Source organism: Phoxinus phoxinus (genome assembly GCF_949152265.1).
Source record: "Phoxinus phoxinus genome assembly, chromosome: 6".
In the NCBI taxonomy this organism is placed as follows: Eukaryota; Metazoa; Chordata; class Actinopteri; order Cypriniformes; family Leuciscidae; genus Phoxinus; species Phoxinus phoxinus.
This window is the reverse complement of record NC_136881.1, coordinates 18971524-19043612: the sequence shown is the minus strand read 5'-3', so window position 1 is coordinate 19043612 and position 72089 is coordinate 18971524. Positions and strand designations below refer to the sequence as shown.

The 72089-nt window shown below is 41.4% G+C and overlaps 1 protein-coding gene across 1 annotated transcript; it reads left to right on the top strand.

Annotated features, from left to right (window-relative positions):
• Positions 1 to 44601: 44601 nt before the first annotated feature.
• Positions 44602 to 49374, top strand: LOC307000855 (uncharacterized protein). Its single transcript, XM_079616780.1, has 10 exons — positions 44602 to 44691; positions 45208 to 45357; positions 45487 to 45635; positions 45770 to 45906; positions 46031 to 46125; positions 46220 to 46331; positions 46409 to 46632; positions 46723 to 46894; positions 47032 to 47159; positions 47745 to 49374. Exons 4-10 carry the CDS (start codon positions 45903 to 45905, stop codon positions 48060 to 48062), a joined length of 1053 nt encoding a protein of 350 aa, XP_079472906.1. The 5' UTR covers positions 44602 to 44691; positions 45208 to 45357; positions 45487 to 45635; positions 45770 to 45902; the 3' UTR covers positions 48063 to 49374.
• Positions 49375 to 72089: the final 22715 nt, after the last annotated feature.

The following is a 72089-nucleotide window of genomic DNA, read 5'->3' as shown; positions in this document are numbered from 1 at the left end:
GTCAGGGGAGAGATGCACACGTCGATTAGACTGGATAAACACATGCAGCATCTTAATTGTTAAGAAAATGAAATGAAATAAATGAATAAATCAAGCCTTTATTACAAAACACTAGGCTATATCATACAGCATTCTGAAAAATGTGCACCCCTAGTTCCTCCGTCTATGGCCCATGACGCGATGAGCATTTACTATAGCTACTTTAAAAAACGCGGGTCAGGTACAATATTTTCTTTCTTTTTTTTTGCGGTCCGAGTTGCGGGCGGGTTAGTTGAAAACGTCGGTCGGGTGCGGGTTGTTTATACATTGACCCGCGCATCACTGCTGTGCACGCAGTGGTGCTCGGGCACGAGACATAAAGGCATCTGATTGGTTCTTTACATTCGCACCGAATGGCAGTGATTGGTCAGAGTTTTTACTGTCCTACAGCTGCTACAGAGGTCAGATTTGTTTCATTCCTTTTTCTGAACACATAATGTATTGACTACTATCAGAATGGAAGGACCATTTCACCCAGTATTAAAAAAAAAATGTTTCTGAACAGGATTACCAACCCTAGCTTTAATGACCATTTATAGGCTGGAAAAATTAGCTAGAGAGTTTTGTTAAATATGTCCACTATATTAGGCTACATATATTTTTACTTATATAATTAAAATATTATAAAGTTGTTATTATAATAAAGAACGCATTATATTTTATTTAAGTTGTTATTTTTAACCTTAAATAAAAAAATAGGGCTCTCTGTGTTTTCAGCATTAGTGATTTATTTGTTAACATGTATCTACTGTAACTAATAATTATCAAAATGAATCGATATTGAATCAAGATGTCAAGCAATAATAAATACAGTAACCTGCCAGCAATTGTAACCATGCAGCTAAACATTGTTGTCAGTAAACTTAATAAAAATAAGTTACCAAATGTTTTGACAATCACAACTTATTGTGATGCAAGTTTTTTTTCTCCCACGCACAGAAATGTAGGAGAAATTTTCTCCCTTTTTTTCCCCATGTTTTTTCCTCATAAATGCGAACACAAAAAATTTAATAAAATGGATATTTTATGTTCTCTGAGAGCCAAAACCCTTCTTCATCCGGTGGGTAGTATTACTTTTGGTTTGCACAGTATGTATTTATCTCATATTAAATATAACACGCATGACTGATATTTTTCTAATGTCTGGACTCCTTTATTAAGGGAGTATGGATATTTATTAAGGGAGTATGGATATATAAACAGATTCAATATATAAACAGTTTCAATATATTGGTATTAAATGCATTTTCTGATAATTTATATTTCATTATATTATATTTAAAGTTTTTTACTGCAAATGTCAAGTCCATAACGTTGGAATTGCCCGATTTTAAAGGGGTCATGACATGAGAAACCAAATTTGCCTTGATCTTTTGGTATATAAGAGGTCTTTGTACCATTAAAACGTCCTGCAAGTTTCATAGCTTAAGACGTCCTCCCCATTATAAACGAATCATTTATTTAATCAAGCTCTAAATACAGCTCGTTCTGGATCCATGGTAAGAAGTGACGTCACGGTACGAAGTGACGTACCAGCGTTTGCATATAGACCGCCTCCAGCACAAGACAACTACGCTTTAAGCGCAAGGCAACCCACGCTCATTTCGTATCGTTGTCGCGCCCGCGCGCCGCGTGCCTCACAAGTGTTCAGCCGACGGACAGCGAGTGGGTCTGTGTAAGGGGAAATTACGATGCCACGCAGATGTGCTGTTCCTGACTGTGGACAAACAACATCTTTGAATACGCTGCGAAAGATCCAGTCGTCAGGGAAAAATGGATGCACTTTATTTTTTGCGGACGTCTCAGTCACGGCAGTGTTAGTTTAAGCGTTTGTTCTATACATTTGAAGGATGACTGTTTTGAGAACAAATCCCAAAATGATGCTGGCTTTGCCAGAAAAATGTTGCTCAAAGATAAGTCCGTGCCGACTATTCTGGGCTCAACAACGACGACGCAAACTGTAAGTAATGTATTTAAAACTTTAAACTACTTTTTAAATACGCTGAACCGCAAATGTTCTGGCTGGGGGCGTTAATAATTGATGCATAGGCACTGACGTTAGCCAACCATAACAATGGGCGTTAACACTGAACTCTTAAAGGGGAAACACCCCCAAAACAGACTGTTTGAATCAGAGGATGAGAAACAGGGTGGGAAAAGGTCATAAATCACTACATTTTAAAAGTTTTTTGTAAAAAAAACTATAGGAATACTATAATTGCACCTAAGGGAACATAATAATAAAATAAAAAAAACCATGTCATGACCCCTTTAAAGAATTTATCCTCAACTAGTCTTGTGGTGTAGGTCTAGGTATTTTATAATGTTGACTTCAAATAATACTAATAGTAATTTAAAGATGTGGTAGCATTGGATCTGGACGGGAAGGATAACTCTGGGAGTTGGAAGGGGTGTTTCGCGATTCTGCCTTCACCGCGACACAGGTTCGTGGATGTGTCGCGATTTCGGTTTCATATCGCATTACAGCCCTAATTTTTACTAAGGAAAATGGCAAAAATAGTAACGCACAGTGACTTGGATAAGTAACTTTAATCTGATTACTGGATTGGAAATAGTAACGCGTTAGATTACTCGTTACTGAAAAAAGTGGTCAGATTAGAGTAACGCGTTACCGGCATCACTATGTGATTGCTAGTTCAAAGAGATGTGTCTTTAACTCAGGTTTCACTAGCTATTTGAGTAAATTAAAACATAATACTTAAATTCATTTAAATGTGAATTTGCCATCCACCACAGAACTCTCGGCCGCCATTTAAAAAAAAAAAAAAATGCTGTCGTCACCGGCGCGCAGTGACTTACAGTATGGGGTAGGATAGGCCGCAAGGATCATTTTATGTATCCTTCGGCCCTGTCCCAAATGGCACACTTCATCTGCACTTTCGGTCTTGTGGACTTACAATGGCTGCCGCGTGCGCGTGTCCGTTAAGTCTGTTAACTCCCCTGCGCACACGTTGACGTGATTAGTTACAAGGTAGTTTGTGACGTCAGAAACAGCGGCAATTTCAAAACCTCGTTTTTGACACTAGTTTTTTTTTACTCCAGTTTTAAGGAGAAAATACTCAGCAATGGTGTTGACATCAATTTGCACATGTTGTCTTAAAGCATATTAAAAATAACACATAGAAATATAAACAACATTAAAACTGTAAGGCACCAAGCACCAAAGTTTTGGGTTACTGCTCATGATGAAAATAAACAGTTCTCAACAAGCCTAATGATAAAAGTTATTGTCTTATATGATAAAATAACATTTATTGGTATTTTTAAATACACTATTAACAATCACTTAAAGTATTTTATAACATCTGTTTATATCTGACAACTTATAGTGATATACGAGTCTTTACAGTCGATTTGCCTGCATGTCTTTGGATTGTGGGGGAAACCAGAGCACCCACAGAAAACCCACACCAACACTGGGAGATTGGGGAGAAAACTGTTGTAAACTATGTCCTTCTGGAGCAAACCCCACATTTCAGGCCTCAGTTCAGAGATGACACGGCTGATTGTGCAGTCATTTAGATGTCCCTGCTCCAGTCTAATAAGCATATCCCGTAATTGTGTTATGGACCACTGCGGGCCTCTGCACAGGGACATAATTGGGACAAAGACCAAGTAAAAATGACTAACTTTTGTCAAGCTTCTGTTGCACAGTGTTATTAAACTATAAGATTGAATTAGAATAGATTAAGCAATCCTAGTCCACCAGAAGAGCACCTCCAATTTGATTAGGCCAGTGACTGGAACACTGCAGTCTTAGCCAGAGAGGACATGGTAATGATTTTCTCCTGAAATAAACACTAATGTGTATGTGGGTGAAGATGTAGCTCTTGAAATCATTAAGACACTGACGTCTAAAATGTTATAAAATAAAAAAAAACCTTGCATAGTTTTATTTACTTTTTATGTGAATATTTTAGCTTGAACACAATCAGGGGGAAGACAATTATGGAATTAAGCCACACCATGGGCCCTATTTTAACGATCTGAAACGCAAGTGTCAAAGCGTAAAGCGCAAGTAACTTTGTGGGCGGATTTGGGCTTAACGTGAAATAAACCAATCAGAGCGTCCTCTCACATTCCCTTTAAAAGCCGGCGCGCTTGTTCCATGCCGGATCGCTATTATAACGGCGGATTTGCCAGCGCACACCAGGAGCGGTTCACAGCCGAGGAGAACGACGTTCTCGTCAGGGCCATAAAAGACAGAGAGAAGTGACAATGGGGATGATGGGAGAAACCCACCCAAATTAGCTTCGGTTAAACAGGCGTATATTTTGGGTAAATGTGTAGCCTAATCTAGATATTTTTTTTTTTTAAATCTAGATAGATCTTTTTCTCATCTTCACGGACACAACAATGATTTCCCTCGTGTGTTAATATTCTTCCTTGTAATAATGTATGATTTGCAAAAATGAAAACTGCTGCGTCTGTTTATATTAAAGAATCAAAGTGGATGCGCGTTAACATTATGGCCAAGCACGCGCCCTTAAAATACCACATCACTAACGCGCCACTGTCTTTAGACTGTTTTTATCCTGGTCAGTGGCGCAATTGCTTTCTAAAACTGGAAAATAGCACCATGGAAGTTTTGCGCCGAAACACGCCTTCTCTTTGCGCTGAACCGCCCCCGCGAGCGCAAGTTCATTCCCTAATTTACCGACGTGCGTCTGTGGAGGGAAAAGTCCGCTGTGCACGGGTGCAAAATAGGAATGATACATGCGTCTGTGTTCAAAGTCAATTGCGCTGGGTGCAAGATAGGGCCCCCTGTCTGTTTCTAAAATTGCCCTATCCCATCATTGACGTGGATATTGTGAATGTCAAATAAAATCTACTACATAAATAAATAAATAAACAAAAATAAGTAGGTTAATTTGGACTGGTTAATTTGCATAAAACATTTATGAATGTCTGCCCCTTCTGCTCATTAAAGTCTTGTTTCTGCTACAAAATGAATTGATTGTAAAGGGGATTTGAATCAGTTTTGGTGAAATGCAATCAAAATCTTTTTAGACCAAACTGAAAAAAATTGCTTTATGTAGTAGCCATCATGCCCTGAAAGTATCTCAGTTCCCTTTCAGTCAGTCACGTTCTACGTTATGTCAGAACCAGAGGTGGTAGTAACGAATTACAACTACTCACGTTACTGTAATTAAGTAGTTTTTTCAGGTACTTTTACAGATTTAAAAATATACTCAAAAAAGTACTTGTACTTGTGCTCAAGTACATATTAAGCTAAGTAATCTACTTCGCTACTTGTAAAATCACATTTCGTTACTGAGTACAATTTGAATTAATATTCAAATCTTTGACCGGCATTTCAGTAGCCAATACAAATATCCGATCGTAAACGGACCAATAAAACCCCTGATATTTGGACTGAAAAACCACCCAGGTCAGAGCATTAAAGGATTAGTTCATTTAAAAAAAAACTTTTGCTGATAATTTTGCTCACCCCCATGTCATCCAAGATGTCCATGTCTTTCTTTATTCAGTCGAAAAGAAATGAAGGTTTTTGATGAAAACATTTCTCCGTATAATGGACCCCAAACGGTTCAAGGTCCAAATGACAGTTTCAGTGCAGCTGCAGGATGCATTGCATTGTGTTTAAACTTAATTTTTCAAAATGGATAATTTCCTGAATTTTCTAAAAAACGACATTTACTTGTAACCTATTTTTAAAGTACATTTTTTGGGAGGAAAAAGCGCAGTAGCCTATAATAGAATAAGCACAAAAAAAGACTTCACATATAAAAAATAAATAGATAACACAAACATTTCCAAAACGGTAAAAGGTTATATAAAAATAAAACATTCATAAATTATTTTGTGATAAACATATTACTGTCTTAGGTGAACTAATTTTTATAAACGCAAATAATAATCATTATATTATTATAGGCTACATTTAAAAGACGCTTTTATCCCAAAAAAGGAACAAAGCAATTTGTCAAATGTCAGTCATAATACAGGTTAGACAATAATAATACTACTGTTACGATGCAGGGTTGAATCAACGGAAGCAGAATCCACATGCAGCGGTAATTTATTTAAACAAACTCAAAACTAGGACAGACTAGGACTGGAGAACAGAACCACCAACATACAACATCGAAATCAAAATCAAGAACTCACAAAGACTGAACTAGACACAGGGCTTAAATACACAGGCAAACAAGATAACAAGGGGGCATGGCTAATTAGAAACACCTGGGGAGACTAATAAACAAGAAAAACTACAAAGGACTACAAAACATGGCACAGAACAGGAAATAACAAAAGTCCACACAAGACAGGGGGAACACAAGACAGGAATCATTACATAGCCCCCCACCTAAGGAGCGGATTCCAGACGCTCCTCAAAAAAAAAAAAAAAAATCAATAGTCCAGGAGGGTGGTGGAGCGGAGGCGGACCCGGGGGTGGGATGGAAGGACAGGCCCGTGGAGCGGAAAAGGGGCGGAGACGACCCTTCGGGCGGCCAGGGCGGAGGCGGCCATGGCACAGGAACAGACACCGACTCAGGAACAGACACATGAACAGACACCGGCTCGACGGCGGCCATCTTGTCAGGGGACACAGGCTCGGCGGCGGCCATCTTGTCCGGAAACTCTGGACTGGACGGGACCAGTGGCGAAGAGGGCTTTGGCTCTGGCTCGGCGGCGGCCATCTTGTCCGAAAACTCTGGACTGGACGGGACCAGCGGCGAAGAGGGCTTTGGCTCTGGCTCGGCGGGCATGACGCTTTCAGTCTCAGGCTCAGCTGGACTGGCATGAAGTGCCGTCTCTAGTTGGGCAGACGTGACGTAAACCATCTCTGGGTCGGCAGACGTGACGTGAACGGCCTCTGGGTCGGCAGACGTGACGTGAACGGCCTCTGGGTCGGCAGACGTGACGTGAACGATCTCTGGGTCGGCAGAAGTGACGTGAACGGTCTCTGGATCGGCAGAAGTGATGTGAACAGTCTCTGGATCAGCAGAAGTGACGTGAACAGTCTCTGGATCGGCAGAAGTGACGTGAACAGTCTCTGGATCGGCAGAAGTGACGTGAACAGTCTCTGGATCGGCAGAAGTGACGTGAACAGTCTCTTGATCGGCAGAAGTGACGTGAACAGTCTCTGGATCTGCAAAAGTGACGTGAACAGTCTCTGGATCGGCTGACGTGACGTGAAGCTCAGTCTCGGCAGGGCTAACGTGAAGCTCAGGCTCGGCAGGGGATACTGTGGGTTCACGGAGCTCGTCCTCTAACCCACCCACAGTAGACGATGAGCCACACAACAAAAGGGACAGTTCAATATAGTGCTCTAAAGTCCCGTGAGGATCATGCAAGGGCATGAATGAACTGAGCGGCTCAGATAGCCCCCCTCTAAAAAAAAATCATGAGGCATACAGAGTCCATCAAAGTCAAATTTGCCAGTTCTATAAAGTCTCTTACATACTCCTCAATAGGACGTTCTCCTTGACGGAGACACAGGACCCTCGCTGCTGGATTCATTTCTTGGTGAGTTCTTCTGTTACGATGCAGGGTTGAATCAACGGAAGCAGAATCCACATGCAGCGGTAATTTATTTAAACAAACTCAAAACTAGGACAGACTAGGACTGGAGAACAGAACAACCAACATACAACATCGAAATCAAAATCAAGAACTCACAAAGACTGAACTAGACACAGGGCTTAAATACACAGGCAAACAAGATAACAAGGGGGCATGGCTAATTAGAAACACCTGGGGAGACTAATAAACAAGAAAAACTACAAAGGACTACAAAACATGACACAGAACAGGAAATAACAAAAGTCCACACAAGACAGGGGGAACACAAGACAGGAATCATTACAACTACAGGGCTAAGATTATTACAAATAAACACAAGATTTTGACGCATATCCAAGTGTTTGTGCAGTGTGGAGCGCACACTGCATGGCACGGAGTCGCCGGCGCGAACACTTTCATTTTACTAACAGTAGAAACAACTTAAAATACTCTTATCATAGTCATACAGAAAATAATAATACATCATTCACAACTACTTGTCTTTGTGTAAACTCACAATAACTAGAAAACGTTGTGCTTTTGTCAAATAAAATAAAACAATCAGGCGCACTTTCATGATCTCCGTGAACTGGAGTGCGTCTCAGAAATTAACTGAAACTTTACTGCCTAACTAACAGACATCTAGCCTGGCAAGCCAGACTTACATCAAGATGTTAAGGCCACATTTACACATAGCCGGGTATTTAGAGAAACGAATATTACCCCCCCTCCGTTTTCAATAATAACATTGTGCACACAACCCGCATAAATACGCCGTCGAGCGCCATCATAACTATGCCAAACCTATGGGCGGTAGTGTAGGGAGAAGGATAAAGCCATGCAAGCCAATCAGAATCCTCAGAATCGACAAGAGAGAACCTAAAACCCCGTTTCTCCCAGTTGACACGACAACATATGAGGAGCTCTTTTTCAAAACGCTATAAATCCATTTCAATAGTTTTCAGGAAAATGACATTTTTTACCTAGACCCACACATTTTGTGAATATTAAATTGATCCGGTTAAAATGGTTGTGTGGCTCAGTCTGAACATGTTGAACAATGATTATTAAATCAAACAACAATATTGTTGATGATAAATTCAAAGTTAATTTATTTATTTTTCAAAACGCTATAAATCCATTTTTTTTTTTTCAAAACGCTATAAATCCATCAATTGTTTCCAAAAAAATTATGGTTTGTCTTTAATACTTTAAATTAATTTAAATTAAACAAGTGCAAATGCATGAAATAAATAAAAGCTAACTATAATAAATAGTTAAATAAAATAAATAGTAGGCTACAAATAAAATAAATAATTCCAATGACACATTTTAATATTTTCCAGCACATAACACTCATACAAATACCAGTCCTTAAATACAACAATGTTAAAAATAAATTTAAATCATTTAGTAATTTAGGCTAATTGTAATTTGGTGCCGAACCTGAAAAAAGTAATGATAGCCTAGTAATGGTAACAATATTCAATAAGTTATTTAGTAATACAATCAGAGTCATTTTTAGTAAAGTGTCAAACCTGTAACAAATAAGACCAATTTGTCCTACATATGCATAAAAAAACGAATTATTAAATAATGATAACGATATTCAAGTCAGTCAGTAATAAATAAATAAAATAAAAATCAAGATAATAAATAAAAATCAGATCGTCCGGTGACAGCCTCTCGGCCTGACAGAAACCTGTGGGAGCAGCTTTGTTGACATCCCACTGTTGGTATTAACGCGCCTCCCGCGAATCTTGTTTTGTTGTTGTGTTTTGTGATTATCTTTGTCCAGTCTGCGTTTTGTAAACTTTAAAGCACTAATTTTGAGGAATTAATGAAATAAACGTCTGTTCAGATCGCCGCCAATTTTGATTGCTTAGAACGCGCCCGAATTCTGATTGGTCGAGAGGATGTATCGCGTTTAGGCTAAAAATAGGTTCGGCGTTTATCGCGTTTTGGAAAAGAGCTCTTCATATAACCGGCGTTTTCAGAAATCTCCACTTTGGCCGGAGTTTTTAGAAATAATGGTTTTCTGGGATAAAAACTGCGTTTTCGTGTAAATGACAGGCCAAAACGCAGAGAAATATCTGCGTTTTCCCATCGTGTAAACGGGGCCTAAGTCTGGAAACTCTCCATAGACGCGGCTTAATCCGAGGGGCGGGATAAACGGTTGTCTCTCAAAATCCCTCTGCACGCAATAGGATAGCGCTACAACCAACCAGAGCAACGAAGAAGGTGACGTAGTCAGAGCGGCAAAGATCCGGTCCAGCTAAACTCCGAACACTTCTTCCTTTTTTAAGAATGACTTAACCCTCTGGGGTCGGCAATCACGCCGGCGTGATTTGCGCGATTTTTTTCACATTGCAGCTGAATAGATTTAAAATGCTCCGTCATTTGTGGTCATACAGACTTAATAAATAGGCTATGAAAAAAGAATCTGTGAGATGTCTACTTTTGGATGTGTCCACTTACAATCAAAACAAAACGTTGTGCTTTTGTAAAATAAAGAAATTAAACAGGGTGTGCTTTCTGCCTCTCCGTCTTGTGAACTTTTTTTTTTCTTGAGCACGTCTCTAAACATAAACAAAACTCAGCGAATACTTGTCACACATTTATGAGCTCTATATATTTATAATCATTTAAGTGTGTAGTTTTAAATTATCTGATTCAAAACGAAAACAAATATTCTCTGTTTAAGTAATTTGTATAAAACCAACAAGATATCCAGGTTCTCTAACCTTTGCTCATTAGTTTTAATGTGACCACACCCACAAGCGCAAAACATATAGAGATGCAAATCGTCCATGCGTTGCGCGAGCGCGCCCATTACCTCAACAACAAAGCAGCAAACTTTATCAGTCCTCTGCAGTCGTCGAGTTTGGAAGACACGCTGTGAGATGGATTTACATCATACATAAAAACGAACATCATAAGAAGAAGAACGCGATTTGAAGACAAGAAATATTTTAAGGTAAGAAATAATACTGAATTATATTAGTTAGTGTTATTGCATAGGCCTACACTTCACATTGCAGTCGAACTGTTGCTCGATGCTTCAGTGAATGTTCTCAGTGGCGCTGTGTGTTTGAAATAGAGGATGGATATACCCGAGCCCACATCAGCGCGGCATTGAACATTTTACTTTTAAAACAGCTTATTATGTAGGTAGCCAATGTGCCTGATGCTTTCACTTGATGCAAACGTTCGTTTTTGTGATTAAAATACATGTAAAATATTACCATAACATCTGTCTTCCTGTGTGCGGAAATTTGTTTATGTAGCCGTGACAACGAAACGCGTCATATCGATGTAAACATTTGAAGTAACATATGATAATAAATATATTTTTCTCTAGTGTAGTGTTACTGAAGTGTTCCTTTTTAACGATGCCTGCTATAGCCTACTATTGTTATTATTTTATGCAGCCCTGCATGTATGCCTACAAGGCACAACAAACCTGGTGTTAATTTTATATATAGGCCTATATATATATAATGTGTGTGTGTATTTTATACATTTTTAAAAGCCAGTTTAACCAGAACAAATCTAAAATGTATTCCCAAAATCGTGCAGCCCTAGTTTCTCTTGATATCAGCATGTTCACAGCTTTTCTTTTTTTTTTTTTTTTTAGGTATAGTCCTGCTGACTTTAACATGAGCAGAACATGGTAAAGTGAAAAATCAAACACCTGGGAAATGACAGGTATGCACTATGTTTCAGGAATGGCACAAATGTGTGTGACTGGTTAAGTCTCTGTCTTTAGTTCAGTGTGTTAAATAATGTGCTTTGTTGCCATTTGTTGTGAATCTTTGGCTTGTTGTGTTCTAAATAAATCCAAACAATCAAAAAGCCATTCTTTTTAAAATCTCCTTATTCTTTGTTCAAAGTTCCTCATAGGACCTGTGAGCTCCTAATAGGGCCATTATGGGAGGCTCTTTGTCTTTCTCAGCTGTGAAACACTCAATATTCATGGGTGGTTAACGCCTACTCGCATAAAGCTTTCTTACACAAGACATGTCTTACAAATTTTAATCAATATATTGTCTGATCTGAATGAGTAGTCAAGGTGATTTTCACATAGTTTTGGAGCAAATATTCTAGGCTACGTGGTACAATTTTCAAAAGTCTTGTGTAGAAATAATCAGTTTGGGTTTCATGACCTCATTTCAGTGACTTTTTTTTGTCATTTTCAAAAACCACGCATAAATGTTATTATCTCAAAACGACAAACTTTTAAATACATGCTGCTGACATATTATTGTAGCAGAGTTTGTGCTGAATGCAGTATAATAAGATTTTAGCCATGAAAATGTCACAAGTAACAGAAATAAGCACAAATGTTAGAGCATGTCAGAACACCTCCAGGACCCAGAAAACACCTCAGACCCCAGAGGGTTAAGTGCCGTTCTTTGCTCTTTTCTTAAAGAAAAACTTAACTCCAAGTCCTCCAGAGTCGCAAAGCCGATTCGAAAGACCGCTGTTCTCCATCTGCAGCCGCCATTCTTTGTTTTCAAGTGGCAGCCGTCGCAACTCTGTCGTCATATGTTAAGCCCGCCCCGCCTACTCTATACACAACGTATTGGCCTGACCCAATTTAGGTTTTTGCAGCTAGAAGGTCTATGGAGAGTTGCTAGACTGCCCTGGCTGCAAAATACATTTTGCTGCCGCTAGGGTGCGTCTAGATTTCTAGGCTAACAGACATCCAGAATATACATGTAAAGCTTGACATGGACACTGTTTATTAATAAACTACTGTTTTCTAAATCAATTAAAATGCCTCTTTATTTTTTCAGAAACATTTATTATAATTAGCCTGCTTTTGCGGCAAGATTAATGCATGCGTTTGAGCGCGGAATAGGATAGGCTATTCCTCCATACACCTAGTATTTAATTAATATAAACGTGCGATTTGTCAAGTTATTGCTTAAATAAATGACTAATAGTCGACTAGAAAAATCTTTGTTCTATGCCAACTCTAATCAATACATTCAGTTGACATTATTTAGGCTACTTATTTATTGGATACTGATAATTAGTATCCAGTTATTTACAAATATTAAATTAAGATGCTAACCAAATATTTATAGCCTATTAGCTTGTTCCTACTCGAAAAGGACTGTTTTTAAGGTGGCAATCCTTTATACACGTGAAGATTGTACTGTATGTTGAAGATTGTATCTTCTGTTATAAATATGAAGATTGACATTTTGTTAATTAAAATATTAAGCACGTAATTAAGCAAAATGAATTTAGCTTCTTTTTCTTTAGTCATTGAATGCAAGATGATTTTGGTATGTGTTGTGTGCTAAATAAATGATATGTAAAAAGGATCGGCGCAATAAGCATAAGCTTCAGCCAACAACTTTTTGGTCGATCAATTTTTTTTTTTTTTTTTTTTACAATGTTTTCATCCATTCATCCATCCATCTTCTTCCGCTTATCCGGGGCCAGGTCACGGGGGCAGCAGTCTAAGCAGAGATGCCCAGAATTCCCTCTCCCAAGACACTTCCTCCAGCTCTTACGGGGGGACACCGAGGCGTTCCCAGGCCAGCCGAGAGACATAGTCCCTCCAGCGTGTCCTAGGTCTTCCCCGGGGTCTCCTCCCGGTGGGACGTGCCCGGAACACCTTCCCAGGAAGGCGTTCAGGAGGCATCCGAAACAGATGCCCGAGCCACCTCAGCTGACCCCTCTCGATGTGGAGGAGCAGCGACTCTACTCTGAGCTCCTCCCGAGTGACCGAGCTCCTCACCCTATCTCTAAGGGATCGCCCAGCCACTCTGCGGAGAAAGCTCATTTCGGCCGCCTGTATCCGGGATCTTGTTCTTTCGGTCATGACCCAAAGCTCATGACCATAGGTGAGAGTAGGAACGTAGATTGACCGCTAAATCGAGAGCTTCGCCTTGCGGCTCAGCTCTTTCTTCACCACAACAGACCGGTACAACGACCGCATTACTGCAGCAGCTGCCGTCTGTCAATCTCCCGTTCCATCCTTCCCTCACTCGTGAACAAGACCCCAAGATACTTGAACTCCTCCACTTGAGGCAGGAACTCTCCACCAACCTGAAGTGAGCAAGCCACCCTTTTCCGACTGAGGACCATGGCCTCGGATTTGGAGGTGCTGATTCTCATCCCAGCCGCTTCACACTCGGCTGCAAACCGTCCCAGTGCATGCTGAAGGTCCTGGTCTGAAGGGGCCAACACGACAACATCATCCGCAAAGAGTAGAGACGAAATCGTGTGGTCCCCGAACCTGACACCCTCCGGCCCCTGGCTGCGCCTAGAAATTCTGTCCATAAATATTATGAACAGAACCGGTGACAAAGGGCAGCCCTGCCGAAGTCCAACATGCACTGGGAACAAGTCTGACTTACTGCCGGCAATGCGAACCAAGCTCCTGCTCCGGTCGTATAGGGACCGGACAGCCCTTAGCAAAGGACCCCGGACCCCATACTAAAGGAACACCCTCCACAGGCCGCCTTGAGGGACACAGTCGAATGCCTTCTCCAAATCCACAAAGCACATGTGGATTGGTTGGGCAAACTCCCATGAACCCTCCAGCACCCTGTAGAGGGTATAGAGCTGGTCCAGTGTTCCACGGCCGGGACGAAAACCGCACTGTTCCTCCTGAATCCGAGGTTCTACTATCGGCCGTAATCTCCTCTCCAGTACCCTGGCATAGAATTTCCCGGGGAGGCTGAGAAGTGTGATCCCCCTGTAGTTGGAACACACTCTCCGGTCTTCCTTCTTAAAAAGAGGGACCACCACCCCAGTCTGCCATCCCAGAGGTACTGTCACCGACCGCCATGCGATGCTGCAGAGACGTGTCAGCCAAGACAGCCCCACAACATCCAGAGACTTGAGGTACTCAGGGCGGATCTCATCCACCCCGGTGCCTTGCCACCGAGGAGTTTGTTGACTACCTCGGTGACTTCAGCTTGGGAGATGGACGAGTCAACCTCTTGGCCCTCAGCCTCTGCTTCCTCAATGGAAGACGTGATGGCGGGATTGAGGAGATCCTCGAAAGTATTCCTTCCACCGTCCGACGACATCCCCAGTTGAGGTCAACAGCTGCTCACCTCCACTGTAAACAGCGTTGGTGGGGCACTGCTTCCCTCTCCTGAGGCGCCGGACGGTTTGCCAGAATCTCTTCGAGGCCAGCGGGTAGTCCTTCTCCATGGCCTCACCAAACTCCTCCCAGGCCCGAGTTTTTGCCTCCACAACCAGCCGGGCTGCACTCCGCTTGGCCTGCCGGTACCCATCAGCTGCCTCAGGAGTCCCACAAGCCAACCAGGCCCGATAGGACTCCTTCAGCTTGACGGCATCCCTTATTTCCGGTGTCCACCACCGGGTTCGGGGATTGCCGCCTCGACAGGCACCAGAGACCTTACGGCCACAGCAACGAGAGGCTGCGTCGACAATGGAGGTGGAGAACATGGTCCTCTCGGACTCAATATCTCCCGCCTCCCTCGGGATCTGGTCGAATCTCTGCCGGAGGTGGGAGTTGAAGATCTCTCTGACAGGAGACTCGGCCAAACGTTCCCAGCAGACCCTTACAGTACGCTTGGGTCTGCCGAGTCTGTCCAGCTTCCTCCCCCGCCATCGGATCCAACTCACCACCAGGTGGTGATCAGTTGACAGCTCCGCCCCTCTCTTCACCCGAGTGTCCAAGACATACGGCCGGGGGTCAGATGAAACGACCACAAAGTCGATCATCGACCTACGGCCTAGGGTGTCCTGATGCCACGTGTACTGATGGACCCTTGAACATGGTGTTCGTTATGGACAAACTGTTACTGGCACAGAAGTCCAATAACTGAACACCGCTCTGGTTCAGATCAGGGGGGGCGTTCCTCCCAATCACGCCCCTCCAGGTGTCACTGTCGCTGCCCACGTGGGCGTTGAAGTCCCCCAGTAGAACGACGGAGTCCCCAGTCGGAGCACTTTCCAGCACCTTTCCTAGAGACCCCAAGAAGGCCGGGTACTCTACACTGCCGTTTGGCCCGTAGGCACACACGACAGTGAGAGACCTATCCCCGACCCATAGGCGTAGGGAAACGACGCTCTCGTTTACCAGGGTAAACTCCAACACATGACGGCTGAGCTGGGGGGCTATAAGCAAACCCACACCAGCCCGCCGCCTCCCACCATGGGCAACTCCAGAGTGGTGAAGAGTCCACCCTCTCTCGAGGAGGGTGGTTCCAGAGCCCAAGCCGTGCGTAGAAGTGATCCCGACTATCTCTAGACGGAACCTCTCAACCTCCCGCACAATCTCAGGCTCCTTCCCTGTCAGCGAGGTGACGTTCCATGTCCCCAGAGCTAGTTTCCGTGTCCAGGGATCGGGTTGTCGAGGCCCCCGCCTTCGACTGCTGCCCGATCCTCTAAGCACCGGCCCCTTACGGTCCTTCCTGCAGGTGGTGAGCCCACGGGAAGGCGGCCCCACGTCGCTCCTTCGGGCTGAGCCCGGCCGGACCCCGTGGGGGGAGGCCCGGCCGCCAGGCGCTCGCATACGAGCCCCAACCCCGGGCCTGGCTCCAGGGTAGGGCCCCGGCTGCGCCATACCGGGCGACGTCACGATCCTCGTTGGATTGTACATCATAAAGGGTATTTTGAACCGCTCTTAGTCTGACCCGTCGCCTAGGACCTGTTTGCCTTGGGAGACCCTACCAGGGGCATATAGCCCCGGACAACATAGCTCCTAGGGTCATTCGGGTACTCAAACCCCTCCACCACGTTAAGGTGGCAGTTCAAGGAGGGGATACAATGAACACATTCAATGTTTTCATTGTAATTTAAATTTTGTTTCTGTTTGCTTGTACATTTTTTTTCTTTCTTTTTTTTGATTTTCTTTTGAAGTTGACCGAAATAAACTTACCAACTAACTAACTAATCATATTGTAAAAAAATAAAATAATTAATGCCCATTGTGAGGATTAGTTTAACAATGAAAGGACCACACAAAGACGTATGCTGAGCTCAATAATCGCATGTTTACTGAGAACATATAAAATGACACCAAACAGACGTGAAATACAGCTCATCCGGTCACATAACATTCTCCTCAACAGCTTGCATGAAACTCTTTCCACCAGTTAAACCGCAAGGTCTCCGCTGAGCTTCGGATTTCAATCGCCCAGGCTAAACCATGAGTCTAGCCACATCCATTGAATTCTGGGCTTTAACTTGGAAACAGTTCATTTCCAGGCCGCACTGCACAAGGAGAAATCAAAGGATATTTCTGGTCTCACCCACCTTCCCAGACATTTTAAACTGTCCTAAACACGAACTGCTATCTTTGCTCGGTCATTTAAACTTCAGATGCGCATAATCCTGCAAGGCTGCCATCTAAACCTCTAAACCTACAAGCTCACCATATCCACCGTTCCCGCAGGATCCCACTCACTTCTCACACTGCCACAGCAGGAGCACCGTCTCTGGCATTCATCTGGTTAACCTTCTTCACTGTCAGTAGTCCATTCTGCTCCCACAAGAGTCAAGTTTCTCTGGCTAACCTTGCCTTCACTGCTACAGCAGTGATGTCCCTTCACACTCCTGCAGGAGGTTAGTTTCTCTAGCTAATGTTCTCCACTACCTCAGCAGTGGCGTGACCGTCGGCTCCCGCAGGAGCTCAGTTTCTGTCTAAACTTGCCTTCACTGCACAGCAGTATTACATACCCGCTCCAGTGGAGTTACATTTCTTTGTAAAGTTCTCCAAAGCCGCAGCAATGTCACCTCGGCTCCCACAAGAGCTCCGTTCTCTGGAAAATTTTCTCCACTGTGCAGTGGAGCAGTGATGTCTTTAATTAATTAAGTCAGAATTAATATCCCCGTATTTCACTCATTTAAACCCCTACTCGACGCTTCGCTCGACACCATCCTCCAAGCAGTTTCCCCCAGAACCATCCAATCCTGACTGCATGGAGATGTTTCAAAGGATCCCACTTTGCATACAACTTGCAGTTCCCTGATATTTCTCTCCTTTCAGTCACCTCATTCACCTCCCATATCAACAACGGTAAGGGCCTCCAAGCTGGGTCCATCAAAGGCTACTTTAGTGGTTTCTAAATTTTTCATGTTCATTCATGGCGCAGATCCCCCATCTGTTGACGACTCCCTTGTTGCCCAGGATCCATTGCAGCTTCCCAACGCCGTAACGAGCTCCCATGCTCAACAGGACACCGCAACTGAACCTCCAGCAACACAGCGTGGCCGCCGGCCTAGCCAAGCCGCTTCCCGTACTCCGAGGCGCCGCTGCTTGCCTCCACCACCATCTCCAGCATCCTCCTACACCTAAGCACATCCCACTATTCCTGCAATAGGAAAACGGACAGTGTTGGGGTTGAGGCAAGTGCTAATCAACGCTGATGTTAATTTTTCTAGGAGAATGAATACATTACAACCGTACAACCTATACGTTTAACTCCAGGCAGCTTTCCCTTCTCCAAAATCCACTGAACCTTCAAAATCTGCAAAAAGGCAAGTAATCACAAAGCCCCGAACTCCCAGGAAACACCGTCTCCCTCTCTCGCAGGTCCCAGTCTTCCGCGAGCGTCAACCCGCAGCAGGCCTTCAGCTAGCTTGGGCCGCGCCCCAGATTCCGCCGCCAGGCCACAGCTTTCTCTAGCTGTTTCTCCACCCTCTGCAGAGGATACCACTCAACCAACACTGCCCGAACACTGGACGCAATGTTCATATTGGCTTTTTTCGGTTTCCTCAGATGCTCAGAACTCACCATCACTTCCAGCTTTAACCCAAAAAATCCACCCCACAACCACAGATCTATCAGTGCTAGACAACGAAACCATCTCCTACTTCATCAAGAAAAGTAAAAACAGATCAAATCAGGAAAGGCCATTTCATATATTTTCAATCTCTTATCACCAATCCAACCATACCAAACTCTCTCAGCCTATTTGCTTTCAGAAAGTCAGGGACCAAATCCCCTTCCGACCCACTTTTCGCAGACGACTCCAACCGCCCCGTCACACGGTTCTGGTTCCGAAAAAACACCTAAAATCTGTTTTGCTCCTTTCAGGCATCCCAGCAGAACACTTTTCCAGCCATTCATTCCGCATAGGCGCAGCAACCACAGCTGCTCAAAAAGGCCTCTCCCAGCAGCAGATCCAATCTCTTGGCCGCTGGTCATCGGAAGCCTTCACAATTCAGCCATTTCTTGTTTGATTTTTTTGTTACTTTTTTGTCAAGTAAATACTCTAAAAACAGGTGCTACCGCGTTGGCTGTTGTCTGGCTATTTAAATCTAGCAGGTTTAGTGTCTCGTGTCGCAAATACAATGGCGCTGAAGTGACGATTCTGTCTGACCAATCAGTGATCTGCAGTGTTTTCACGTCACATTATAGTATCGGTACGATACGCTTGGAACCTCAACAGAGGTGGTACCATTTAAAGCGAGCCGTACCGTACCGTACCATGCAGTGGAAATGCGCCATAAGTGAGCCGTACCGAAACGAGCCGTACCGTACCATGCAGTGGAAAAGCGCCAAAGCGTGCCGTGCCGTACCGAACCGTACCGTACCATGCAGTGGAAAAGCGCCATTGGACCTTGTGTACATCCAATGGGAGGTGTGCACATCTCTTGGATGGTCTCTTCTGAGCATTCAGAGGGCTTTTTGATGGAAGTATTTCAATAGTGTATGGAGGGAAATGCCATCTCCAGTGATATCTAGACCAGAAAAATCAGTGTTGGGACTGATAAAATATTTTTTCAGTCAGCGATACCTGTCACGGGGCATAGTGTTTTTGATTGTTATTGGCTCGATGTCCTCGTAATTATCAGCTTGACAGTCCATGGGTGGTTGGTTTTCTTTGTCCACTTGTTGACAGACATCTTCATCTGAGTCTTCATCACTCTCATCAGTGTCATTGAGTTCCATCTTAACTTCACTCTCTCCATTTTGGATGACATCAATCACAAAAAATATCAATTAATTAGCATGTATTATAATGATTTGTATATTGTAGTACATAACTTGAAGTAATAGATAGGGTGGTGGGCCAAGTGGTCAGAGTAGAAATGTTTTCCTGGCAGACAAAACGTCTCGGTTACTAACGTAACCTTGGTTCCCTGAGATGAGGGAATGAGTGTTGCGTAAGCCTTAGCTTACGCTACGGGAAAACCCCTTTTCTCAAGAAGATTGAAGCCAAAAATTATACTTGAATTTTTCTTTAATTTAAAACGCACTTGCTGGAGCAAGCAGACCTAAGCGAGACAGGTTGCGCGCTTATTGGCTGCTCTTGCGGCAACTGCTGCAAACTATGGAGCAGCAGCTGTGACGTACAAACCAATGAGCGGAACTCTGTGCGTCACAGCCCGCCAAAATGGGCGTGGCTTATGGCTATAAAACCCACGCCACCCATAGTTGCCTTGGTTTCATCGACTGAAGCGATACCAGACCAGAGCATAAGCACAGCAAGGTTACGCAACACTCGTTCCCTCATCTCAGGGAAGTTAGTAACCAAGACGTTCCCTTTCGAGAGTCCTCTCGTGTTGCATAAGCCTTGGCTTATGCTACGGGAGCCCTGTGTAAAACACTGTGCATGCTCACAACTCTCTCAGTCAAAGTCCCAGGGCAAGTGCCCCGGGCTCATAAGACGAGTAAGTCAGAATATTCCGGCCGAACGTAACGGTGGGCCTAATGGAAGCATGTGAGGGGGGAACGGAGTCGAACCCTTATTGTACCTCATATAATTAATGAATGCTTAGCACATTGTAGCACAGTTAACAGTCGAACTTGTAAGGCGGGAACTTTTAGGTTATAAAACCTGATAAATGTAGATGGGGAGGCCCAGCCTGCCGCCATACAGATATCCTGAAGTGAAATCCCATTGGACCAAGCCCAAGACGAGGCCATGCCTCTAGTAGAGTGAGCTCTGATGCCCAGGGGGCAACAGAGTCCTTTTGATACATAAGCCAATAAAATAGCATCGACTATCGTACAGAAAGGCTCTGTTTTGTGGTAGCCAACCCCTTAGTGCGGCCACCAAAGAATACAAAGAGCTGCTCTGATTGTCTGAAACCAACAGTACGCTCCACATAAATCCTCAGAGCCCTGACAGGGCAGAGAAAATTTGCAGCTCTCTCGTCATCAGATATAGTGAGAGCAGACAGGGAAATAACTTGCGCTCAGAACGGAGTGGCAAGCACCTTAGGAAAATAACCATGTTTTGGTTTGAGGATGACTTTAGAATCATTAGGCCCAAACTCAAGACAGGTAGTGCTCATGGAGAGCACATGCAGGTCACCCATACGCTTGACTGAGGCGAGAGCCATCAGGAAGACGGTTTTGAGTGAGAGATATTTAAAATCTACAGACTGCATTGCTTCAAATGGATCACACTTTATGGCCTCTAGGACCGTGGAAAGGTCCCAGATGGGAACCGAATGAGGTAGAGGAGGGTTTAACCTCCTAGCCCCTCTGAGGAAGCGGACAACTAGGTCATTTTTTCCCAGTGACTGACCAGACGCTGGCACTAAAAAGGCCGCTATGGCCGACACGTATACTTTGAGCGTGGAGGGGGGTGGTCTACCTCCGTTACTCCACAGCGTTGTGGTTCCATGTTCCATGCTGAACAGCAGCTAGAGAACACTGACCATTTCAAGGCATAAAGCCACCTAGTAGATGGCGCTCTAGCCTCTGTGATAGTGTTTCACACTCCCTCTGGGAGGTTAACGGGTACCTGTTGAGGGCCCATACATGCAGGGCCCACAGCTCGGGATGGGGATGCCAGAGCGTCCCTTCTCACTGGGATCGGCCACGGGGCTGTTCCCAGTAGCTGCATCAGCTCCGGGAACCACACTTGGTTCTTCCAAAGTGGAGCTACTAGGAGCATAGCGCACTTGCTCTCCCTGATCCGTTTGATAACCTGTGGTAACAATGAGATGAGTGGGAACACATAGAGCGGGCGACTGGGCCAATCGTGGGCCAGCGCGTCCCTGCTCTTCGTGAAATATGATGGGCAATGAGCGTTGTCTTCTGAGGCGAAGAGGTCGACCTCTGCCCTGCCGAAGGTGCTCCAAGAAGGGACCATTCCCCTGGGGGAACGTTGCCCCTTGATAGCATGTCTGGACCCAGGTTCAGAATGCCTGGCACGTGCGCTTCTTTCAGCGAGCGCAGGTTCTGCTGAGCCCACACGAGAAGGCGTTTGGCCATGGTGTAGAGGCTCCTAGACCTGATACCGCCCTGGCGGTTTATGTAGGACACCGTGTTGTCTGAACGGACTAAGACGTGGTGACCCCTCAAGTATGGGAGAAAAAACTCCAGTGCTAGCTCGACCGCTCTCCTCTCTAGACAGTTTATGTGTAGGCATTTCTCCGGGCCTGACCAAAGGCTGGGAGTTGGCCTGTCCTCGTATAAGGCACCCCAACCGAAGTTGGAAGCATGTGTCTAGACTACTTTTAGCTTTGAGACAGTCCCCATGTTGACGCCTGACTTCTAGCAGTCGCCTGCCTTCCAAGGTTCCAGGGCTTCAATACAGCCCTGGGTTACCCTGAGACGAAAGCGACCCGCGGAACGGGACTCGGGACTTCAGCCAGTACTGGAGGGGGCGCATTTGTAGCAGACCCAGCCGAAGCACTGCTGAAGTCGAGGCCATGCGGCCCAGAATCCTCGGAAATATTTTTAGAGGAGTGACATTGCCAGCTTTGAATGACGTCGCTAGGCGCTGGATGGATCTGGGTCAATCTCGGAAATCTCTTTTCTGGGAACAGAAATAGAGCATGGCTTACGTCACAGCGAGCGCTCTCATTGACACAGAGTCTATTTCTGTTCCCAGGAAAGAGATTTTCTGGCAGGGTAACAGCGAACTCTTGGTCCAATTGATTCTGAGACCCAGATTTTCTAAATGACTGAGTAGCAAAAGCTTGTGAGTCATCAGTTCTGTCTCTGACTGAGCTAAAATTAGCCAGTCGTCTAAATAATTCAATACTCGCATGCCCCATTGTCTCAGGGGAGCGAGCGCCGTGTCCATGCACTTCGTGAACGTACAAGGTGCTAAAGACAGGCCGAACGGCAGGATAGTGTACTGATAAGCTCAACCCTCGAAGGCGAATCTCAAGAATGGCCTGTGACGGGGCGCTATTTGTATCTGAAAATACGCGTCTTTCAGATCCACTGATATAAAGTAATCCCGCGGGAGAATTTGCGCGAGGATTTGTTTGGTCGTCCGCATTTTGAACGATTGCCTCATAAGCACTTTGTTCAAAAGTCTGAGGTCTAGGATGGGTCGGAGACCACCTTCCTTCTTTGGAACGAGAAAATAATGACTGTAAAAACCTGACTCGCTCTGTGTTAGAGGAACGGTTTCTATAGCCCCTTTTCTCAGCAGTTTCGCTATCTCGGCGCAAAGTAGATGTGCTACTTAGCTTTTCACCGTAGTTTCGGCCATGGCTTGAAAGCGCGGGGATCTGTGAGCGAACTGTAGTGAGTAGCCTCGCTTTACTATGTTTATCACCCATTCTGACACACCCGGGATTAGTGTTGTCACGGTACCAAAATTTCAGTATTCGGTACCGATACCTGTGAAAATCCACGGTTCTCGGTACCAATTCCGGTCGGTACCAAAGCTAATTTAGATTAAATTTGCATAATATTAAAGTGTATATCCATTTGTTAGATAACATTAGATACAATGACCTAACAATAGTTATATACACTGAAGCAATTATTCTCCTTATGGTCATTTAAAAATGTAGCCTACTAATACATTTTTAAAATCAAAAGTTGTATCTGTTCATGAACAATCAAGTGTTTGTATTAAATAACATTCACAAACATACATTAATGTTGTAAAAATATATTGTTCACTCAATGTGTTGATGTTAGATAAGGCATTAAGTAATGTTAATGAATGGTATCTTATTGTAGTGTTACCAACTAAACGGGAGATAAAACGTGTTTTATTTGACTTGACTGTCCTTTTATTCAATTCAAAACTGCGCTCATATTTAAAAGGCCTTTTAAACTAGATACAACCGCACACGATACCACTTTAGGGGCCGTTCACATATCGCTTTTTATGCGCGTGCAAATTCGTTATTTCAAATGTAGGCGCGCGGCTTATAATAGAAGCATCTCAACAGGTCATGTGACAAAAACCAGCTGCCTTTCCGTAACAACATGGAAAGTTCGGCCGAACAGCGGATCATAGCTGTACAGGGCGGCTTTTTATTTCTCATCTCAATTAATATATCTAGTAGTAAAGCTAATGCAAGGGCCAGAAATCAATAATTCTTTGATTATACTTCCTCGTCATCATGGAGAGCGCAGTTTGCACCGCTTTCTCATTTCCACAAGCGCGTGCTTTCCCGTTGCTATGCAACCATGAACAGAGGCGCGCCTGCCGCCTGGAAAACGAATTTGCACGTGCAAAAAACGCGCTATATGAACGGCTCTTTCCTCCTTTCTTGTCAACAAGTGGATTCAGAGCCACCGCATTTGCAGCGCCGCCGGTCGCCATGTCTCGGTGTGTTTATGAAGAGGACGCGCAACTGTGCACCGTTCGGACAGCGAACTAATAACCGGATTAACCCGATACTTCGGTACCACCGGTACTTAAGAAAAGCTGGTACCGTAACCATTTAATTTTTTTAGTACCGAAATGGTACCGAAGTACCGGGTCTTTTGACAACACTACCCGGGATGTTTTCCCATGCTTTTGCACGTATGGCTAGGGGTAGAATTGTGTCTAGGCTCAGATCGCTGATGAGCACAACTCCGAAACGTCAGATACATTTTTTTAAATAGGCGCTATCTTTATAAACAAACCACAGATTTGAGCTTTAAACAACTACATTCTCGACTGAACAACTCTTAAAACTACATTTCGTGACACAATAACAGTAGTATTTTTAAATTTCCCGCAGCACTTGCCTCTCCCAGAAGAAGCGGATTTCGCTTTGGACGTGCGAATGCATTCAAAATGTTCAAGCGCCAAACTAGGCAGGCGTGAATTTGATGCGCTATTCGCGTCCGGTGTGAACGCACAGTAAGGCCCCGTTTACACGTACATGGTTATTTTGAAAAACGGAGACATTTCCCTTCGGTTGTGCACCTCGTTTACACGCAAACGGAGAATTCTCCTCTGAAAACGATTCTTTCTAAAAACTCCGGCCAGAGTGGAGATTTTGGAAAACTCCGTTTGCACGTTTGCATGTAAACTGAGAAAAACTGAGTTTTAGGCAGTCGACGTCACAGTATGCGACAGAACTTGCACTGCGTCAAAAGTGCAACCTATATTTTCGGGATTCTGATTGGCTAACGTGGGCTTGAGCTTCTCTTTACACTGTCACCTATAGGTTTGGCATGCTCTTGATGGCATATACACGGGTTTGTGTAAACGAACACTTTTCTGAAAACGGAGAGGGTGAAATGTCCGTTTATGAAAATAACCGGTCACGTGTAAACATAGCCTAACTGAACTGAAGGGAACTAAATACTAACACTGGTGAACAGAAACAGGTGAGACAGATGATGATAATTAACAGGACACAGGTGATCTAACTGAACTAATAACGACTAGACACGTGACTAAAGCCTGGTTCACACGGGAAAATTTTAAAATTGTCGGCCGATTTTCCAAACCTGAGAGACCCCACATGTGGCGACAAAAAATCAAGGGGCCTAACAGTTTTGGTAGTACAGTGTGTGGTGCGCAACCACACGGCAAAATCAACATATCACACACGAACCGATTTGACTCCCGAGCATTTCCAGGTCAGACGGGAAATCTCGCAAAATCCCTCGAGATCAAACGTGACTTCAGAGTAAATAATCATGGCGGACGAAGAGGATGCAGTGGCGATAGTTTGTAGTTTGTTTTTAACTGGAAAAAAAATGTTTATCCTCCATCTCCAACGTCCACCGGACTTTCTGGTGCGCCATACCGCCGGCTGTTTTATTTTGTTTCCCGGTGCTTCTTCGCCGCCTCGTCACCTCGCTTTCTGATTGGCTACATGCCACAGTCCACAGGCTGTGTGCTCGTTTGTCCCCATGGGACACCACACACGAGGAGAAATCGGGCCAAAAAAATCCAACATGTTGTATATCCCCGATTTGAGATCTGAGCGGTCCCGACGTCCTTCCGAGCAGACGAGAGCAGTCTTAACACACCACACACGGCAGGAATATCTGATCAGATTATTTTACGATAATCGGAGCATCCTTAAGATTGTCGGAAGGGGTGAATCGGGGCTAAAATCGGCCTAATTATACTGCCGTGTGAACCAGCCTTAAAGGGTTAGTTCACCCAAAAATGAAAATTCTGTCAGTAATTAACTCACCCTCATGTTGTTCCAACCATGTAAGTTCATCTTCGGATCACAAATTAAGATATTTTTAAATGAAGTCTGAAGGTAGTCTCACTCCTCCATAGGCTTTCAGAGGGACCCAAACTCGCCGGCCCAGAATAGTTATTAAAACATCGTTACAATAGTCCAAGTGACTACAGTGGCTCTGCATTAAGTTTATCATGCGACGTCAATACTTTATGTGCGGAAAAACAACAAAAATAACGACTTTATTCCACTATTCATTTCCTTCTCTCTGTGTCTCTAGGTAATTCACATAGTGTTTAGGCGCAGTGCGTCTGTGTTGCACGTCACCACGTAGACTCACTATTGGCCGACGCTGGTCATGTGTGATGCGTGGTGACGCGCAACACAGACGCGCTGCGCAAAAACACTACGTGAACTACCTAGAGACACAGAGAGAAGGAAATGAATAGTGGAATAAAGTAGTTATTAGGGCCCAAGCCCTGAAAGGGCGCAGAGCCCAATTGTTCTTCTAAGGATTTTTAGGGCCCAAGCCTTGAAAAGGCGAAGGCCCTATTGTTTTTCTTAGGATTATTACTACTTCCCTTTAGTAGTCTGGCAGAGGAGTTCAAGGTCACCCGAGCCAGAGAAGTCCTGCTCTACCGAGACTCAGTTGACACCAAGGTCTCCTCAGTAGGGGTAGAGGTCAGAACAGGAAGGAAGTGGCGCGCCCAGGATGCAGTGGAACGGGCGGAGGCAAGGCTGCGGCATAGCACCCTGGTGGGTACGGTGGCTACTGGGCGGGCCGGACTTGGTAGCAATCCCAAGCCATGCTACAGCAAAGCCAGAGGAAAGGAGAAGCGGAAGCTTATCCAGGAGGAGGTACGAGCCGAGGTGGAGGAAGCTCGCTTCAGCAGAGTGGTGGGCATGTCCAAGCAGGGGGCCTGGACAAAGTGGGAGCAAACAGCTGGCCGTAAGATCACTTGGGCAGAACTCTGGAAGGCGGAACCACACCATTTCAAGTTCTTGGTCCAGTCAGTGTATGATGTCCTTCCTAGCCCTGCCAACCTGTTCACCTGGGGCCTGGTGGACTCACCTGCTTGCCAACTCTGCCAGAAAAGGGGATCATTAGAGCATATCCTTAGCTGCTGCTCAAAAGCCTTGGGAGATGGGCGTTATCGTTGGCGCCATGACCAGATCCTGAAGGCAGTAGCAGACGCCATCTGCACTGGCATTAATATTAGCAAGCAGCATCATCCAACCAAGTCTGCAATTGCCTTTGTTCGAGCAGGCGAGAAGCCTCAGCCCCCTAGAAAGACCCAAGGGGGCTTGCTCGCAACAGCAAGAGACTGGCACCTCCTGGTGGACCTGGGGACTCAATTGAGGTTCCCAGAATCCATTGCCGTCACATCACTACGACCGGACATGGTCTTGATGTCTGCAGCAAGTAAGCAGGTGGTGTTACTTGAAGTAACGGTCCCCTGGGAAGATAGAATGGAGGAAGCCCAGGAAAGGAAGAGGGCCAAGTACGCTGATCCGGTAGCTGAGTGTCGGAGGAATGGGTGGAAGGCCTGCTGTGAGCCTGGGGAGGGGTGATGTGTGTGTGTGTGTGTGTGTGTGTGTGTGTGTGTGTGTGTGTGTGTGTGTGCGTGTGCGTGTGTGTGTGTGTGTGTGTGATTTTGGTTGGGTGACAGTTGTAGGTTACAGTTTGACAAGAGTTTATAGTTTAACAAAAGCACAATGTTGTGTTTCATTGCGAGTGTACACAAATATAAGGAAACACTTTGCATTTTGAATGATGTCCTGTATGAACAAAATGACGGAGTATGTTTTTATGTCTCCATTGTTCGATCGAGCCTCACACACACACACACACAGCATTCCAGCATTGCAATCTTGACATCGCAGCATGTTCATTATAGCCTTAAAGGGATAGTTCACTTTAAAATAAAAATTCTGTCATCATTTACTCACCCTCAAGTTTTTTCAAACCTGTATTAATTTATTTCTTCTGCTGAACACAAAGAAAGATATTTTGAAGAATGTCGGTAACCAAACAGTAGACTGTACCCATTGACTTCCATAGTATTTTTTTTTCCTACTATGGAAGTCAATGGGTACAGACTACTGTTTGGTTACCGACATTCTTCAAAATATCTGTCTTTGTGTTCAGCAGAAGAAATAAATTAATACAGGTTTGAAACAACTTGAGGGTGAGTAAATGATGACAGAATTTTAATTTTAAAGTGAACTATCCCTTTAATAAAATATAATAATAAAATAGTCAACCATGTAATGACCCAATACCTACAAAAAAGTCTCTTGAAGCATAGCCCTAAACACAACAGGAAGTCAGCCATTTTGAACTTCCTCTCTGATTTTTGTGCAGTTTTTGCCATTTTCAGGCCTCGTACTTTAACGAACTCCTCCTACAGTTTTAATCTGATCATCTTCAAATTTGGTGAGTGTAATCTTAAGGCCTTTGCGACATTAAATTGCGAAGATCTTGAGTTTTCGTCGAAGGGCGTGTCCTCGGCGGCCTGACAAATTTCGATGTTTCGCCATGAAACAAGAAGTTGCTGTAGCTCAGGCAAACAATGTCCAATCTGCCCCAAACTTCACACGTTTGATAAGAGTTCTGTCCTGAACACATGACCATGCTCAAATTCAGATACAGTCATAGCGCCACCTGCTGGCAACAGGAAGTGACATGTTTAACACCGTTTTGGACTCCTAATAACATATAAAAAAGTGCCAGCAAGTGTTAAACGTGTTAACAACATACTAGAAACATGCTAAAACATGCTAGCAAACATTAGCTAAGTGCTAAAGCATGCTATTACTGCAATTAAATAGGAATTTGCTGTAACTCAGGCATGGAATGTCCAATCTGCCCCAAACTTCACACGCTTGATAAGAGTTCTGTCCTGAACACATGACCATGCTCAAATTCAGTTACAGTCATAGCGCCACCTGCTGGCAACAGGAAGTGACATGTTTAACACCATTTTGGACTCCTAATAACATATAAAAAAGTGCCAGCAAGTGTTAAACGTGTTAACAACATACTAGAAACATGCTAAAACATGCTAGCAAACATTAGCTAAGTGCTAAAGCATGCTATTACTGCAATTAAATAGGAAGTTGCTGTAACTCAGGCATGGAATGTCCAATCTGCCCCAAACTTCACACATTTGATAAGAGTCATGGCCTGAACACATCTACATGACACTTTTCTGTTATAGTAATAGCGCCACCTACTGGCAACAGGAAGTGACATGTTTAACACTGTGATGCAGTACTAGCAACATATTAAATATGCCATTGAGTTATAAACATGTTAGAAACCTGTTAAAACATGCTAGCAATTCTTAGCTAAGTGCTAAAGCACGCTAATGCAATGAAACAGGAAGTTGGTGTTACTGAAGAAGTCAATGTCCAATCTTCCCCAAACTTCACACGCTTGATAAGAGTCCTGCCCTGAACACATCTACATGACAATTATAAGTTAAAGTAATAGCGCCACCTACTGTCGACAGGAAGTGACACGTTTTACACTGTGATGCATTACTAGCGACATATTTAATATGCCGTTGAGTTCTAAACATGCTAGAAACATGCTAAAACATGCTAGCAACACTTATCTAAGTAATAACGCATGCTATTATCCCCATAATAAAGGACATTTTTGTAACTGACTTTGACATACTCCTCCTATTTTTACCTACTTAAATGCACATTGCCCACCGTGCTCTGTCTTCCTAAAGCTACCGGGTGGCGGTGGCACGGGTGCGAGGGCCCTTTCATCGCTGCTTGCAGCTTTAATTAGGGCCCAAGCCCTGAAAGGGCGAAGGCCCTATTGTTTTCCAAAGGATTATTATTAGGGCCCAAGCCTTGAAAAGGCGAAGGCCCTATTGTTTTCCTTCGGATTATTATTATTATTATTATTATTATTTTTCTTACGACTATTCGGGCACTTTTGGGTTTCTCAACGTGCTCAAAAACTCTTGAAACTTTGCACAAATGTCAGAACCCGCGGCCATTAGAGCCGGACTGAAGTTGGTACCCGGGCGTGGCAGGGGGGGGGGGGGGGGGGGGAGGGGGGGGGGCACACACACACAGACAGCCCCCCCCCTTTTCTGTGTGTGTTTGGAGGGGAGCAGAAAGACTCACACTGATACAAGCTCTAAAGCAGACTTCTTCTCGACAGTCAAAGCGGGGTTACGTTATTGCCCGTCATGCACAGGAACCCGAAAGGCAACGGGGGTGGCGGCTTTATATATATATATATATATATATATATATATATATATATATATATATATCATATATATAAATATAGCTGCAAGCAGCGATTACGGGCCCAAGCCGGTGGCAGCGCCAGCCCGGTGCCTTTAGTGTAACTAAAGGCACCAGGGTGGCGGTGCCACCGGCTTGGGCCCGTAATCGCTGCTTGCAGCTATATTTATATATATAATATATATATATTTATTTATTATTATTATTATATTACTACCTTTTGGGCACTTTTGGGTCTCTTAACGTGCTCAAAAACTCTTGAAACTTTGCACAAATGTCAGAACCCGCGGCCATTAGAGCTGGACTGAAGCTGGTACCCGGGCGTGGCAGGAGGGCTCGACAGCGCCCCCTGGAACGCGGTCCAAAAACTTGGTCCATAAATCAAACACGCTTGCGTGGAATAATATGAAACTCGGTACACTTATAGATCTCATCGGTTCATATATCCTTCGTGCTCTGACTTTTTACCCCAGCCCAACAGGAAGTCGGCTATTTGGCGTAGTTTAAAAAACACATGCAATGGAATTTAAAATACTCCTCCTAGACGATTCAACCAATCACCACGAAACTCGGTGTGCATGAAGTCAAGACATGGAGGATGAAAAATTGCCAGGGGATTTTTGATATCTCGAACGCTTTGGCCGTGGCGAGGAAACAAATTTATGGCGAATATTGGAAACAGGAAGTGTGTTATAACATCCTCATACATTAATTGATCTTGATGAAACTTCAGCAGTGTGTTCGTTGTAAGAGGCCGATCACATGGATGTGACTATTGTGAGTCAAAGTTATAGCGCCACCAACTGGCAGCAGGAAGTGTGTCACTTTCAAAATGCTTTGAATTCACCCTCTTATTTTTACCCGATTTGCTTCAAACTTTATGTGTATAATGTAAACACACGGCAGATGTAGACATGTGAAAGAATTATTGATATCTTAAATACTGTTGCCATGGCAACGCTTTAAACTTTTATATTCTTTTTGGGTGCATTTGAGGCTCTTAACATGCTTCAAATTGCATGAAACTCAACATGCATATCAGATTTATTAGGTACTAGGCATGTGTGAAGTTTCAGAAACGGGCGCGGTGGAGGGGCTCAGTAGCGCCACCTTTAGTCAAAAATGGGATATTAGTTTTACCTACAGTAACAAAAATCGGTATTTATATTTATCTCCCCGAGCCGGACAACTTTCTAATTTACAGTCATTAGCTCCGACCAACAGGAAGTCAGATATTTTGGTTTGAATGTGATTTGATGGGAATTTTGCCAGTCTCTCTCAGTGTCTGTGTGTGTGAGAGAGGAGGGGGGCTTTATTTTAACCCTTTCTCTGCTGTGTGGGACTTCTCGGGCACTTTTGGGGCCCTTAACGTGCTCGAAAACTCTTGAAACTTTGCACACAGGTCAGAACCTGCGGCCATCAGGGCTGGGCTGAAGCTGGTACCCGGGCGTGGCAGGGGAGCTCAACAGCGCCCCCTTGAACGTGGTCCGAAAAACTTGGTCCATATATCAAACACGTTTGCATGTAATAATATGAAACTCGGTACACATATAGATTTAATCGGGCCGAACAACTTTCGTGCTCTAAGTTTTATGTCAGTCCAACAGGAAGTCGGCTATTATGGGCTGTATGAAAATGCATGCCCCTGGAATTTGATATACTCGTCCAAGAAAAATTATCCTATCGCCACCAAACTCGGTCAGCATGAAGTCAAGACATTGAGGACGCTAAATTGCGGACGGATTTTTGATATCTCGAACGGTTTGGCCGTGGCGAGGAAACGAAGTTATGGCGAGAAAAGAAAAACACAATGTGTTATAACGTCTTCATACATTTATTGATCTTGATGAAACTTCAGCAGTGTGTTTGTTGTAAGAGGGCGATCACATGGATGTGACTATTGTGAGTCAAAGTTATAGCGCCACCAACTGGCAGCAGGAAGTGTGTTACTTTCAAGATACTTTTGACTAAAGTGGGTGGGTTATTTTTACCTACAGTCAAAAAACTCGGTCTGTATATTGTGCTTATCGATCCGGACAACTTTCTAATTTATAGTCATTAGCTCCGACCAACAGGAAGTCAGATATTTTGGTTTGAATGTGGTTTTGTCTCTCTCTGACAGAGTTCCCCCTGCCATTCTCTGTGTGTGTGTGTGTGTGTGGGGGGGGAGGGAGGGAGGGAGGGAGGGCACACACACAGACAGCCCCCCCCTTTTCTGTGTGTGTTTGGAGGGGAGCAGAAAGACTCACACTGATGCAAGCTCTAAAGCAGACTTCTTCTCGACAGTCAAAGCGGGGTTACGTTATTGCCCGTCGTGCACAGGAACCCGAAAGGCAACGGGGTGGCGGCTTTTTTTATATATATATATATATATATATATATATATATATATATATATATATATATATATATATATATATATATATAAATAAATATAGCTGCAAGCAGCGATGGAGGGCCCAAGCCGGTGGCAGCGCCAGCCCGGTGCCTTTAGTGTAACTAAAGGCACCAGGGTGGCGGTGCCACCGGCTTGGGCCCGTAATCGCTGCTTGCAGCTATATTTAGGGCCCAAGCCTTGAAAAGGCGAAGGCCCTATTGTTTTCCTTCGGATTATTATTATTATTATTATTATTATTATTATTATTATTATTATTATTATTATTATTATTATTTTTCTTACGACTATTCGGGCACTTTTGGGTCTCTTAACGTGCTCAAAAACTCTTGAAACTTTGCACAAATGTCAGAACCCGCGGCCATTAGAGCCGGACTGAAGCTGGTACCCGGGCGTGGCAGGGGGGCTCGACAGCGCCCCCTGGAACGGGGTCCGAAAACTTGGTCCATAAATCAAACACGCTTGCGTGGAATAATATGAAACTCGGTACACTTATAGATCTCATCGGTTCATATATCCTTCGTGCTCTGACTTTTTACCCCAGCCCAACAGGAAGTCGGCTATTTGGCGTAGTTTAAAAAACACATGCAATGGAATTTAAAATACTCCTCCTAGACGATTCCACCAATCACCACGAAACTCGGTGTGCATGAAGTCAAGACATGGAGGATGAAAAATTGCCAGGGGATTTTTGATATCTCGAACGCTTTGGCCGTGGCGAGGAAACAAATTTATGGCGAATATTGGAAACAGGAAGTGTGTTATAACATCCTCATACATTAATTGATCTTGATGAAACTTCAGCAGTGTGTTCGTTGTAAGAGGCCGATCACATGGATGTGACTATTGTGAGTCAAAGTTATAGCGCCACCAACTGGCAGCAGGAAGTGTGTCACTTTCAAAATGCTTTGAATTCACCCTCTTATTTTTACCCGATTTGCTTCAAACTTTATGTGTATAATGTAAACACACGGCAGATGTAGACATGTGAAAGAATTATTGATATCTTAAATACTGTTGCCATGGCAACGCTTTAAACTTTTATATTCTTTTTGGGTGCATTTGAGGCTCTTAACATGCTTCAAATTGCATGAAACTCAACATGCATATCAGATTTATTAGGTACTAGGCATGTGTGAAGTTTCAGAAACGGGCGCGGTGGAGGGGCTCAGTAGCGCCACCTTTAGTCAAAAATGGGATATTAGTTTTACCTACAGTAACAAAAATCGGTATTTATATTTATCTCCCCGAGCCGGACAACTTTCTAATTTACAGTCATTAGCTCCGACCAACAGGAAGTCAGATATTTTGGTTTGAATGTGATTTGATGGGAATTTTGCCAGTCTCTCTCAGTGTCTGTGTGTGTGAGAGAGGAGGGGGGCTTTATTTTAACCCTTTCTCTGCTGTGTGGGACTTCTCGGGCACTTTTGGGGCCCTTAACGTGCTCGAAAACTCTTGAAACTTTGCACACAGGTCAGAACCTGCGGCCATCAGGGCTGGGCTGAAGCTGGTACCCGGGCGTGGCAGGGGAGCTCAACAGCGCCCCCTTGAACGTGGTCCGAAAAACTTGGTCCATATATCAAACACGTTTGCATGTAATAATATGAAACTCGGTACACATATAGATTTAATCGGGCCGAACAACTTTCGTGCTCTAAGTTTTATGTCAGTCCAACAGGAAGTCGGCTATTATGGGCTGTATGAAAATGCATGCCCCTGGAATTTGATATACTCGTCCAAGAAAAATTATCCTATCGCCACCAAACTCGGTCAGCATGAAGTCAAGACATTGAGGACGCTAAATTGCGGACGGATTTTTGATATCTCGAACGGTTTGGCCGTGGCGAGGAAACGAAGTTATGGCGAGAAAAGAAAAACACAATGTGTTATAACGTCTTCATACATTTATTGATCTTGATGAAACTTCAGCAGTGTGTTTGTTGTAAGAGGGCGATCACATGGATGTGACTATTGTGAGTCAAAGTTATAGCGCCACCAACTGGCAGCAGGAAGTGTGTTACTTTCAAGATACTTTTGACTAAAGTGGGTGGGTTATTTTTACCTACAGTCAAAAAACTCGGTCTGTATATTGTGCTTATCGATCCGGACAACTTTCTAATTTATAGTCATTAGCTCCGACCAACAGGAAGTCAGATATTTTGGTTTGAATGTGGTTTTGTCTCTCTCTGACAGAGTTCCCCCTGCCATTCTCTGTGTGTGTGTGTGTGTGTGGGGGGGGAGGGAGGGAGGGAGGGAGGGCACACACACAGACAGCCCCCCCCTTTTCTGTGTGTGTTTGGAGGGGAGCAGAAAGACTCACACTGATGCAAGCTCTAAAGCAGACTTCTTCTCGACAGTCAAAGCGGGGTTACGTTATTGCCCGTCGTGCACAGGAACCCGAAAGGCAACGGGGTGGCGGCTTTTTTTATATATATATATATATATATATATATATATATATATATATATATATATATATATATATATATATATATATATATATAAATAAATATAGCTGCAAGCAGCGATGGAGGGCCCAAGCCGGTGGCAGCGCCAGCCCGGTGCCTTTAGTGTAACTAAAGGCACCAGGGTGGCGGTGCCACCGGCTTGGGCCCGTAATCGCTGCTTGCAGCTATATTTAGGGCCCAAGCCTTGAAAAGGCGAAGGCCCTATTGTTTTCCTTCGGATTATTATTATTATTATTATTATTATTATTATTATTATTATTATTATTATTATTATTTTTCTTACGACTATTCGGGCACTTTTGGGTCTCTTAACGTGCTCAAAAACTCTTGAAACTTTGCACAAATGTCAGAACCCGCGGCCATTAGAGCCGGACTGAAGCTGGTACCCGGGCGTGGCAGGGGGGCTCGACAGCGCCCCCTGGAACGGGGTCCGAAAACTTGGTCCATAAATCAAACACGCTTGCGTGGAATAATATGAAACTCGGTACACTTATAGATCTCATCGGTTCATATATCCTTCGTGCTCTGACTTTTTACCCCAGCCCAACAGGAAGTCGGCTATTTGGCGTAGTTTAAAAAACACATGCAATGGAATTTAAAATACTCCTCCTAGACGATTCCACCAATCACCACGAAACTCGGTGTGCATGAAGTCAAGACATGGAGGATGAAAAATTGCCAGGGGATTTTTGATATCTCGAACGGTTTGGCCGTGGCGAGGAAACGAATTTATGGCGAATATTGGAAACAGGAAGTGTGTTATAACATCCTCATACATTAACTGATCTTGATGAAACTTCAGCAGTGTGTTCGCTGTAAGAGGCCGATCACATGGATGTGACTATTGTGAGTCAAAGTTATAGCGCCACCAACTGGCAGCAGGAAGTGTGTCACTTTCAAAATGCTTTGAATTCACCCTCTTATTTTTACCCGATTTGCTTCAAACTTTATGTGTATAATGTAAACACACGGCAGATGTAGACCTGTGAAAGAATTATTGATATCTTAAATACTGTTGCCATGGCAACGCTTTAAACTTTTATATTCTTTTTGGGTGCATTTGAGGCTCTTAACATGCTTCAAATTGCATGAAACTCAACATGCATATCAGATTTATTAGGTACTAGGCATGTGTGAAGTTTCAGAAACGGGCGCGGTGGAGGGGCTCAGTAGCGCCACCTTTAGTCAAAAATGGGGTATTAGTTTTACCTACAGTAACAAAAATCGGTATTTATATTTATCTCCCCGAGCCGGACAACTTTCTAATTTACAGTCATTAGCTCCGACCAACAGGAAGTCAGATATTTTGGTTTGAATGTGATTTGATGGGAATTTTGCCAGTCTCTCTCAGTGTCTGTGTGTGTGAGAGAGGAGGGGGGCTTTATTTTAACCCTTTCTCTGCTGTGTGGGACTTCTCGGGCACTTTTGGGGCCCTTAACGTGCTCGAAAACTCTTGAAACTTTGCACACAGGTCAGAACCTGCGGCCATCAGGGCTGGGCTGAAGCTGGTACCCGGGCGTGGCAGGGGAGCTCAACAGCGCCCCCTTGAACGTGGTCCGAAAAACTTGGTCCATATATCAAACACGTTTGCATGTAATAATATGAAACTCGGTAAACATATAGATTTAATCGGGCCGAACAACTTTCGTGCTCTAAGTTTTACGCCAGTCCAACAGGAAGTCGGCTATTATGGGCTGTATGAAAATGCATGCCCCTGGAATTTGATATACTCGTCCAAGAAAAATTATCCTATCGCCACCAAACTCGGTCAGCATGAAGTCAAGACATTGAGGACGCTAAATTGCGGACGGATTTTTGATATCTCGAACGGTTTGGCCGTGGCGAGGAAACGAATTTATGGCGAGAAAAGAAAAACACAATGTGTTATAACGTCTTCATACATTTATTGATCTTGATGAAACTTCAGCAGTGTGTTTGTTGTAAGAGGGCGATCACATGGATGTGACTATTGTGAGTCAAAGTTATAGCGCCACCAACTGGCAGCAGGAAGTGTGTTACTTTCAAGATACTTTTGACTAAAGTGGGTGGTTTATTTTTACCTACAGTCACAAAACTCGGTCTGTATATTGTGCTTATCGATCCGGACAACTTTCTCATTTACAGTCATTAGCTCCGACCAACAGGAAGTCAGATATTTTGGTTTGAATGTGGTTTTGTCTCTCTCTGACAGAGTTCCCCTTGCCATTCTCTGTGTGTGTGTGTGTGTGTGTGTGTGTGTGTGTGTGTGTGTGTGTGTGGGGAGGGAGGGAGGGCACACACACAGACAGCCCCCCCCCTTTTCTGTGTGTGTTTGGAGGGGAGCAGAAAGACTCACACTGATGCAAGCTCTAAAGCAGACTTTTTCTCGACAGTCAAAGCGGGGTTACGTTATTGCCCGTCGTGCACAGGAACCCGAAAGGCAACGGGGGTGGCGGCTTTTTATATATATATATATATATATATATATATATATATATATATATATATATATATAAATAAATATAGCTGCAAGCAGCGATGGAGGGCCCAAGCCGGTGGCAGCGCCAGCCCGGTGCCTTTAGTGTAACTAAAGGCACCAGGGTGGCGGTGCCACCGGCTTGGGCCCGTAATCGCTGCTTGCAGCTATATTTTATTATTATTGTTCTTCAAGGGTTTGGGGGCTTTTGGGGCCCTTAACATACTCAAAAACTCTTGAAACTTTGCACACAGGTCAGAACCTGCGGCCATTAGAGCCGGACTGAAGCTGGTACCCGGGCGTGGCAGGGGGGCTCGACAGCGCCCCCTGGAACGGGGTCCGAAAACTTGGTCCATAAATCAAACACGCTTGCATGAAATAATATGAAACTCGGTACACTTATAGATCTCACCGGTTCATATATCCTTCGTGCTCTGACTTTTTACCCCAGCCCAACAGGAAGTCGGCTATTTGGGGTAGTTAGAAAAACGCATTCAATGGAATTTAAAATACTCCTCCTAGACGATTCAACCAATCGCCACAAAACTCGGTGTGCATGAAGTCAAGACATTGAGGATGAAAACTTGCAAGGGGATTTTTGATATCTCGAACGGTTTGGCCGTGGCGAGGAAACGAATTTATGGCGAATATTGGAAACAGGAAGTGTGTTATAACATCCTCATACATTAACTGATCTTGATGAAACTTCAGCAGTGTGTTCGCTGTAAGAGGGCGATCACATGGATGTGACTATTGTGAGTCAAAGTTATAGCGCCACCAACTGGCAGCAGGAAGTGTGTCACTTTCAAAATGGTTTGAATTCACCCTCTTATTTTTACCCGATTTGCTTCAAACTTCATCTGTATAATGTAAACACACGGCAGATGTAGACCTGTGAAAGGATTATTGATATCTTTAATACTGTCGCCATGGCAACGCTTTAAACTTTTATATTCTTTTTGGATGCATTTGAGGCTCTTAACATGCTTCAAATTAAATGAAACTCAACATGCATATCACATTTATTGCCTAGTACACTTGTGCGAAGTTTCAGAAACGGGCGTGGTAAGGGGCTCAGTAGCGCCACCTTTAGTCAAAAATGGGGTATTAGTTTTACCTACAGTAACCAAACTCGGTACGTATATTCTTCTCTTCGATCCGGACAACTTTCTAATTTACACTCATTAGCTCCGACCAACAGGAAGTCAGATATTTTTGTTTGAATGTGGACTTGTGGAGGATTTTCTCCCCCCCCCCCTCCCTCTGTTAGTGTGTTTGGGGTGTGAGGGGTTTGTTAAAAAGATAGAGCCAATAAGTGGTATTATACTGCCCCCTGCTGTCTCTTCATCATACTACTCCCTAATATTGTTATATAATTCATATTTAGACTTTATAAAATCAGTATTTTAACATTTACAATGACATTTGATCAAAATTCATCTATTGTTGTATTACTATTGACAATTGTGTCACACTGAGAAATGGGAAGCCTGAAAGCGAAAGTATAACGGTGGCCACGCCCCCCCCCCCCCCACCCAAGTACAAATTCACTCATAACTCGAAAACGGAAAGTCGTTGCGCGCTCAAATTTTGATGGTAAGGTCCTCTCCAGGCTCTTGATCGAAATATATTGTCGCGGAGCTTGGGAAGTTTTTTGAAGTTTCAGAAACGGGCATGGTAAGGGGCTCAATAGCGCCACCTTTAGTCAAAAACGGGGTATTAGTTTTACCTACAGTAACCAAACTCGGTACGTATATTCTTCTCTTCGATCCGGACAACTTTCTAATTTACAGTCATTAGCTCCAACCAACAGGAAGTCAGATATTTTGGTTTGAATGTGTACTTTTTGGAACATTTTCCCTCTGCCCCTCTGTGTGTGTGAGTGTGTGTGAGGAGGGGGGCTAGTTTAGTTTAACCCTTTCTCTGCTGTGTGCAAAATCTCTGGCACTTTTGAGGGCCTTAACGTGCTCGAAAACTCTTGAAATTTTGCACACAGGTCAGAACCCGCGGCCATCAGGGCCAGGCTGAAGCTGGTACCCGGGCGTGGCAGGGGGGCTCGACAGCGCCCCCTGGAATGGGATTCGAACACTTGTCCGTATATCAAACACGCTTGCATGAATTAATATGAAACTCGGTACACATATAGATTTAATCGGGCCGAACAACTTTCCCTGGGTCAAGTTTTACGCCAGCCCAACAGGAAGTCGGCTATTACGGGTTGATTGGAGAACGCTTGCTCTCGCATTTGAAACACTTCTCCTAGAGAATTCATCCGATGACCACGAAACTCGGTCAGCATGAAGTCAAGACATGGAAGATGATAAATTGCCAGGGGATTTTTGATATCTCGAACGGTTTGGCCGTGGCGAGGAAACAAATTTATGATTAAAAAAGGATGCATAAAGTGTGTTATAACTTAGTTATAGTTTTACCTACAGTTACAAAACTCAGCGTGTGTATTGATCTTATCAAGCCGAACAACTTTCTAATTTACAGTCATTAGCTCCGACCAACAGAAAGTCAGATATTGTGGTTTGAATGTGGATTGTGTCTCTCTCTGTCTCTCTGCCATTCTGTGTGTGTGTGTGTGTGTGTGTGTGTGTGTGTGTGTGTGTGTGTGTGTGTGTGTGTGTGATATTTTGGTTGGACAGTTGTAGGTTAGAGTTTGACAAGAGTTTATAGTTTAACAAAAGCACAATGTTGTGCTTTATTGCGAGTGTACACAAATATAGAGAAACACTATACTTTGAATGATGTCCTGTGTGAACAAAATGACGGAGTATGTTTTTATGTCTCCATTCGATCGAGCCACACACACACACACACACACTAGGGGTGTCAAAATTAATCGTTTCTACGGTGCATCGCGATGCAGACGAGGACGATTCGGTTTCGGTTCAGTAATAGCCCATAACCGGTTATAATGTACTGACGCATTTCTAACGTCAGCACCGCGTGCTTAGTCGCGGCATACAGTGGCAGATGGAGGCGAAACGCCAGAGCGTGCAATAAAAAATGCTCCAACCACTTTAAAAGCCGACATTTGGGCACATTTCGGCTTTTATCAACAACACGGTAAGCCCGACCTTGACAAGACACACGCTGTGTGCAAATCATGTCACGCAAAAATAAAATATGCAGGGGGTAATACCACAAACATGAGAAATCACGTCAGTCGTTTTCACCCCGAGCTGCAAACGCCTGTAAGTGCCATTGTGGATCCTAGACAGAGCTACTGTCTCATGTCGTGGATGAATGGCAGCTATCACATAAGGATGTAGTGCTTGTAACAGATAATGCATCGAACATGATCGCTGCAGCTCAATTCGGAACATTCCCTCACGTAAAATGCTTCGCGCATACGCTGAATCTGGCATCCCAGCGCCCCTTAAAGTGGGTGCGCTCTCCAGGCTTTTGGGCAGAATCCGACGAGTTTTATTTGATGTTTGATACATTCAAGAAGCGTGTTTTCAGGTAAAATTAAAGGTGCAGTTCATATATCTGACTGCTTGTATTTATTGACAAAATTGTATACATGTGAAGCAAAATTGAAAAATAAGGATGCAGTGCATCATCAATGCATCGTGATGCATCGAGATAATCGAATCGAACTGAATCGATGACTTGATAATCGTAATCGAACCGAACCGTGAGACCAGTGTAGGTTCACACCTCTAACACACACACCACACACAGCATTCCAATCTTGACATCGCAGCATGTTCATTATAGCCTTAATAAAATTTTATAATAAAATAGTCAACCTAACATAAAAAAATTACACTGCTCTGTTTAAATAGTCATTTGTACATTTCGTACCGTTCACAGTAAGCAACGCTCCACTGTGATGTTTCCAAGCATATATATATATATATTTTGTTGTTTTTCCGCACATAAAGTATTGACGTCGCATGATTAATGCAGAGCCACTGTAGTCACTTGGACTATTGTAACGATGTTTTAATAACTATTCTGGGCCGGCGAGTTTGGGTCCCTCTGAAAGCCTATGGAGGAGTGAGACTACCTTCAGATTTCATCAAAAATATCTTAATTTGTGATCCGAAGATGAACGAAAGACTTACATTCAGGGGCGCCATATAGGGGGGAAAAGTTAGGACGATTCCAAGGGCCCCTGACTGACAGGGGCCCCAACAAATACGTAAAAAGTAATTTACATTTTTTATTATATTATACACTATATAAACCATCATCATTGAGTATATTTCAAATAATAATAAAATTAATGATGTCTTTGATTGTACTTATTTTGGCAATAAAAGTTATATATCCCCATTGACCAAAAAGCAAACATCCACCCCCCTGTATCTGCATGAAATGGTTTGGTCCTGCCTTAGCGCACTCATCAGTAGCCGCGTTTCTATTACAGATTTGCGCAGAACTTTTGCGATTTATTTTCTAAATATCGATACAAAACTATTGCGAAATGACGCCGTTTCGATTAACCGATGACGAAAACTTAATTTTCCTCTCGCGAATAGTCATTTAAAAAATCATGCCAACGGACGTTGGTAGGTTTATATATCCCAGCCACCGCACTAGACATTATTATTATTAACGGAAGGAGACGTAGGCGTGTTATTCAAGCATCAATGGCAAGCTGTTTCTTACACTGTGAGCGGCAGATAGAAGTGAGGAGTTTCTGGGTGTTTCTCCCTCATTTCTGCTTCGATGTCTTGATTGTGGCATTTCTTTGAGGTTTAGAATCCAGTATTCCTGTAATTCGTTAACAGATTGACACCCTTTCTTTTGTCTTTCCTCTCTCTATTTTCTCTCTTTTGTTTTTTTGAAAACCAGATTTTCTTTTCCTATGCAACTTTGTGGTTTCTGGTGTTTCTGGCAACTAAACACCGTCATCCGTGTTTCAATTACCCTTCAAATTGCGCAAATTGAAATGGTGGTTTTTCAGGCAATTTTGAAAAATAAATATTTTGCAAAACTGCAATGGAAACGTTTTTTGCGCATTTACACTCACATGATGTAGATGGTGCGGTGTGTTCGGACAGAATACGAGACGAGTTGTTTATTAAATTCATAAGACAAAAGAATTACAGGAATACTGGTGTATTTCAATTTATTTTTAGAAGCTTGCACACACACACACACACACACACACACACACTGTTTTGTAGCACTATAATAACCATGATGTGGAAATTCCGTTTTACACGTCAACTTTATTTTGTTGTTGGCATATATGTGCAGTTAAGTTAAAAAATCTGATGTTTTTGTTCTTTTGAAATGATGATGTTCATTTATTTTGATTAAAAAGCTAATATATATTTAGGTTTTTTTTTTTTTTTTTTTTTTAAATCTGTCATTAATTTTACAATAAAAATACATTGAGACTGTAAAGAATTGCTTTAAGGACATTTTTATGGTGGCTTTTAATCTTGCATCAAATAATGAATTGCGTACTGTACACAGTAAAAAATGGGGTGTTAATATTTCAGAGTAAAATTATTTTAACCCAGATAGAGTATTTTCAACATTTTGGAGAGTAAAGTTGCTCTATCAGTGGAGTTAAAAGTGAGTGTAAAAATCTGCAGAAACGCATGACAATTTCAACTCTACAGCAGTGATGAATACCCGCCAATCTGCTGTGCTGAAGTTTGGCACGTTTGTCGGTGGAGGAAGATTGCGGAGTAATAACGTTAGGCTACTGATATTGGTAAGTAACATCCCTGTGTGTTGTTAATACTGTATGTTCACGAATGAAGTTGGTCAGAATGATTTATGCGTAAAATAACGTTAGCTCGGTCGCTATAACAACAAAAGATGTAACGTACAGTTAATAGCTATTCTTAGCTAACGTATTTTTTAGCTTCCCAGGCAGGCAACGTTAACCATATATATATATATATATATATATATATATATATATGTGTGTGTGTGTGTGTTAGGAATAATTGACGACAGGCCGTTGAATTATTCGACAAATAGCCTAACGTTAATGCACACACGGAGTGGCCGTTACACCTCGATCGGGTGTGCATTATTTTTCCGAATAATTCAATGGGCTGGAGTCAATTATTCCGCTTAGGCTATACTACAGTTACCACACATTGAAATATTGTTCAGATGATGTATTTCAAGACGTTTGTAAAAAAAATTGTCATTAAAACGCTCTTGTATGTAGGACTAATTCCTTGCGCATCTAAACCCATGATCCGTTGCAATTCCAAAACGTCATTTTAGAGTTAGCGGAGGTTTGAGCCGCTGATAGCAGACTAATCCTGGACACACACTTAACGACTAGAAACATCCTCTGACTGTGAATGCAGCAGATTTTAAACACCGCTGTGAACACAGACTGAACGCGCTGAAAACGCGTGCATGATGATAAATATCAAATTATATTCATAACCGGCCTTGCAGTAGCCTAAGTGTGTCCCAGGCTTTATGCAGTTATTAATGCAGTTAGACAGAGAGAAGCATGTGCGTCAATATTATTATTTATTTATTTATTCAATTCAGTTATTCAGTTTTAATTAATTCGTTAATTCTTTTTCTATTAGTGACAGTAGCCTAGACTAGCCTAATACATGAAACACAAAGCCCTTTTAACTAGTCAATAATTATGTATTTGTTATTATCTTCAATAATTACTAAAACCCGTGCTATCACGGACTATCAATTTAAATATTCCGTTTAATTTTCTATTGATTAGCCTATATGACTATATACTTTATTTATTTAAATATATTTATAGGTAATGTTAGCATGCTTCTGTTAATGTTGGTCTTATAAAACGATAACTTAGATCACTGATTGCATGACGTGTTTGTTTAACATACTTAACCATTTTAACGGGTTACTGTTCGAACTAAAATAGCTAATGAGCTAGGTAACTTAGGCACAGCTATTTGGGAACGTTAGCTAATGGGACACCGTGCCTCTAGACTTTAACGAGCCTAACCCATTTTCTGCAGAAAATAGCCTAACGTTATATTCAACAACTTTGTCTTCTTCAACCGCCCTTTGCAATTGCAGTGTAACATCTAAGTAATGTATAGTGATTGCCACTACTGAGAGTAATGGATAGGTAACTCTTAGTTGAACCAGCCCTAAATGATGATTTTGAATTTATATTTTATTTATTAACAGGGACAAAATGCTGTTGCGTGTTCAATTCGGGGAAGAGCAGAAATACGTCAAGCTGTCTGAGCTGACATTCGATGCTTTCTTGAAAGAAGGTGGGTACATTAGGTTAAAGCAATGACAATGACAAATCCATGACAAAATCTCATCCCAAGGCGTCATATACTGACGCTTTTGACAAATCGTCTACATCCAACGCACATGGCACCCTTGAGCGTCAATATGAGACGCAGATAGATATGGGCCAGAAGGCGCCTCCTAGCGGTCTAACCCTAACCCTACCCCAGACCTAAACCCAACCATAACCGAACAAAGCTCTGTGCGTGTTGGCGCTAAAGGGTGCCATGTGCGTTGGATGTAGACGATTTGTCAAAAGCGTCAGTATATGACGCCCAAGGATGAGAATGCGTTCAGCACAGTATCCTATTATGTTATGATATCTAGTTAGGTAGATAATCATTTCTGTTGTGCTTTATATTGTCAGTACATAAAATCGGGTGCTGATACTTGTCTTTCATCATTTTGTGAATACATGAGGCAAACTTAAATATGACTTTTGATTCTTATGAGAAGGGAATGCATGGTTTTTTTAAATTATTTTTTTTAAACAGTGTGTCTGAAATTCAACATACCAGAAAGCAGGCAACCAGACATTAAGGTGTATGACCAGTCAGACACAGAAGTTGACACAGAGGTTTTTGAAGAAATAGTGAAGGAGTCACCTGGAACTTTCAGAATCATGCTGGGCAATGGAGGACTTGGTATTTATTCAGACAATTCACAAATTAGTTTGTTTAGTTTAAAGGCCGGAATGAGAACATTTATTGTCTTAAAAATAACTGTTTCTTGTAATATGTTTCTATGTTTTGTACAAATTTCATAATGAACAGGTGCCTCTCAATCATCATCATCATGCTCGGGTACATCTGATGACACGGTCATACTGAATTTCATGATGTGTGACCCTGTTGAAGAAGTAGCCGCTGCTGAAGGAAGCCAGGCTAAAAGGCCATGCCACATAAACTACGAGGCAAAAGCTGTAAGTGGTGAAAATTGCTGTTAAGTCCAATCTGAATGTTGTTTCACCATGGGAAGTGTTCTTTAGTAAACGACTTTTTTCTGGATTACATATGGTTTTACAATAACGGAAAACACATTTTATTCCACCTATAGTTGATTGAAAAAATCCTAACATCAAAGCCTGGTGGTGAACGCATTATGCAAGAGTATGGAAAAACCAAATCTCTGACTGATACCACCAGAAGACAGATGATTAACATACTTGCTGCTGAGATGACAGAAACACATGGGTAAGCATTAAGCATATAGATGGGCTGTAAATAAACATTGTTATTATTTTACAGTTATTAATTATGTAAATTGTGTTGTGCAATGTCAATTGAGTTTGATGTTAACTTTGAATTCATATGATAGGACATCCCCCCCCCAAAAGTGTCAGAGTGATGTATGCACAGGGGATAGTAGCTTTGTTTCCCTATCTAGAAGATCCATACTCACAACATGGATATGTAAGTAAATGGGTTATTGCAACTTTATGCACATATTTACTCTTTGAAATATTAAATGTTAGTACTCCTTTATCATTTATTTATAATCACATAGGAACATTACTACGATCCGGAGAGTGGTTCGGGATACCTTGCATGGCGATTGAAGACCATACAAAGAAAAACAGCAGAGGAAAGAGGTGCCTCAGTCAGCAAATCTCCTAAAGGTATGTTTACTGATCAGTGACACGTGATTATAATGGTGACCTGTTGATGAGTTCTTAACATTGTATTTTGTCTTAAGTTGGTGGGCCAGGCCGTGGTCGTCAGCCCTTCACCTATGACAGGGAATCATCTGATGAGGATGTGGAAGCAGCTATTGCTGTTTTGAAACACTCTGCTGATGAAAAGACTGTCCGTGAGAAGATGAAAATGACCTTCATATATCGGCAAGCAATGGTCAACGATGAAGCCAAATCATCAGATGTCTTTTTGGTCTTCTCACGATTTCTGGACACACCAGGACTGGTATGACATCTTAATTCACTGCATCACCAAAATATCCAATGTACCATTAGGTATCACTCATCACTTCTGTCTATATGTGTTACTTTGCAGATAGAACAAGATTTCAGACTTCTGTTTGGTGAGGCCACGGCCAACAAATTCTTGGAGAAGTGGCCAACCACTTTCAAAGCAAAAGTAATAAAGGAAAGCCATGGACTTGTACCCACCACAGAACTCTTGGAATTCATGCGCAATGCTGAGTCAGCTGCTGAAGTTGAGAATGGTATGAATGGAACTGTTTTACTTTTTATTGTGGGTTATGTAGGTGTGTAGTGTACATTTTCGTAATGGTGCAAGTTGTCAATTTGAATGCTAGGCTATGGCATATTATTAACCAGGTTTTTATTGACCTATTTGTAGGCTGGGACAGTGACATGTCTGCCATCTTGCTGCTGCTACATTTGCTACCACCATCTGCACAAGGTAGAAAGAGGCCGGGAAAGCTGTCAGCATATCAAGCTGTAGATCAGCTCATCAGATTTCAAAAGGTATGCTTAAAGGATTAGTTCACTTATAAAATAGTTTTTGCTGATTATTTACTAACCCCCATATCATCCAAGAGGTCCATGTCTTTCTTTCTTCAATCGAAAAGAAATGAAGGTTTTTGAGGAAAACATTCCAAGATTTTTCTCCATATAATAGACTTAAATGGTGACCAACGGTTTGACGGTTCAAATGAAGGTTCAAAGTCTCGACATGATCCCAGCAGAGAAATAAGGTTCTTATCTAGCGAAACGATCGGTCGTTTTCAAAATAAAAATAATATACTTTTTAACCACAATTGCATGTGTTCTAGAATCTCAAGATGCGCCACGCATTACGTCATGACATCGGAAAGGTCACACGGGACATAGACGTAAGCAGGTTAAAAAATGTAGGGAAGCGCAAAATTTTCTCCTTTACTTTCAAAATCGTCCGACATCACGCAGTTATCAGCAAAAAAAATTCAAAGTGAACTAATCCTTTAATAGTTAAAATATATCTTCCATCACCTTGTGCACAGTTTGAGGTGATCTGATCTATTGTCAGAAGTTAGTCACCAAAACAATTATGTTGAATGTGTTTTGTTTTAGGTTGGAACCAGTGTGCAGCAGCATCTAGACAACATCACCCAAAGCAGTCAGCCCTACCTTCTCGCCCAGGGATCCACACAGAGCACCATTCACTCCTACTTCATTGTGGTTGACAAGCATGCACTTCCATGCAAGGCAAAAGGTTCAGTTGGAGCTTTTGACGAACTCTTTAAAGCCCATTACGTCTTTGGTACGTCATACAGTTCTTCCCTGAGCAGCTTTTTCACTTTTGTGCAAACAACCATCTATAACATCGACATGGGGGAAACAAAGGAGACTCCTAGAGTTGCGGAGTTGCGAGCAAGAATGGTGCGTTAGTTGAGCTAAAACTATGAAGTGTTTTCTTTGCAAAAGTGACCATGGAAGTCCAAACAACCTTGTTAAGCACTTTAAGGTAATTCATGGGCTATGTACAGGCAGGACTCTTTTTCTGAAGTGTGGTCAAGAAGGATGCTCACGTTCTTTTGGTAGTTTTTCTGGGTTAAGAAAGCATCTTAATAAGTGCCATGGAAGCAGTTTAGTTGATTCTGTAGAATATGATCTTTCATATCCTCAAAGTACCGTCAATACAAGTAATGTTTCTCATGTTGAAGAGTCGACTGAATATTTAGAGGCTGAGTCACAGTTATCTTCGCCATACATTGTAAATAGTTGTTCAGCTGTAATTTCTGATCTAAAGGCAGCAGGTGTTAGTCAAAGTACAGTGAATTCTGTAGTGATTTCCATGGAAGAGATCGTTCAAGATATCCATCAGCATGCTAAAGAGACAGTGATAAAGCATGTATTTAGTAATGAAAGAGAAACGGAAATGTGCAAGAAAGTTGAGACGTGTTTTGAGGGGTTAGAAAATCCTTTCACAATTCTAAATTCGGAATACAAGCGATCAAAATTTATGACTGACAAGTGGGAAATAGTAGAACCAGTTGAATGTGTGATTGGTTCAAGATTTGACACAAGACGAAATAAAAAGACTGGAACATATGATCAGGTAGTAGTTCAAGATAAATTCATGTATATTCCAATTTTATCTACACTGCAGTCAATATTTAAAAGTCAGTATGTTGCAGAAATGTTGCAAAGCTCAACTACCAGCGACTCTAGACTGAGAGATATTTGTGATGGATCTTTTTTTAAAAGTCATCCCCTGTTTTCAACTGAGAAGCAGACAATACAGATCCAGATGTTCTATGATGACTTTGAGGTCGCCAACCCTCTGGGTCCTAAGCGAGGTATTCATAAATTGGGTGGAGTATATTTTACTTTAAGAAACTTCTCTCCAAAATGGAATTCTTTTTTGGCTAACATACACCTGTGCGCCTTATTTCATACTCAAGATGTTAAACGGTATGGTTTTAGTGAAATTTTTGCTCCCATTGTTCGAGACATTAAAGTGTTAGAGAGTGATGGTATTGAGATTCCATTATACAATGGTTATGTTCGTGGCACTGTAGTACAGGTCACTGGTGATAATTTGGGTTTGCATAGTTTGTTTGGTCTGGTGGAGTCTTTCAGTGCAAGGTACTGTTGCAGGTTCTGTTTAGCGGAAAAGGAGGACTTTCAGACAGAATTCTCTGAAGAATCTTCTAAAATTGTTTTGCGCACCAAAGATATGCACACTGCTCACTGTCAAGAAATGGCCTGTGTTTTTGGTGTGAAAAAGTCATGCATATTAAATTCATTGGAGTATTTTCACACAACAGAGAACTTCTCAGTTGATGTGATGCATGATGTGTTAGAAGGGGTGGGCCAGTACGAATTGAAGTTATTATTTCTGTATTTGAAGGAAAAACATGTTACATCAGCAGAAATACATTCAAGAGTACAATGTTTTGATTATGGTTTCATGGAGAGAAACAACAGGCCTGTAGCTGTTAATTTAGGTGAAGGATCTAATGATCTGGGACTGAATGCAATTCAGTCCTGGTGCTTACTTAGGAATGTTCCTCTTATCTTTGGAGACTTGGTAACTTCTACTGACCAACACTGGGGCCTGCTTCTTTTACTACTTCAAATAATAAGCATTATTTTCGCGCCCATGTTATCTCAAGGTTTATGTGTATATTTAAAACATTTAATTGTGGATCATCACACACTGTTTAAGAAGTTGTATCCTCAGAAAAACCTTTTACCAAAGCACCATTTTCTTATTCACTATCCCCGCTGCATCCAGAAAATTGGACCTGTCCTTCATAGTTGGTGTATGAGGTATGAAGGCAAGCATAATTTTTTCAAAAAACAGCTTAAATCGTTTAAAAATATTACCAAAACGCTGGCAAAAAAGCACCAGAATCATATGGCATATAGTTGGCAAAGTTCAACAACTTTTAGTAGGTTAGACATTGGTCCAGGAAAAATGGTGTCTTTAAATATGGTAAAAGGGGGTTCTGGAATTGCTATGGCAATGCAAGTGCCCAGTAGCACTCAGGTTATGAAGGTTAATTGGGCTAAACATAATGGGTTTGTTTATCGCCCATACTTGGTTATCTGTGGCAAAGTTGAATCTGAAGTGCCCGTGTTTTATCAGATTGAGTCAGTTCTGATAATGTGTGAAAAACTGTTGCTACTCACAGTACCTTTAGTTACAGTAACTTTTCAAGAACATTTCCATGCATATGAGGTGATCAGATCAAAGCAGGATTTTGTTTTTTTTTCATGTCGACAACCTGCATTACCCTAGGCCTTTTGACATACAAATGTCATATGGAGGGAATGACACAACTCTCTTTGTCGTGCCTTATTGCTTTCTCTGGTAAACATTTTTATGATGTTATACATGTTTTTGTCAGAGACAAGGCAATGGGTTTGCAATGTAAATTCACTGACATGAACTGAAATGCTTTTTTATTTTATTTTTTTACAATAAATGGTGAGTGCTGTGATCTAGTGTTATTGTGCTTGTTTTCATTTGATAGTAGTTGATAGTTCTATCATTCAGTAACACTGCATCTTATGATTTATATATTTTTAAAAACACTGTAGAGAAATGAAAAGTGAATATTACACTTAAAGTGTCTTTTTTTTTAAAGTAAAATTGTAGTTAAATGAACTATACAGTGTAATCATATTACTCTTAACAGTGTGATTAGACTACAGTGTTAAATAGTTTTACACATTTCATTGTTATTTTTTTACACAATATTGAGTAGAATTAACTCTAAAAACTTGACACTGACCAAAGAGTAAATTTTACACTGATTTCGAGTGGGACCAAATGTTATCTGAAACAGAGTCAAATTCAACTCTATAGGAGTGAAATTAACACTCCTGTTTTTACTGTGTATGCAGACTTGCATTTACAAATCACCAGCAGTAAATATTGTGCTAGTACTAGTATTGAACTACAAGAAGCAAGACAGTTGCAAGCATTTGATCAGAGTTATGTAAAGCATCTGATGGGACAGGTACGTCCTAGAGATCTGGTGACAACAGCTGTGCAGGGGGGGCCCAATGTTATTTTTTTGTCATAGGGCCCAAAATTCCTGGCGGCACCCCTGCTTACATGGTTGGAACAACATGAGGGTGAGTAATTACTGACAGAATTTTTATTTTTGGGTGAACTAACCCTTTAAGAATGACAACAGAGGATCAAAATAGAAACAAGCGTGACATCCACACACCACATTCAGGAACATTTTCACATTTCCCAGAACTGAATTGTCTGTTGATATCCTGTTATTAACAAACCTGCTATTTTGACTAGCAGAATCACCCAGTATTGTATAATTGCAACAAATATATAACAAGCTCTAAATTAAATTTGATTTATCTATTCCATAATAAATACATATGTACATGCTCTAGAGTCTAGACATTATAATAACAACCAAAAAATATATAAAAGACATATTACTTACTTGAATCTGATGAATCTTGTCCATTGAAACAAAGAGATGTTGTTCGAAGGAAACCTTGAGAGGTTGTGGCCCTAAGGCGGGACTTATAAACAAATGTATGATCCAATATATTGGGAGACTGAACAATAGGACCAATGACTATGTAAATGTGGTAAAAAGTAAGATAAAATATAACATATTGTTTTTAACCCTCTGGGGTTAAAATATGAAAAATATAAAAATATCTTATATGAAAAAATAAGCTGTTAAATGTCTACTTTTTTATGTGTCCACTTACAATCGAAATAAAACATTGTGCTTTTGTAAAATAAAGAAAATATACAGGGTGTGCTTTCTGCCTCTCCATCTTCGTGAACTTTTTTTCTGAAGCACGTCTCGAAACTTAAAACTCAGCGAATACTATTCACTCAGACATGAGATATATATCTCTATAATCATTTAAGTGTGTACTTTTAAATTATCTAATTCAAAACTAAAAGAAATATTCTCTGTTTATGTAATCTATATAAAAAGAGAGAGAGATCAGCCGTTCTCATTATCGTTCTGGCACCTCATTACTCTGCTAATTTGACACGCCCATGGAGAGCGCGCGCTATTCAAACGCAGATGATCTGAAGCAACACAGCTGGAAAACACACTGTGAGGAATAATAATATCGTGATAATCCTGGAAATTTTACCTCAAACATGCTGGAGTAGCCTAACAACGGATCCAGCTGCAGATCAGTAAGTGCTTTCTTCTAATCGCGATATGAAATGGTGTCAAACCGCTAAAGACTGTTTAAATTAGAAAATTTCTGTGTTTGAATGAATGAACGGCACATATGCATGCTGTTGTTGTTGTTGTTTACTACAGCTCGCGCGTGTCTGTGTGAATGAATTTAGCTTTTAGCAAACTATCTATATTGCCTACTGAGATGAGTAAAAATCGACTGAATACGGTGAAATAAAATGTCTTTGTATAAGCAACATATTAAACTGCAAATTAACATTTATGCCCTAATATATATTATAAAAGACGATATGTTACTGACGAAATATGAAAGACAACATTTAGTTTTGGATAGATTATAAAGTTTTTACTGCCACATCAAAACCTAATTTACAAGGTGCAAACAAAATCTTAAAAGGTCAATATAAGCCTTCTCTTTCAATTATTTTTGTGTTTTATTAGTGACACATTTGGGGAGAGGATAGCCTACATCCAAAACTTTCTGAAAATACGAATGAGAATTAACTGCACAATTACTAGAAATGTTTACCTTGGATATTATACAATTTGCAAGGATGCACAGTTTGTGGAAAAATACACTTTTTTTCAAGATGTTTCCAACTCTGAACCAATTCTGTAGTAATATATATATATATATATATATATATATATATATATATATATATATATATATATATGTATATATGTGTGTGTGTGTGTGTGTGTGTGTGTGTGTGTTTTGTCTTTGCTTTCTTGTGGCTCAGTGACACCTGAATGAAAGACTCATTAGTATGCAGCATTAGCAGGTCTTTGTCTTCTCAGGTGTGAATTAGGACATTATTCATGACCTTGTTGGATCATTCACGACCACCTGCATATTGTCTTTCCAAACAAAAAGTGTCTTACAAAATTTAAATCAATCTATTGTTTAATGTGAACGATTAGCCCGGATGATTTTCAGATCATTTGGAAATAAAAACAACATCCATTAGTCAAAAGTATTGTGGGAATATGTGAAGTTGGTCGTTTGTGGTCTTATATCAGATAATTTAAGTTTGAGTTTTTGAAATAACCACGCATAAATAATATTCTCTAAAAAATGCAAACATGTACATACATGTTGCTCACATATTATGATAGCCATGTTCGTGCTAAATAGAGTGTAATTCACCTTTGGCTAAGCCCCGCCCCCCTTAGTTACTGTTGCTACCTCCGACAACTTCATCTGGGCTCTGGTTTGGTATCAACATGGCTTATGCTGTGACAGCTCTTCCTGCTGAAATTTTATCAAACTTTTATAAAGCAGCAAATAAAGTGTCCGATAGAAGTAGGCAAAAGTGTCTGCAGTGTGCGTTTGAAGGCTTTATTCAAGACAAACGGTGAAACGCAAGCAACAAGGCATCCAAATAGAGGCAAAAGCATAACGGTCACAGTCAAAACAATGAACCACAGCCTATCCTAATCGAGACGGAGGCTGGGACTAACAATATCAGGAGAAACACTGTCATGCAAAGCTGGGTAGGTCTCTATTCACTTCTATAATCGTTATTATTTACAAAGCAAACGGACTACGCGAGTATAAAGTTGTATTTATTAGCAGCGTGTGCTAGCGTATCAACAATTAGGGCAGAGAACCGAAATCATAACCTAAAACTGTCTAACTAGTATAACTTCACAGTAAGTTTAAAAGCTAAATGTATCTTAGAGCACAAAAGTGTGTTGTTGATCCTTGAGGGGTTTCGCTGACTGAGGACGTCCACACAGTTTAATCCAAAGACGACACTTGTCAGTATTTAACTTCGGTTTTGGGAAGGGGAAAACACGGACACCCCCTCCAACCTCTCTGGGAAACGCGTATCTGTGTTACAAATGCCCCAGGCACAACGGTTAACCATATTTATGATAAAACTACGACGTAATAGCCTGCCGAGACTAAAAATATGAGCCTCCTGCGTTGAAGTCAATGGAGCGCCTTGAAAAAGTGTCGGAGCCTCTGTGGGAGCTCGTTCTTGGCTGCGCTGTGATTGGTCAATCTACATTCTAGGGCGTGGCTTAGCCAAAGGCGAATTAAACCTTTGCCATTAATATGTTTATATGCAACTGAAAAAAATACAAATATCAGGGCATGTCAAAACATCTCAAGGACCCCAAAAACACCTTAGATCCCAGAGGGTTAAGGATGGCTAAATGTAACGTTGTAATTTTACAACAAAGGGTCTTACAGGGTTTTAAACGAATTCAGAATCACAATACAGAAATTACAGTACAAATTTAGAACTAAAACAACTGTAGGCTTCTATTCTAGCATAAAATTTAAGCTAAACATCAGTAGGCTAAACATTAACATTGTGTGTCTGTGATAGATGTGACCAGTAAAAGAAGAAGAACACGGAGGCAGCAGGCTACTGCAAACGCTTAGGGGTTTATTCTCCACAGAATGGGGGTTACAAAAGTAAAACAAATGCTAACCCAACTGGGATAAACCAAAGTATTTATATAGAGAAATAAAATAAAATAAACAAACAAACAAAAAAACTTACAATAAACACGAGTCACTGCAATTGCCTCTCACACATTTACAGAGGTCTAGGGGCTACAGGACCTGGGGCCTGTACCATGAAGGTAGCTGAACAAACTCGGGGTTACAGGATTAGTTTTGAATTGACAAAACCAAACCGATGCAATCAGGCTTTATTGGTACCATGACGCAGCTCATCAACTTTCTCTGTCAACTCAGGCTTTGATCTTAAGTTATGATTAATCCACGAGCGCGTGCACATACCAAAGTGACGTTGGCACCGAACAACCAATCGCGTTCGATATGGATAGAGCGAGAGCGATATATTTTTTCCGCGGAGGAGCAAGAGATAATCATTCAGAATTACGATGTATTATAAGCTCGAAACATTACGGTCTCTGCTGCCAAAGCAAGAGAAGACAGTTGGAGAAAGATTGCTGATTGCGTTAATGTGTAAGCTAAACAAATACGTTCTATATTAATGTAAAATTATGTATATAGGCTATGGATATGTGTGTGTGAAATATAGCCTATATTTTTATAATATATAAAAACTGTGCATGTATATACTAATAAAGATTAATATTCATTTATTTTTAGATGCAACTCCAAATGTTCTTGGCAGCAGATAAAGACAAAATATAAAAATATAATTCAAAGTAGTAAGTATTTACACACAACCTTTTATTATTTTTGTAAACATTTGATCACAAACACTTGTTTGAGGCAAACCGGGGGAAAAAAAGGGTGAAATTCAGAAAACCGGTGGAGGGCCACTCCTCCAGAATACACTGAGTTGGCTCTGATTATGGATGGGATTACAGGTGCTGTACAATCTGACCCTGGTGCTGGCTCCTCTAAGCAAGTAACACTGGGTACGTGTGCGATACATTACTATTTAAAGTTTTAGATATGGCTGATTGTATGTTCTGCAGTCGAGGGAAATGCAGTGTCCCTGTTGAAGCCAGCACACACACACAGTCTCCCACACAGAGGTCAGAATGCAGCAGACAGAACACCAGAAACATAACCTGCTTTATAACAGTTATGCTTTATATTGCCCTACTTTTATTTATTAGGGTGGAGGAAATGATGAAGACACTCTGTCTGTGTTCTGAGACAGTTGCTGAGGTGAATGCACTGGGCTTTTTATTAAGGCAAACATTTGAATGTGTGGCATAAAACAGGGACTGGCTCTTACACATCTCAGCTAGACTGCACACTAAAGGAGCCTATAGAGCTAGACTGCACACTAAAGGAGCCGGACTGTGAGCTGAGGAAGCTCCGCATTTAAAAAATAAATAAACTGGAGATCAAACAGCTGGATTAACCCTTCAAAGTCTAAGGGGTTTTAAGTCCGCCTGGCACTATGTTGACATTTTGGCTTCTGGAATGGTCAATATTCATAGCAGAGTGAAGAGAGACATATTTCTGGATTCTATAGATTCTCAGCTACAATGTGGATGCATTGACAACACACTTCTTGAGACACTTGTATGTGTTCTAATGTGATATATCATCAAGAAATACAAAAACAGAAGTTAAATATTTTTGTTTTTATTATATAAAAATATAAAAAATAAATTAATAAAGGATTTTACAACAAATATTTATTCCTCAAAGGCTTTAGAACACCTGCAAAAAAAATTGGGTGAAAAAAAATATTGGTATAAAAATATAGGCCTAAGCGGTGCTGGGTGGAAAAGGGCGAGCGGTCGGGGTCCTGGGTTCAGCAGATGTACTCGGCTGCTCTGTGGTTTCCGGATTTAGACTAAAACACACAGATTTTGTCATTAGTTTAGATTACCACATATCAAAAGTTGTACAGCCTTTCTTATAATGAAATAAAGATTAGCTAGTCATCATCATGTGTGCATTTTTTACATCCAAGTCATAGGACTTCTAACTACAAAATTATTACTGGAGCCTTCATCATAGTATTATATGCACAGAGTAAATACAATGTCTAAACCAACCAAACCCCCTCCCATGTAGACACATAGTACAGGCCTTAGATAAGGCTTACTGCACCATTATTTATAAAAAGCTACAATAAAATTTTACCTAAAAAACATTACAATAAAATGCACAGAGTAAATACAATGTCTAAACCAACCAAACCCCCTCCCCATGTAGACAAATAGTACAGGCCTTAGATAAGGCTTACTGCACCATTATTTCTGAAAAACTACAATAAAATTTCCCTAAAAAACATTACAATAAAATAGACAAGCAAAGTAAACGAAATAGCTTATAAATGAAGATGGACTAACGTTACATGCGGCCAAAACGCACACATTATTTGATGGCACTCATTATTTGATTACTGCTCCGTTATTTCTGAAAAGCTAAAATAAAATAATTCTACTAAAAAAACGATACAATATATAGGCTATTAGACAATATATTATCAGCAATATAGCATTCATAATACTTACTCCTCAAATGGATCGATTCCGTCCAAGATTTGATCCTCTTCCTCCGAATCAAACCGATCTGGATCAGATCCATTCTCACTCTCATCGCTGTCGGCAAAAAGCATTTCAGCAACTTGCTCGGCAGAGACTCTTCGTTGTGCCATGTTTTCTTTGAAAATAATCTTGCCAAGTACAAATAAGCGTATCTGATATATCTCCAAATGTGCGCGTCCAAAGACCGTGTATAAAAAAGTTGCGTCAGCAAACAATCCGGCTATCACAGGTGGAATTGATTTCAAACCCCTCCCCTTTTTTACGTTCCTGGCCCATCTGACAACGTCATTTTTTGTTTTTGGTCTGTGATTGGTTCACACACAGATCTGTGATTGGTTCACACACACCAACAGCATTTTATATCATTAGATAGAATAAAGTACAATTTCCTTGTTTTGCGGTAAAATGCTATAGATTTGCACTAAAATACGGAAGGCTTATCATTCGCGAAAGTCAACACTGTCTATGCAGACGAATGTCAGCTTTTTCATAAAAAAAAAAGTAAGTTAATACCTTAATCCATTCCAAAGTTATTAATAGATATGTCAGGGGTGCGCACTTTGACGCTCTAGAGCGTCAGTCGACTTTGAAGGGTTAAACTGATCTCAGTATGTGAACTTATTTAACCAAGTAACATTTTAGCTTGAATATGTATTAATGAAACTTTCTCTTCTCCCTGTCCGGGGAACATTATAAATGAAACTATTACTCCTGCAGAGCGAGGACCACCTTGCGAATAGTTCGACAAACCCCTAGATTCTGTGCATCACCGATCGTGCAAGTATGCCACTTGCAAAAAAACGCAACACAATAGGCTACCATTTGCGGTACAATGAATTCGACGTGTTAAATTCTTTATGTGCGGCTCAAGAAGTTCGCAAAGATAAGATATTCCTTCCGCAGAAAATCTGTATCTTTCATACAAGTAACTATCAGGAAAGGCAAGGGGATTTTGTCCGGCTAAAAACTCTTTCTCTACGATGTGCTCGTCTAACAATTTTGCGCTGAGATGTCCACAGGATTTGAAAGAAAATGTAAAGCCATTGCAACAAACACTGGGAATTAGTTACGTCACCTATATTTTCTCACAGCTGATTGGTCAAACTTCAGTCTGAGATCTCGAATCCAGAACTTAACCTGCCCCGGAGCAGGCTAGCCGTGCAGCGTAAGATACCATGGCAACGAACACCGATTAAAGCCGAGCTACTTTCATAGTACCTAAAACCCAGGGTTGGCGGAAACTAAGCTGAAACATAGCTGGCTAGCCACCTAAACCGGCTTCATGGTACAGGCCCCTGTTCTCTCACAGAACACCACTCACCCATACCAAAACAATTAACACACTAATACATTATATAAGTGTGTAAAAGACACAAAAAGGGGATACACAAACACATAATGGCCATTATACAAAAACAAATATGAAAACATCAAATATACACACATAAACACTTCAAATAATACGGTCAAGTGACTACATTTTATAAATGCATTTCCTATACATAAATAAAGGAAAAGACCACTAGATAGTCCTTGGAGTCCCCCATGGTATAAACTGGAATGGTTGCGGCCCGATCGTGGAACCATATATATACGTCCAAAGTTTCCGCCCGAACCCCTTTACATGGTACACCAGCTCACAGGACTCAGACATAAACAACACAAAAGAAACGGTAAGAATAAACTCAGCAAACGTAACGTTAAAGAGTGTGCGCACTTAACTCCAAACGAAAATTTAAATAAAGTGTATGAAACCAAAACAACGTTGTTGTGCATTCTTTACTGTAAACAATTCCATTAAATAAAAAGATAAACCGACCTGTCCCAGGATCACCAACATCCGCCACAGTGTCCAACATTTCTATAATTTAGAAAAGCTATGCATGTCAATAGGTTATGTGTCTTGTACTTTGTTATTTGAATTTGTCAGTAGATTTATTAACTGAAACATAACAGTGAAATAAATGAAAAAATATTGCAATAGAAAAATATTAGGCTACATAAATGAGGCTTTGCATGAGTATAAGTAGTTAAGCTCATTCTCTGGACAGCGTTTAGACAATAGCTCTGTGGTCAACGCAACAACATGTGCCTCGCGGTGCTTCAAGCGTTCCGAGATCGAATATCAGCTCTATCATCTTCATAGTTTTGTCTCTAGTTTAATATTTGTAAAAATAAAAACTTTTGAAATGATAATTTATTGTTTATAAACACTTTTCGGAGCTTTGTTGTGTTTTTCTGTAATTTTTTAAAATAGGCATTTAGACTATATAATATTGTAGCCATACATGATGTTGGCCAACAGCGTTTATGTTTTAGCCTACAGTTCTTGATGCTTAACCCCCCTGAGGTTGGCGGTCATGCCAGCGTGACCAGCTCGCTTTTTTCTTATCAGTGAAAAAGAGACTCAAAATACTCTGTTGATTTTGATCTTACATACAGTATAAGTGTTATACATTACTCGATCCTGTTAAGTGTCTACTTTTTATAAAAACAAAGTAAAGAAAAATAAACCAAATAAAAAGCCAAACGAAGAAAAATAAACATGATGCGAGTACTGCCTTCTCTCTGTCAGTGAGGTCCATTCTGAAACGCACTTGAAAATGAACTGTAACTCAGCGAATAGGCCTACTTGTCACACGGGCACGAGAGATTTTCTTTATAAAGCTTGAATTCTCTTCTTTTAAATTAAGTTTAAATTTATAAAAAAAAAAAAAATTTAAATTTATAAAAAAACAAATATTCTCAGTTTATGTAATCCGTTTGAAACCAAGGAGAGGTACAGTTTTTTCGTTCTCCCTTCATTATCTCTTAAGAGCTGAGGCCGCCACGCCCCCTGCGCTATTCACATGGTAAATAGTTTAGGTTATCTATATGCATCGCACACGCCCCCGATCAATACCACAAAAACACAAAGTTCTTTATCAGATTCACTGATAGTTCATCGCATTTTGAGGATGGCACGCTACTCTGGTAAAGAGGCCCTTAACCAGAACAATCAAAACACAACCATTAACATTAATTTCCCCTTTACATTCCTGACCCCAGAGGCTCTGTGCATGCTTAGCACAGAAATGGAAAATGTAACTGCTTTGTCTTTTGCACCTGCCTCATTGTACTTGGATTGTACTGCCCCGCCTAGTGACAGCCCCCATTTACATATTCCAGTTCACATTTTTCAAGTGTTTTATATTGTAATTACAATTTGTGACTTTTTAACTTATATTGCAGGAACATTACACTGTGTTAATAATCCCCTAACTGAATATTTATTTTATATTCAACTGATTTTAAAGAGATAAAGTAATGTTCTTCATAAATTATTATATATAATTAAATTATACCTTGATGTCTTATATAAAGTAAGCCTCCACCAACTTATGTTCTTCTCATCATCTTGCATCTGTAAGTTTTCACTTTGTTCAAAGTAATACAGACAATTGGTCCATTAATCTGTTTTAGAGTCTCATTCTACATTCCATTGCTTCAGGCTTGATCTCAGTTCACTGTTCTTTAAACACATTTTCCTAACTTAAGCAGCACTTTATTGTGGCGTGTTCCTTTTTGAAATCACATTAAATGGACACTAACCAGGAATTTGAACTTGATCTTTAGTGAAGCATTTCCAGGAGACTCCATTACCTGTCTTACCCGTGTACATTGGCCTACTTGTCAGGCCAAATTAGTAAGATGATGCGTTGTCAATATCAGCACTAAAGAACCCTTGTTGTCTCGAAAGGAGTCAGACCCAAGTGCAGTGGCTTCATTGCAAGCAGATCAAATCAACTACAGTTCAATCGCACCCTAACACACCCAATGCTGATGCATGGCAACATGACACTCTTAAACAAATACGAGCTTTCTGGACTGGATGCATTAGCCTTTGCCGTTATTTTAGCACTATTTAGGAGCCTCTACCAGGGATCCATAAAACTGCTTTCAAATTTATATGTTGAAATCTTGTTTATGCAGTTGGCTGTTTGTCCCTGAGCATTACATAGCCTAAGAGAGAGATAGGTCAGCCCCAGAGATTTGAGAGAAGCCATGAGCATAGCACTGCCTTAGCACAGCACAGCACTGATTTATTGAAAATGTATTCTATCTCTCTGTGCCTCATTTGTCAGGAGACCTAATTTACACTGGCCCTTAAGAAATTCTAGAAAATGCTGATGTTGTTGAAACGGGGATAGTTTTCATTTAAATATATGATTATGATTTCAATATATATATATAAATCCTGCCATGCCTTTTTATTAAAAAAAAGTTTACTACGAGTAGCATAGAGGTGGCATTTTGTTTTACTACTACAATTTGCCACTAAAAAGATCATTTTCAATTATTGTTAGTGTTAATACAATACAATAATACAATTGCATCCTTATGGTACACACAATGGGGAATTCTAAAGACTGTGCTTTTCCCTGAGTTCCATGCAATCACAAAAAATGAAGACTGAAGCTTTCCAGCTTTAAAGGGAACCTTTTCACCTTATTTTCCATGACAACAAGGGTGACGCCATTGCGTTCTTTTTGTCATCTTACTTCCGGCTGAGAGGGACCTACGCTAGTTGCTAGACGCAATTCTACAACGTTAGCTGTAAAATATGTAAAGTATTATATCTATGCTTAGTAAGGGGCTGCCATAACAATTAGATTAAGAGGAGAGAACATTTGAACAAAATGTGTTACGCACACAATGTGAAGCGGTCGGAGTGTTGTGGTGCACTTTACGATTTACACGGCAATGGCTGAAGGCACTAAACTTGAACATTAAACTTCGTACCGGTTCATGGGCGGGAAGCCGACTGACAAACACCCTTACCCCGAGATGTTCCGGTAAAGAAGTCACGCCGGGTGCTGAACAGGTTGTCAGATTCAGATTCAGGTAAGCTAACTTAAGTTACCTAACTGTTAGCTATGTGAAGTGCGTTCTATGAATACATTTCAGATCAGTAACGAGTCGTTAACAAAATACAACGAATCTTGCATGATTACCATTGCCCACCTATATATTTCTTATATTTATTTTACTTTGTAATATGGACCTAAGGGTTTGAAATAAAGAATGAATTAAGGAATATAAATTTATTATATAAACATTTCCATGAGAACAATTCAGTCTGTCTAACTATGTGGGCCGTGCAGATACATTACATTTCATGCAAATGCCATCATTGAGGTATTCTGATGAATGCATATAATTATCATAAAATGAAGGGGAAAAACCTGGGTGTATTTTACTCATCCATTGATCCATCTTCTTCCGCTTATCCGGGGCCGGGTCGCGGGGGCAGCAGTCTAAGCAGAGATTGCCAATGCTAGCAGGCCAGCTAGCTAACGTTACATCTCTCATTCAGATATTGATATTCAGTTACGTAGAGTTAGGAGATTGTGTGTATACTGTCTTGTGTTTAATGCATCTCTCTCACACACACACACTGTTCTGTGTAAGTATGGGTGCCATCATAAATTAATTCTCATGATATATTTTAAGTACTAATGTAAACATTTTTATGGTTATATTATATTATTTCCAAAGATGCACCGATGAGCGTCAGGGATGCAGTGGATAACTGTGAGGATGATCACATCCACATGCCCCAGACCTGTGATGCAGAAACACAATGGGAGGATCCATCTGTCTCTGACCACAGCTACACTTCAAAATCTCAACTCAACCTGAAGCCACCTACATCTAAAACGGGAACACCATGCGTTGAGCCGGCGCCATTGCACATAACTCTGCTGAGAAACGACCACCTTTGTCAGCTCTACACAGGGTTGACATCGGATGCATTCCATTCAGTTGCCTAGCACCTTACCAATTCACACACCGACAGCTGTGACCAATTGTGATCAATTATTTTTATAAACCTTTACAGTGTGACCAGATACTATCTATCAGTAATTTATTCTAATACAATGATGTCAATAATTACATTTCAGCTGGTAAAAACTATGGAATTGTAATTTCACTAATTAAATGTTACCATAGGCTGCTATTCAAATTCAATTGTTGATATCAAGAATTGATTTCTTACTAATTTCCAATTTCACTTATTAGAAATATAATTCTTACTATATGGATATTTTTACCATTATTTTTGTAATATAATCAGTAATTGCAAGTGCAAATGTCTATTCTTGATATCAATAATTGAATTGCTACTATTAAAAAAAATGTTAATTTTTGATATTGATAATTTTGTTATGAGGATGAACCCAAGCGCAGACAGTATGCAACACACAACGTTTATTTAAAGACAAAAAAACAGAGAAAACAAAACCCACGAGTGGGCAAAACAAGTTAGACTACTTTAGACTGACAACACTAGACTAACTCTCAGACAATAAACTAGACTAAACTTACAGTAAAGACAGGATCAAACACTTCTTTCGAGACAAGACTTTCAACGGGTTACTCACAGGTTGTTTCGCAGATTAGACTTTTAGTTATTGAAATATGTTCTCAGGGCAGCATTGCATCTTATTGGTTCTCTGTCGTCCAATCAGCGACAGCAGGAGGCGGGACATGGATTATTTGAATTGTTTTTCTCAGGACGCAGGAGACATCCTGGAGAGTGTAGACATTACGCTAAGGAGATCGTTGTAGTTAAGGTAATGTTATATGTTGAACTATATTGGATTATTACATTAAAATGTCTAATTTATTAAAAGATTAAAAGATAATGAAGTATATATAACAAGTAAAGCTTGTTTTTCTACCGAGCTGTTATTTAACTAGCTAGCTAACTTATGTAAGTAAGCTAAATTGCAACATTAGCTTGCTAGCTCTAAGAAAGGATAATAGCTAATGTTAGTTTATATTCTATTCTAACTTTTACTGGCTATTATAGCAAGTTACGCTGCAGTCATTGCACACTTTTGTTGTGGTAATGTTGCTGCTCCCAGGGCATTTTATCATAGCTACATACAACAAAATGCTTAGCTGCTCTTTAGTGCATTTTTGATGCATATATTCTAATACTGGTCTTAGAGCACCGTGTCGTATTTACGTGAAACATTCTTTTGCTGCTCTAAGGATATTTTTGCAGCATAAATTATAATTCTGCTTTCAGGGCACCTTACTGTATCTCCATGCAACATTTTAATACTGCTCTCAGGGCACCTTACCGTATCTCCATGCAACAATCTTTTGCAGCTCTCAGGGCACCTTACCGTATCTCCATGCAACAATCTTTTGCTGCTCTCAGGGCACCTTACCGTATCTCCATGCAACATTCTTTTGCTGCTCTCAGGGCACCTTACCGTATCTCCATGCAACAATCTTTTGCTGCTCTCAGGGCACCTTACCGTATCTCCATGCAACAATCTTTTGCTGCTCTCAGGGCACCTTACCGTATCTCCATGCAACATTCTTTTGCTGCTCTCAGGTCACCTTACCGTATCTCCATGCAACAATCTTTTGCTGCTCTCAGGGCACCTTACCGTATCTCCATGCAACATTCTTTTGCTGCTCTCAGGGCACCTTACCGTATCTCCATGCAACATTCTTTTGCTGCTCTCAGGGCATCTTACCGTATCTCCATGCAACAATCTTTTGCTGCTCTCAGGGCACCTTACCGTATCTCCATGCAACATTCTTTTGCTGCTCTCAGGGCACCTTACCGTATCTCCATGCAACAATCTTTTGCTGCTCCCAGGGCACCTAACCGTATCTCCATGCAACAATCTTTTGCTGCTCTCAGGGCACCTTACCGTATCTCCATGCAACATTCTTTTGCTGCTCTCAGGGCACCTTACCGTATCTCCATGCAACATTCTTTTGCTGCTCTCAGGGCTCATTACTGTATCTCCATGCAACATTCGTTTTCTGCTCTCAGGGCACCTTACCGTATCTCCATGCAACATTCTTTTTCTGCTCTCAGGGCACCTTACCGTATCTCCATGCAACATTCTAATACTGCTCTCAGGGCACCTTACCGTATCGCCATGCAACATTCTAATACTGCTCTTAGCGCATTTTGTTGCAGATATTCTAATGCTGCTCTGAGGGCACCTTATGACAGTAGATCTACAATTGGCTGCTCTAAGGGAATACCGTTTTCAGGACACCTTGTAGTATCTGCATGAAACATGAATTGGCTGCTCTAAGGACATTTTTGCTGCAAGCATTCTAGTCCTGCTCTCAGGGCACCTTATAATATCTACATACAACATGAATTGGCTGCTCCATGGGCATTAGTGGCACACTTTCTTATACTACTGCATCCCTACTCATACACATGCGAAAACTGCTCTTTAGAGCACCTTATAGTATCTAAATCTCAGGGCACTTCATATGCTACTTTCTGTGTAGTACTGAAATTTGCAAACATACAGCTAGTTTTCTTCTAATCCGGTAACATTCAGGTATGCTGTGTCTATTTCTGAAATGTTTCTTCAAATTATTGTTTTCTTAAAGCTGTATTGTTTATATCAACTGCAGATTATGGAGCAGCTATGGATCGAGGGCATCCAAAGGAAACTGAGAATAGAAAAAGATTCCCGTGTTTCCACGGATATCAAAATTGTTCATGGGGACAAGAAAACAGAGTTTATGAAGAAAACAAAGACCTTTTTCTTGGCGGCAAAACAGAACAGCAAAAATTATTATTTCCATGCCTGTGAAAGAGGCAACAAACCAACAGGAAAAAGCATGGGCTAGGCATGTGAAACAGGGGTCAATTCCTGTGAAGCCTATGTGTCGTTTAAATTTATAGAGGAGACCGGTTTCACAGCAGTAGTAGTTCGGCAGCAATTAACACACACGGGACATGATTTGTCAAACCCTGAAGAGAGGAAGAAAAATGCAATTAATCCAGAATTGTTAGGCCTAACATCCAGGAGTTTCTTGGCAGAAACGAATCTGCGACGAGAACGACATCTCCAACCTTGAAACTTCTATTTAAGCCGAGCCATTTTTGCCGTTCTTGCAGAAGCGGTAAGTATTCGTGAGTCCACCTTCGCCAGAACAGATCCACCATATATTGTATTTGTCTCCAGCTCCGGCGGGGGTAGACATCATCCTTAGAGAACACACCAGGTGGAAAACTAGGCTGTGTTTTCAACACGAGCAGATGATCGGCGTCAGCGGCTCGAGGTAATTTGGGTGATCTGTGTTCGTGGTTAAGGGTCTCTCAACTTCACATAGGAGAGTGTGTAGTCCATCTTCTAAGAGCTGTTGCTTCTGTAGCGACAATGGTTGGTACATTTATAAATTTAGTTTGAACACCAATTAAAACAACACGCATTGCCCATGTGACCAGCCTCAAAACATTCCAACCCCCTTTTTTTCACTTCCTCTCTGCAAGAGAGAAAGCCATGTGACAAACTCAAACACATGTGGCAAACACACACACACAAGTTCTCTAAATTCATCATATAAAATGGCCACCATGTATTTGTACATTAACCTAAGTGTGAAAGCTTCTAATATGCAAATCTTATGTAGTGTGTATTTTTCATATGATGTGTATCATCTTAAATCTCGTGACCTAACTGTGTCCCATGGTGTCCTGCACCGACAGCCATTTACGACGCTTAGGAATGCACAGAGAGAGTCGACCATTAACCCAATGCCTGCTGAGAAAGATAAATGAACCCCTGTCGTCCTATATTCCAGAAATATAACCACTTGAAAATTGTGTTAAACATGTATCTAATTTTCCCATCTCATGATTGTAAAACTTGTTAATGTGGGATTCCTTTTTATGTGTTCATTAAGATACTTAGTCTTAACTGTAGCCAACTACGCCACCTAGGGACTTTCACCCCAGGATATACTAGTATTCAAAGTAAATAAAAAACCCCAGGTTCGTTTTTCCCAGAGAGGACTGAGACAGTTCTGTCAATTAAAATACATTTTTATTATATTAAAATATAATTCACATGAAAATCACGAATAAGTACCTTCAATACATTTACCTTTTACATTACCCACACATACCAAAAAAAAAAGGTACTTGAAATAAAGAAAAGGAAGAAAAAACTCAAATAAAGATTCAAACACTGAGGGCAGCACTCGGGTCATCAAAGACACTAACAGGGAAAAAGAATCCTGCCCCACCCCAAACGGTAATACTCACTACAACCACACACACACACACACACACACACACACACACACACACACACACACACACTAGTGTTGCACACTAGAACGGCAATGAGAAACTCACACTCAAGTGTTAGCCACTACACCCCAAATAGAAAGGGGGGCAAAGTACCCTTTTACCAATGGCCACAGGAGACCCCCAAGCGCTTACCTCAAGTACAGATAACAAAACAAAAAAACTTTATAAATCAACCCCAAGGGCAAACTCATATACACCCCTAAATGAATGTTTAAACAATAGCTCGTTATTCAGTAAACTTCCCCCGTAGGAAGCAGTTCGTCTACAAAATACAAATTATATTGGAGAAAAAGAAAATATAGCACAAGTTAAGAGAAACTTGTTAAAACGTACTCGGTTACTGACGTAACCTCGGTTATCTCTAGAAAAAGAACGAATACTGCGTCGAAGACGAGGCGGGAAAGATTATTTCTCGAGATATTGAAGCCAAAAAATGAATCCTTAATTTTGTAATAGTGTAAAATGCTTTGCATCAGCATACAGCCTTAGGCGGAACAGCTTGCGCGCCTATTGGCTGCTCTGCAGCAAAAGCAGCAGCCTATGTGAGGCCTTCATGACGCTTGACCCAATGAGGACGCTTCGCGCCCTCTACGTCACGTCCCGCCAGAATGGGTGTGGCCTAGGCTTATAAATAACCGAGCACAGCTGCCATACTCTGATTTTCATAGCCGAAGCGAACCAGAGCTGGATGCAGGCACGGCACAGAGACGCAGTACTCGTTCCTCTTCTAGAGAGAAACCTCGGTACGTTCTCTTACGAGAGTTCTCTTGTACTACGTCGAAGACGCTGCGGGAACCACACAAGTCCCGAAGGGCATTTACAGCATATATATATATGTATATAAATATATATGGTGGGTCACTACACAGCTCATAGGACATAACTGTCAGTGAGTGATGCTTAAAACATTTTGGCAATCTGGGCCGTAATAGAACGGGGCAGAAAAGCCATATTGTGTCTTTCAGGGGAAGCCCAGCCTGCCGCCATACAGATATCTTGCAACGAGATTCCACTAGACCAAGCCCACGAGGAGGCCATGCCCCTCGTAGAATGTGCTCTAATGCCCAACGGGCATTGCAGTCCTTTTGATGCGTAGGCTAGCGCTATGGCATCCACTACCCATCTGGACAGGCTCTGTTTCGATGCAGCTCGTCCCTTGGAACGTCCGCTGAACGAAACAAAGAGCTGCTCCGTCTGCCTAAAAGTAGCGGAGCGGGACACGTAAGCTCTTAACGCCCTAACCGGGCAAAGAAAGCTAGCGTCATCCTTTTCCTCGGAGGCCGGCAGGGCCGACAGGGAAATAACCTATTGCGGACTGTGGGTTTATATATAGGTAGGTGAATGCTCATCCACTACGGGGCTCCGGTAAGAAGCCTGACAGGAGACAGGGAACTGTTCAACTCTTTATCATTTGAATGTTCACACACATTGGCATCATCCAGCTTTACTATACAAGGTATTGAATGTGGTTTTTCTGGAATAAACAGAATAAAGACATGCATCAGTGTAATTCTAATAGCTTTAAGTTACACCAACATAACCAGCAACTCACTACTGACACGTTATATATATATATATATATATATATATATATATATATATATATATATATATATATATATATATATATATATATAAACCAACGTAACATAGGATTAACAGCTGCGACCATATACACGTGAATCACTGTATAAAAATCTCATATTATGATGTTGCTCACAATGTAAAGTTTGGTTGCACTAGCTGAATATTTGAATACAACAACATAGCAAACATAAATCACTTATAACTGTGTATAAATAAATAAACTTACATTCAATCACGCACATTAACACCTGAGGTAATGACGGAGCGAACGGCTGGTGAAAGTGATAGTAAACTCAATAGCGGAATAGCGGAAACTAACGTTGCTAAGCAGCGGACACAGCAAAACGTTTCATAATAAAAGTCCTTCTTGTATACTCTTACATAGGGAATTTAGAACAGCCGCCCCCAGATTAGCATAGCTAATATGCAGAGGTGGGAGACTCGAGTCATATGACTTGACTCGAGTCAGACTCGAGTCGCAATTTTCTGGACTTGAGACTTACTTGACTAGATCTCTGAAAAGACTTGACTTGACTTTAGACTTGCTCCTTGTGACTTTAGACTTGACTCGGACTTGTGCCTATTTACTTGAAATGACTTGTGGAATTTTTTTTTTTTGAATCGTGATTTTTTACAAATATATTTAAGAATGAACTATATTTATACGCATGCGTAAACCACTAGACGCTATCTGGAACCCGCTTGCCGCCTGCCAAAACAGCAGATCCCTCCGCGAACACCGCAACAACACCACCAGCTCCAGCCCCGAGGATAATAAAGTTTGGGTTTAGAGATTACGCGTACGCGGCCAAGAAAAGAAAAGAACGGCTTTGTGTAATATCTGCAGTGCCAAGATAAGTGATTCATCGCATCGGCCACAACTTCAAATTTCATTCGTCACTTCAAGTTGCACAGCGAGAAGTAAGTGTTGGTTGGTCACTCAGTGGGTAAACGCAAAGGTTTTGCTAGTTTTCAAGCATGAGGTTTTCTGTGGTATCTATCTACTTCCAACTTAAATCAAAAAGCTAGCGATATGTAAGGAATAATTGACGACAGGCCGTTGAATTATTATAAAAATAATGCACACCCGAGGTGGTAATGCGGTCACGACGCGAAGCGGACCTCGGGTGTGCATTATTTTTATAATAATTCAACGGCCTGAAGTCAATAATTCTGCTTATACTACAGTTACCACACCTCGAAATATTGTTCAGATGATGTATTTCAAGACGTTTGTAAAGTTTTTGTCATTAAAACGCTCTTGTATGTAGGACTAATTCCTTGCGCATCTAAACCCATGCTCCGTTGCTAATTCCAAAACGTCATTTTAGAGTTAGTAACGGAGGTTTGAGCCGCTGATAGCAGAGTAATGCTGGACACACTTAACGACTAGAAACATTCTCTGACTGTGAATGCACTAGCAGATTTTAAACACCGATGTGAACACACACTGAACGCGCTGAAAACGCGTGCATGATCAGTCATATCAAATTACATTCATAACCGGCCTTATGCAGTTATTAATGCAGTTATGAGAGAGAGAGAGAGAGAGAGAGAGAAGCATGTGCGTCAATATTATTATTTATTCAATTCGTTTTAATTAGGCTAATTCGTTCATTCTTTTTTTTTCTATTAGTGACAGTAGACTAGACTAATAAATTAAACACAAAGGCCTTTTAACAAGTATAGGCCTATCAATAATTATTTATTTGTTTTATTATTTGCAATAATTACGAAAACCCGTGCATTAGGACAATCAATTTATTTAAATATTCAGTTTAATTTTCTATTGATTAGGCTATATATAGGACTATACTTTATTTATTAAAATTAAACTGCATGTTTCCATTGATTGTGAAGTTAGACATTGAAAATTGCAGATCAAGCGCATGGGGCTGCATGGTTTTTCTTGTTATGAATTGTATCCTATTTTCCGTTTTTACAGTTAAGTTGGCGCAGTGATATGGAGCTTTAATGCGGTTAAGACCTGCCTGGAACTACTTTAGCCGTGCGGTTCCCTGAAAATAATTGCACACCTCAGAACGTCCGTCAACCAATCAGATTCAAGCATTCAACGGCCCTGTAGTATAAAATAATGTAAACTTGAGGTCCACATTCACAACGGGTGTGTTATCCCGTGCCTGTCAAAAACCTACTATGTAATGTCCAAAAACAGAGAGCTTTTAGGATGCTTTTGTTTAGTTTACACTTTCATAGGGGACATCACAGCAAAATAACTATATGTAGGGCTAGCACAAGATGGGAAAAGTTTTATTAATTCTTGTTTACTTGTGTTCATTTAATTTATTTTTATTTTAGAGCATTTAAAGTGCTTCTTAACAATGTTTTATTTATTACACACAAGTTAATTTATTTATTTTTGTAACCCATCATCAGCCCTCTGTGTCTAAATAAGTCATTTAAAGTAAAAAAAAATGTGTCAAACGAGCCTGTGTGCGACTTGGTATGACTTGATGACTAAGTTGCGACTTGACTTGACTTGACTTGACAAAGAGTATGACTTGACTTGACTTGACTTGACCCTTACAACAGAATGACTTGACTTGACTTTGACTTGCAATGTTAAGACTTGGACTTGACTTGAGACTTGCATTTAGTGACTTACTCCCACCTCTACTAATATGTATAAAGATAAACTCCCTAGTCCTTGGAGTCGGTGTCACCTCCACCCGGAAGTGCTGGAAGTCTGACTAGTTTGGCCACAGGTCGTAGGTATAAGCGGCCATTGACCTTGATTTGAGCTGACCGAATGTGTCCATCATCACTGGTAATTAACTTGACAACCCTACCAGTTGGCCATTGAGCTCTGGGAAGCTGCGGATCCATAATCATTACCACCGTGTCCTCAGTTAAATCCTGGGTTTCTCGCTGCCACTTCTGGCGAGTCTGGAGGCTTGGAAGGTAATGTCGGATGTAGTATGACCAGAAATGATCCACAACGGTCTGAGAATGTCGCCAACGGCGCTTGGAAAGCGGTTCGGGAGTGTAGATCACCTGGGGAAGTGAGGCATCTCGCCGCCCCATGAGAAGCATGTTGGGAGTAACCGG

What these genes read in the sequence shown, in the direction of transcription:
- LOC307000855 (XM_079616780.1), top strand. An exon ending in CATACTCACAACATGGATAT is followed by an intron (nt 46,126 to 46,219) that starts GTAAGTAAATGG and finishes ATAATCACATAG; the next exon opens with GAACATTACTACGATCCGGA. An exon ending in TTCTGGACACACCAGGACTG is followed by an intron (nt 46,633 to 46,722) that starts GTATGACATCTT and finishes GTTACTTTGCAG; the next exon opens with ATAGAACAAGATTTCAGACT.